At 39.4% G+C, this 72,089-nt stretch overlaps 2 protein-coding genes across 3 annotated transcripts in view; both read left to right on the forward strand.

Annotated features, from left to right (window-relative positions):
• The first annotated feature begins 25,804 nt into the window (after nucleotides 1-25,804).
• SKIL (SKI like proto-oncogene) lies at nucleotides 25,805-56,844 on the forward strand. Of its 2 annotated transcripts, none has more exons than XM_051983165.1 (7): nucleotides 25,805-25,929; nucleotides 28,782-29,930; nucleotides 46,314-46,411; nucleotides 49,152-49,399; nucleotides 49,732-49,973; nucleotides 50,312-50,536; nucleotides 52,353-56,844. In XM_051983165.1, the coding sequence occupies exons 2-7, from the start codon at nucleotides 28,845-28,847 to the stop codon at nucleotides 52,509-52,511; spliced, it is 2,058 nt and encodes a 685-aa protein (XP_051839125.1). In that variant the 5' UTR covers nucleotides 25,805-25,929; nucleotides 28,782-28,844; the 3' UTR covers nucleotides 52,512-56,844. The 2 variants fall into 2 exon arrangements, with proteins under 2 accessions (XP_051839125.1, XP_051839123.1); XM_051983163.1 differs by lacking the exon at nucleotides 25,805-25,929 and adding an exon at nucleotides 26,535-28,363.
• A 13,190-nt stretch (nucleotides 56,845-70,034) lies between these two features.
• The window catches only part of CLDN11 (claudin 11), a 21,500-nt gene continuing 19,445 nt past the window's right edge, over nucleotides 70,035-72,089 (forward strand). Inside the window, exon 1 of the mRNA XM_051983171.1 lies at nucleotides 70,035-70,574. Coding sequence (XP_051839131.1) covers nucleotides 70,349-70,574 — 226 coding nt within the window. The 5' untranslated portion in view covers nucleotides 70,035-70,348. The remainder of the gene's footprint in view (nucleotides 70,575-72,089) is intronic.

The following is a 72,089-nucleotide window of genomic DNA, read 5'->3' on the forward strand; positions in this document are numbered from 1 at the left end:
GTATTGAGTTAAATTTAGAACTCCAGATCTCTTATTAATTACTGTTCTGTGTCAAGGAAATCTGTTACCTTTGAAAGACGCAAGTAGACCTAAGGGAATCTGGTATACCACCAAGCTTTTCTTCAGGGATAACTGGTTTGTTATCCAAAGAAGTCTGCTCCACTACCTTTAACCTGGCAGGTGGACTTAAGCAATGAACATCTCTTAATTAGGGGAAGAAAGGAGGAGTTCGTTGCTAGCCCCTCATTCCCAATTTCCAATCATTCATGTTATTCCCACCTTCATGATACTGTCTACCTTGTAATCAATCATATTGTTTCCCCCCCACCTACCCAAATTTGTTCTTTTTTCCTCTTGTAGTTCCCCAGACTAGTAAGCCCTCCCTCATGGTCTTTGGTCGTGGAGAGAAGACATTGACCCAATTTATTGGTTACTGCTAACTTAAACCATTGTCTCTCAGCTTATCTTTATTTTTCTTTTTAAGAAAAATTTTGGGGTTATTAAAAGAACATCTCTAATAAGTCCTTATTACAGATAAGGGCTTAAGAAGAAATGGAATAAAGGATAGCATCAAAAAAATGCACTGAATTATATATACTAAAATATTCACAGCAGCATTCCCCCTCCCGTCTTTTGTGATAGCAAAGAATGGGAAACAAACTAGATATTCATAAATTGGGGAATCCTAAACAAAGTATGGTCCACAAATAAATTTTTGTAATCTAAAGAACAACAAATATAAAAAATTCAGAGAAACCTAGGAAAATATATGAACTGATGCAGAGTGAATTAAGTAATCAATAAACTCAGTCAGTGTGTGTTGGGTTTTGTTAGACACCTTTAAAAAAAGATGATTTGTCAAGAAAAGAGACACAGATAGGGGAAGGGCTTAGAAAGGAATAGGAAGTAAAGAAGAAAGTTGGTCCCATGTTTTGAACCAGGGATAATTAATCAACAGCCCATGTTCTTCGCTAGAACCCATGTGATTTTAAAAGAAAGCAAGGAAAACCCCCAATATGTTGGGAGTGGCCCCTGGGCAAACATCTGGGAGAATGTGGGCAAGGACCACACAAAACGGGCAGGCATGAAGGGGATACAAATGCGTCACTGGAGGAAATATCCATTGATAAAATCAGAGAATATAATGACAATAAGGAAATACTTGAGTTCTACTTAAGTGGAGTTTCTTTACTTTTTGTGCATGTCTGGGAGCTCTTAAGCAGTCAATCAGTCTTGGGAAGCCTATGACCTTCTCAGAATAATATCTGAATAATGTCTTTAAATGTATTAAATAAAACACACAATTAAAATGGATATCTGTTGTATTAAAATATAACTATTAAAATGTTTTTTGAAAAAGTTCACAGAGATGTACTAAATGGCTATACACCAAAAAAAAAAAAAAAAAAAAAAGTAATTTAAGGAAAAAGAACAAAACCCAGAGGATACAACAGAGGAGGCTTTGCAGAAATAGTGGTGTCTGTTGTTTGTCCTTCGTTCTAGAAGAGGATGTCTCAACTTGCAAGTGAATTGGACTTAAGCAAGTCAAGGTCGTGCAAAGCCACCAGCCTCACTTTCTCCTGAATCATTTGGGTCCAGTGGCACAATATAGATCAGGATGACTGTAGATAGCCCCATGCAGTGAGAGACCTTGCCCTTTTTAAGGTCTTTCCCCCGTCTCACTTAGTCTGATGTGACATCCATTTAGTGATGAAGGTTAGGTAAGAAATAAGGCAAAAAATGGCTTCTTCTACTTGGTCAAAAAAAGAATCAATCTGTAAGGTGAAGACTCAGGGTTTCTGGCCAAAAAAAAAAAAAGAAACAACTGCTGTTTACCCTCAATCTGAGCCATCAAAACCCAAACAAAGATCTTGACCCTTGAGGGACCATTCAGTGAGAGCTAGAGTGATTTGGATTTAAGAGATTTTTTTTCTCCAATGGTAGAATAAATTACATAAGGAAGAGAAAAAAAAAAAAGAAAGAAAGAAATCTAGCCTGTAGATGACAAGATACATCTTGTGAGGTTTCAGCCACCAAAATTTGTATTTCTTTGGGCAGAGCATCCATAGGTAAGAGTATGATTCCCTATGTGTACAAAAGGAAAAAGGGGAGGAAAGAAGGAATTGCCCAATTGGAACTGGGCAGTTGGGTCCCCAATGGTGCAACTACTATTATTCCCTTATTATTGTTTGCCCTTCATTCTTGTGTGTGTGTGTGTGTGTGTTTGGCAATTGGAATTAAGTGACTTGCCCTGGGTCACACAGCTAGGAAATATTAAATATCTGAGACCAAATTTGAACTCAGGTCTTCCTAACTTCAGTGCTGGTGCTCTATCCATTGTGCCATCTCACTGTTCCATTGCTCTTCCTTCTTGAAGAGAACCGGTGACTTCAGGAAAGTGATATTTTGATTTGCAAGTGAATTGGGTTGCAGGGCAGAGCTTTGAAGAAAGGTAAGAATTCTGAGAAGAGGAAATAAAGGGAATGGGGGATGGTTTGTACAAATGCATGAGGGTAGGAACCGTGAAAAGTCTAATTTGGCTAGAAGGCATTGTGTAGGGGGTCAGAGTTAGAGCCCCAGAGTTAGAGGGATGAATGGAGAGAAACGTCGGAAGGTAGTTTGGAGCCAGACTGGAAAGGGCAAAGGCAAGAGGAAGCCATTGAAAGTTTTTGAGCAGTGTGCCACTTGAGAAGATTATTTTTGGCAACTGCATTTGTGTGATGTCCTGGGGTTGGGAGAGATTAGAAATTAGAGAACAATTAGGAAGTTATTATAATAGCCCAGGGTAGAGGTAATGAGAATATGAATTGGGGCTAAGGTAATGGGAGTAAAGATGGTAGAAGGATATGGGAGAGAAACTGTGGTGGTTGAATCAATGTGGGAGATCTCAGAGAAGAAAGTCTGCAGCATTAGTCCTTGAGAGACCCTCGGGTTTTAAAGCAGGAGATAAGGCAGAGAGCCCAAGATGGATGAGACTGCAGGAAAGGACCCTGGATTTAGCCATTAAGAAATAAGAGGTAGGGGCAGCTAGTTGGTGCAGTGGATGGAGCACCAGTCCTGAAGTCAGGAGGACCTGAATTTAAATCTGGTCTCAGACACTTGACATTTCCTGGCTGTGTGACCCTGGGCAAGTCACTTGACCCCAATTGCCTCAGGGGACAAAAAAGGTCGTTATGGAGACAGTGGTTCCAGTAGAGCTTATGGAAAGGGTCTGAGAAACAAGTGGGGCTTCCCAAAGCGGAGGCAAGGAGAGTTTTGTGGTGAAAGGCAGGAACATTCTAGGACGACAGCTTGAGGGCCTCAAGGCTCAGAGCAAGGGCTTTTTTTAAGGATAGGGAGAGATTCAGGCATGTTTATAGGCAGCAAAAAGAAAGGGAGAGATTGAAGATGAATGAGAGGGAGGGAATAATCATAGGGAATGGATCCTAGAACAACTGAGAAAGACTGGTCTCAAGGGCACAAGTGGAGAGCTTGAACAATCAAGGGAAACCAGCTCTTTCTCAGAGGTTGGAGGAAAGGAAGAGAGTTTAGATTAGTGAATATATGAGATATGGAGTAGGGTAGGTTAGGGAGCCCCGGTGCATGTGTTTGATTTTTCTCAATAATAAGGAGGTGAAATCTTGCTGAGAAAACAAGGAGTTAGGAAGGGAAAGGGAAAGACAGCTGAATAACTACTTCCTCAAAATACAGTTCTCTAGCAGTTGATCAGAAAATAATGACAGTTGGAATAGCAACTCTACATCTAGACTGAATTAAAACCCAACTTCAGACACGTTAGTTATGTGACCCTGAGCAAATCACTTAACCCTGACTGCCTCAAAAAAAAAAAAAAAAAGAAAAAAAAAAGAAAAAGAAAAAAATGACAATTTTCTTGCAGCAATGAGGGCCCAGTTGGGCCTAGATAGCCTGAATTTGTTGCCCCAAAGAAACTCCACCTCACTCCTAGATCCTGATGTCCTAATTGGTGACTGCCCCTCCGGGCCACTATTTTAAGAAAACCCCCGTTACCATTCTTCATCTCATTCTCCACTCTCTGAACTTGTCTTTCACTTTCAATTGCCTTGCCTTTCTCCTATGTGTATTATCTCCCATTAGAATACAAGCTTGAGGGTAGAAACTCTCTCTGCTATTGCATTTGTATGCCTAGCATTTAGCACTGTTTGGCGCTCAATAAATACTTAATATTTTTTATCCATTTATCCATCCATCCATCCATCATGAGAATTTTTCCAGGAAGGCTCAGCAGCATGAGATTATTTGTAGAAAAGAGACTGAGGGAGGAGAGGAAGGAACAAGCATTTATTAGAGACTATCATGTACTGGACACTGCGCTATCTCATTTGATCCTCATAATAACTCTATTAATCCATTTGAGTTTTAAAAAGTCGAGTGACTTGTCTAGGGTCACACAGTTGGTAAATGTTTAAGACCAGCTTTGAATTTAATTCTTCCTGATTCCAGGCCCAGTATTCCTTTCATTGAACCACCTGGTACCTCTAAAGTAATTGCTACAAGGATTGAGGGAAAGCCAAGCTTGAGGGCGATTGACAGAATATCACTAGTGGGACTAGAGTTCACAGGGAGTCCAAGAATAGCAATGAAGAAGAGGAAAAGATCAGAAAGAGGAACACCAGAATTTAAGATCCTAGAATAGTTATGGATCAATTGATAAAGCAGAAGCAATTAGGAAGTGCTTGGTCTGTGCCATGAACTGTCCTAGGTGTGGGGCACACAAAGGTCAGAAGAGAATGCCCTGAGGAGCTGGCATTCTACTTGGCAAATAACATTACATGTGTAAATAAATGCTATATATATATATATATATATATATATATATATATATATATATATATAGTCAATCCAGGGGGATCTGGGGAGGGAAGAAAACTGTTAGCTGAGGAGGAGATAGAGTAGCAGGAGAGGAGATAGGAATAGGTTTCGTGTAAAAGGTGGTACTTGAAGGAAGCAAAGGCTTCTAGGAGGTGGAGGTGAGAAGGGATTGTGTTCTATGCTAAGTGTACAAAGAAAAACAGTCCCTGTCCTCAAGGAACTTAGGTTGTGATGAAGAGACACAACATGTAAATAACTGTGCAGATTCACTGTGTCTACCAAGTAAAGGGGAGGTGATCTTTGAGATCTTTGGTGAGGGGGGTGATTGAGAAAGGGCTGGGCTGGTGGCTGAAAAAGGCTTCTAGCGTTAGTTGAGATTTGAGTTGGGTCTAAACTGAGCCCCGGAAAGAGCAGAAGCTGAATGAAGAGGGAGAACTTTCCAGACATGGGGGGGTCATCATTATAAAGGTGAAAAGATGGAATATGAAGTATTAGGAACAGTAGGATACGTGGAAGTGAGTAAGATTTTAAAAGGACTAGAAAAGTAGGAAGGGGTCAAGTTATGATGGGTTTTAGAAGCCAAACAGAGGATTTTATATCTGATAATAGAGAACCACGGGGATTTGTTTAGGAGAATCGGTAGCATTGGCAGATTCTCACATTAGGAAAATCGCTTTGTCAGTTGGAGTGAAGGATGGAATGAAGTGGGGAGAGACTTAAGGCAGAACATCCAATGGGCCCGAGATTTCCAATGGATGCACAAGCATTTTTCTGTCTCTGGCTTATGGGTGCCACAAAGATTCTGGTCAAAGGTTTCCCAAGGGGATTGTGATTAAGTTTTGGCTAGCCCCCCTGCATGAAAGAAATGCTCTCCCAACCCAATAAAGAAGCTTCGAGGGTCTATTTGTGCTAGAATGACCCCAGAGAGTAGAAAATCAATTTGGTGTTTAATTAAGCTGCTACTAATCGAATTCACATAAAGGAATTGTGGTCACTGAAAACAATGTGCTGAGAGATTTGACAGGGCACAGTTGGATTACTCCAAAGGGCAGCCAAGCATTTGCTTGGTGACCCTGGGATGGAGAACCTGCCCTTTTTATACTTTCAGGAATGGGGGAAGGGAGCAGCCCCAGCCTACCCAGGCTGAAAACTCTCCTTGACAGTCTGAGATTGTGGATGGCTTCCTACCCGCTTTGTGGAAGTTGGGATTATGAAATGTTATGTGTCTTTAAACAAATTGTCTTATTTTGCATTTGAGATTAATTTAATCCTGTCTTAGTTGGAGAATGAAAACTTCACTTTCATAATAAGGGAAGGGGTCAGGACCAGGTCTCAGGTAGCGGCCCCCCATTCCTAAGACACTGGGAAGATCCCATTCCCTCATCCATCCTTTACCTTCAGACTCCCAATGCCCACAACAGAAGGAACTACTTCTTGTGGGTGGGGACAGCGGTTTGGTTTATTTGTGGTCCTTGGGACACCCTTAGGCTGGCTGCCCAGAGAATCAAGCAGACTGCTAAGTGGGAGCCTCAGATCCCAGAAGTTATCCGGATACCCTGACTGGTGGTCACTATGGCAGAGTGTGGGATCTTTTCAGAAACTCTGACCCAGGAGGCTCCTGGAACGCCTTGCTTTATTCAACACCGTGCCAACCCCTCTGATGTCAGGTTTTGTAGCCTTGAAATGATCGTGTGGATCCAGTTAGCAAAGCAAGAGAGTTTCAGAAGATTCCAGTTCTAGCCCCTTTCTACCATGACCTTGCTTGTCCTTATACAAATCATGTAATCTCTCAGTCTCAAGCTTTCTTGTCCGGAAGATGAGTGATGGGTCAGGTGGGGTGTAAAGTTCTAGCCAACTCTTAGTCTTTTGGGGATCCATGACCCTCAGAGGGGACCACGCCTTCCCCCCCATCCCCCAGTATTCCTTTTCAGCAGATAACCATGTGGATTCAGTGATAAGAGTTGGTCCCTCTGAGTATCAATCAGCACAGGAAGTACATTCCAGGGTGGGGTTTCGGAAGTGCCCTGCTCCAGACTGGCTCGTGGCCACTTTGATGGCTCCAAAGGGCATCCTGTACACTGTCGGCAAGATGGCAGTGGGCGGGGATTCAGAGACGGAATGTCATCATTCTACCTGCCAGACTCGGAAACTGCCCTTGGCTTTGGGAAAGCGTGAAGGGTGCTGGGGATGGGGAAGCCCCATCTTCCTTGTCTTCTCAGACATTAGAGTCATAGCTTCAGAGGATCTTGGGATCCAGCTTCCCAGCTGGAAGAGACCTAAGACTACAACTCCCCTCATTTATAGAAGGTGAAATTGAGGTGCAGGATGACTTTATACTTTTTCCAACTGGAAAATCCAGTTCTGTCCTTCAGGAACTAGTAAATATCTAAGGCATGAATTTAGTTCTTCAACTCCCAATTCTGCATCTCCATCCACTATGTGACACTCTACATAAATTACAGGTTTAGAAGTGAAATATTTCAACTTTCTCTTCTATAGGGGAAATGTCTTGTCCAAAATCCCGGAGGTAAAAGAACAAGGATTCAGAACCAAGCTCTCTAAATCCAAATCTGGTATTTTCCCCACTGTATTCTGCTGCTTCCCTTTTAAAAGTTAATGTAAAAATATCTCTGAGACAGTCAATTAGAAAGTATGGCAATATTTCTAAATGCAGAAGAAATGTCTAAAAACAGAATTTCTAGGACCCCGATGCTCCTTTAATTATATTTTTGGTGCTATTTTTTTTGAAGAAAGGCAAATTTTAGGCTCTTTGGGATTACTTATGGAGCATCTACTATATGCAGTCAGTTGGTGGACATTTATTAAGTACCTACCATACGCCAGGTACTGGACCAAGTGCTGAGGAGACAACAAAAGCCACTAGACAATTCCTGTCTTCAAAGAGCTTAATAATGAGGGAGATAGCAAACAATTATGTACAAATAAGTTACATACTGGGTAAACTGGAACTAGTCAACAGAAGGAAGGCCCTGGAATTGAGGGCCCAGAAAGCGTTCTTGTGATAGGTGGAATTTCATTTTGTCTATTTATTTATTTTGGTAGGTAGAATTTTAGCTAGAACTTAAGGGAAGCCAAGGCAGAGAGGAAGAGAGAGAATATTCCAGGATGGATTAGCCAGCACCATGGGTTAATGATAGAAGCATAAGCAGGATGGTAGAATGGAAAGACCTTTATTACTGGACTCAGAGGACCCAGATTCAAATTCTGCTTCTCATCCTTACTTCCTGTGTAACTTTCAGCAAATACATGATCCTCAGATATAAAATTAAGGGTCTGGACTAAATGGTCTTTGAGATTCCTTTTTGCTAATAGCTACATAGCGCTTACTTTGTGCCAGACACTGTACTGAACACTTTACAAATATTATCTCATGTGTTCCTCACGACAACCCTGGAAGGTGGGTTTATTATTATCCTCACTTTACAGAGGAGGAAACTGAGATAAATAGAGGTTAAGTGAATCACACAAATGGTAAGTGTCTGAGGTAGAATCTGAATTCAGGTCTTCCAGACCTCCTTACTTCCCGGCTTCTGAAACCTAACTGCCCTGTTGATTTTTGTCTTCTAGGAGATTATAATTTAATTAGGTAAAGAAAGCATATAGCCATGAAAATAATACAATAGAAATTAAGCCCTCTATATAGCATAGGAATTCATAAAAGGAGAGATCATTTTGGATCTCTGTAGTTTCCTTGGATCTAAGGGAAAAGGGAATTTTGAGTCTTGCCTTGAAGAAGGGGTGGGGCTTGAATAATCAGAAAGGGGAGGGGAATAATCTTTCCTACTCTGGGAAAGGTAGGTGCTGAATCTGATCAAAAACTTGCTTGGCTAAGTGACCCTAGCAAATAGCAGAGAAAGACTTAACTTTTCTAAGCCTCAGTTTCCTCATTTGTAAAATGAGGAGCTTGGACTTGAAGATTTCCAAGATCCCTTATAGATCTAAATTTATAATCCTATTTTTCTTGAGGTGACCCATAAGAAGGAAGGGGGACTAACTTCATTTCCTGTTGCTTTGGGATTCTAAAAATAGGTATTTCTTGAAACCATGCTAGCTTGAGCAGAGATGGGGTCCTTTCTCCCCTGTGTCTAAAGATAGGAAAATCCATACGATAATGAAGCAGGTCTACTTGCTCCAAATTCTCTCACCTCAGTGCCTATTTTCCTCATACTTGTAATGAAGTCCCTACTCACTTCTATTTTACAGAATTACTAGTTTCTTTCAAGACTCTCAGGTCATGTAATTTTCCCCCTGTTTTTTAAAAAAAATATTTAAAACATGGGAGCCAAATGGAAAAAAAAAAAACAAAATAGAAAAAGGAACAAAAATTTTTCATGTGTACAGCAGAACACGAGAGGATTCAAAATAAGAAACAATAAATTTCCATTTCAAGAAAGCTTATATAAGAAATATTACATGTATTGTTCGGAGCTATCCATCTTTACTTCTTTGCAGGTTTTCTTTTGGTCTTTGTGGTGCACTTTTTATTTTATTCCTTTTTTCCTCTCTCACCCCTCTTCCCACTCCCCCAAGAAGGCAACAAATATATATTTATGTAAATGTTTATATGCCATATTATTTCTTAGAGGACAAACATTATGGTTCTCTTTCTCGTTTTTCTCAGATTATGTTGTATTGTTTTATCCCTGTCCTTGAGGACTGGGAGTGTTTTTGATTTGTTATCATAGCCTATCTCCAAGACCTACTACAATGACTTGTACGTGTTTGTTCAGTCATTTTCAATCATGTCACCTCTTCCTGACCTTGACAAAAACACTGAAATTTTTTGTCATTTCCTTCTCCAGTTCATTTTACACATGAGGAAACTAGGGCAAACAGAGTGAAGTGACTTGCTCAGAGTCACACAGCTAGTAAGTGTCTGAAGCTGGATTTGAACTCAGATCTTTCTGACTCCAAGCCAGGCATTCTAATTACTATATCACCTCGCTCCCCAGACTTGGATATATGATGAATGCTTAATGAATGTTAGTTGGTAAATCACAATGGGGAAGTAAATCATTGTACATCATTTTAGAGCATTCGATACTAAACTATTATTTCAAATCCATTTGGATAACCAATGCACCTCCTTTTCATGTTGTAGACAAGAATTGCATCTTAGATCAGTTTTGGTTGATGTTTTAGTTATATTGAATTGTTTTTTGTTTCGTTTTTTAAATCAGAGATAGCTTTCTAGGCATGAAAGAAGGAAAACATATATACAGAAGTGGAGGTGATGTAAAAAATAAAATAAAAATAAAAGCCATCAAGAAAAATTAAGCCTATAAAATAAATATATATATTTTAGTCCTCATAATATGAACTATACGGTTTATAGGATCACTATGGAGTACTTAATCACACAGTCTCTTACCGCTCTACCCCAGCTTCTCAAACTGTGGGTCACAACCCTATATGGGATCTCATAAATAAATGTGGGGTTTTTTTTTTGCAAAATTACAACTTCTTATCAGTAAATACTTGATTTGCATATCACGTTTATATATCTACATGTCCAGGGTCATGTAAAAATTTCTCTGGTAAAAAAGGGTTTTAAGTAGAAAAAGTTTAAGAAGCTCTGCTCTAAGTAACAAAAGTTACAAATTTCAGAGAAAAAACAGAGTGGCGTAGGTAGAGGGAATCTTGCTACCTGGAAGTTCCTTTTACCAGTGAAATCATAATCAGGGAAATCATGAGTCCACTCCCTATCATGGTGTACAATGCTATACTCTTATTAAGAGGGAAGGTGGCTTTTAGTCACTGGCAGACAAAGCTGCTACTCCCAGAATTGAGCTGTTTGGCCAATCCTTTCCTGTTCTACTATTTCCCTGTCTTCCCCTGCCCCCTTTCCCCCCAATAATTCTTCACTCACTTTCCTGAAAACAATGTAACAGAATATTTATTTTATCTGTTTTAAAATTAATAAAAATATATAGAACATCTGTACAAACTTTTCCCAGAGAGCGACTAGGCAGCATAAAGAGAATATTATATAAAGCTTTATTTGACAAGCTGAATTACTTTAAAAATCAACAAAATGTCGGAAAGAATTCCAGAGTAGTAATTTCAGGATTGTTCACGTTTATATGAGTCTTTAATGATCCCAGGTGGTTTCTGTTAAGACTAGCCTGCCTATGTAAAGAAAATTTATGAGAAATTTAAGCCTTCTGCTTTTGGTAACAGAGACACACTCATTTCTCATAGAGGCCAATTCTTTTAGATTTAAACATTTTGTCTTCTAAAACTCCAGACACTGACTTCACTGATAGTCCCTATTTCCCTGGACTGCCAATCAAAGAAATGTGTTAATGAACTATTTACTCCAATTAACTGATGGGTGCCTTGGTTTGGAAAGAAACCTAAATGGATGATAGATAGGTTCTGTGCCATTAATGGATAAAACCCTTTTTGTTTTCCTGAAGACAAGAAGTTTCAGTTTTCTCTTGGCTCACACTCAAATGAACCTGCTACAGCCTGAAGGTTAACGAGTTCTTAATATATTACTTATTTATAAAAGAAAGTACACATATCAATTCAGGTTTCATATAGGTGCCCAAATTGAAAGTTGTTTCTTGGAGTTTGAGGGGGCCTAGAAATATATTTAGAAAGAATTGACATTGATAGATGGCTTGGATCATACTCTTTGTCAGGTAATGAGGCAGATGAGGTAACAGATTTTTTTCAACATTTTGCCAGCTGTATGTACCCTGATTTTTATTTGCACCAAGCAACTGTGTCTCTCCCTGCCAGAATCTCTAGTAACTCTTACATTCGTGTCAAAATCTGTGGGTGCAGTCTTTAAGTGATAAGCAAATTGTATATTTTCCACTGTTGTCTTGGAGTTGAGATAAACTTCATCTTAACATTTTGACTAGATTTTGAAGATTGTGGCAAGAAATCATTAATTTCTGGTTCACTTCCTCTAGAAAAAGCTTTCTTAATTCACCCAGACCTGTCCTTTGAAATTGTATATTGTTTGTCTGGGCCTTCAGGAACTCATCTCCCCACTACAATGAGCTAATGGAATAAGATGTTAGTAGAGAATGTGATTTCTTTTTTTTTTTTTTTAATTAATGCTTTTTATTTTCAAAATATATACAAGGATGATTTTCAACATTCACCCTTAAAAAATCTAGTCTTCTAATTTTTTCCCTCCCTTCCTCTTATCTGCTCCCCTAGATAGCAACTGATCCAATATATGATAAACATATGGAATTCTTCCATACATACTTCCACAAATATCATGCTGCACCAGAAAAATCAGATGTGATTTCTTTTATGTCTACGACAGATATCTGGAAGAATGCCCATCTTCCATAACTGGATCACTTTCTTTATTTGAGACGGGGTCTCAGAGAACCCCACATTCAATACTTTTTGGTTTGCTAAAGGGACTCAGAAACACAATCTCTCCTGACACTGAGGTCAGGTTCATTTGCTTCTAATTCCAGTTCTACCACTGACACCATTGTTGTTTGGCAGGAATTACCTGAATTTTCTTGGCCCCAATTTTTGATTTTAGCAAACTAGGAGAAGGCTTGTCCCTGCTAGGGATACACTGATCCTGCTTGCTGGCCGATTGACTGTCTGCAAAGCCCTCTGAGTTGTTTGGTTAAAATGGACAACTCTGCCAGTGCAAAGTACAAAGTGTGAGTAAGGCAATATCCCTGTAGACTTTAGGCTGGACAGCTCACCGTCTGGTGGTATCACAGGGCCAGATCTCGTGCCTGATAGGGACATTGTACAGGAAAGTATGTGGACTGCAGAAAACAGGCCAATTTTCTTAGGAAACCTACTGACTATTGCTGGGGAGGAGGGAGGGATATGGAGAAAGGGGCAGAGAAAGAGAATGGTGATCACAATGTTAAAAAAAAAAAAAAAAAAAACGAAGAAGGAAAAGGAAGAATCCACACTCAAAGAAAAGGAAATAGACTAATAATTCAAAAACAAAATCTGACTGTTCTTTGAAGAGAACATTCTAAGAACACACAATAGAATGGAGGGCAGAGCCCCAGCCTGGGGGAAACTTTAACTTTAGGTCTGGTTGGAAGGTGAACAGAAATGTTCTCAGTAAAGCTGGTTCTCTAACTTGACCTTTCTCCTTTTTTTTTTTTTTTTATCTTCCTCACACCTCTTGTCTCTCTCATTTTGCCTCTCTTCCTCCCTCCCTCTTTCACTTTCCATTTCATAGAGATTGAGATTAAAACTAACTTTCCATCCTCACAATCATATCTGTCATCCCTGTAGATAGCAGGCAGAGAGAACTGGTTAACTGTTCCCTTGGTAAGCAATTCTTGGTAATGTGAGGGGTAGCCTGGTATAAGGATAGAGCTTTAGAGTGAGGAACATCTGAGTTCCAAACTCACTCCAGACTTATCAATATATGTAGCCTAAGTTTTCTCATCTATTAAAAAAAAAAAAGGGATAATACCTCTAGTATCTACCTCTCAAGGTTGTTGTAAGATTCAAAGGATGTAGCCTACATATAAAATCTTTTTTTTAATTTTATTTTTATTATAGCTTTTTATATACAAAACATCTGCATGGATAATTTTTCAACACTGACCCTTGCAAAAATTTCTGTTCCAACTTTTTCCCTCCTTCCCCCCACCCCTTCCTCTAGATGGCAAACAGTCCCATACACTACATATAGAATCTTAAATTATTATATGTTATAAGTGTAAGATACAGCAAATGCTTTGGAAACAATAAAGTACTATTTGACTGTGAAACATTCATTTTGTTGTCCCATTTGGGGCATTAAAAATGGAAGTCAAAACCTGGTATAGTTCTCCCTGTAGTCTCCCCTCCCTCTCCTGTGAGCTCCGTGAGAATAGGGACCTTATTTGCTTTCTTTATGTACCCAAAGCTTGGCACAGTGCCTAACTCATAGTGGTAGGTGCTTAATAAATGTTTGCTGACTTGACTTGAAGTTAATCCACTTGGCAGCCACGTCTGAAGAAATTATTACTAAGAGAGAGTGTTATCTTGCCAAGGAGAGCAAACACATTGCAGGCAAAGCTGGTCAGAAATGCAATGCACATGAAGGAAAAAAAAAAGTCAAAAAAGGAATTGTAGAGTGAAGAAAGGGTTAAAGAGAGCAGTGAACAAAAGGGGAAAAGGAGCAAGGTTGAAAGTTACAGGGAAGGGTAAAAGCTGGACAGGGACGTAGTTACTGAAAATTCTTGGAACTGAGGGACTAAGGAACACTTCAATTTCAATGAAATTAAAAACATGTAAGGGAGAGGCTGACCAGTGGACTTCCCTCTTCCCTCCTCTCTCATCGGTTAGAACATATCTCTCCCTCTGTAGAGGATGGACATGTGTTTTAAGCACCTTGTTAAGAAACAATTGGTCCTGGGGACCTGATTAGCTATCAGAGCCTGGGGCTGCTCCCATAATAACTAGTTGACAGGAGTGGTGGAGATGATAGCATTATCTTACACGTTGCCCCTTGTCCAACCCTTCAAGGAAAGTGAGAGAGAGAAAGAGAGAGACAGAGAGAGAAAAGGAGAGAGAGACAGAGAGAGAAAAGGAGAGAGAGACAGAGAGAGAAAAGTAAAGAAGAGAGAGAGAGAGAGAGAGAGAGAGAGAGAGAGAGAGAGAGAGAGAGAGAGAAATATTCTGAACATTATGCTTCTTGAAGAAAGAAGAAAATCATTCACATTGCCTATGAGTCTGGAAAGGACTTGGGGAAGCAGAGCACCTGGACCTTTGCTATGTACATCATCCCTCCCTCTAATTACAGTGAGGGATTCAGACAGTGTGGGGAGGAGCTGCTGTTGGCTCAGTAGCCCCCTGAAGAGGATTGCCTTCCAGGGAGGAATTTATGGCAAATGAGTATTGTATGGGTCTTCTGAGTCTGCTTATAAGATTCTATAAATCTCTGAGTACTTTGAGTATTTTGTGACTTTTTCATTTTTAGCCCAATTTTCAGTCAGTTTGAGCACTTGTATTGGAGCCAGGAATCTTTTTCACCCAAATTTGGGTAGATTTGGATATAGGTTAAGCTTCTTTGGAGATTTTTGTGGAAAGCTCCACGTGGGGTCATAATGAGCCAAAGCAGGAAAATGACCCTTTTGGGTCAGTGCCCAGGATTGGACCTGATCCATATGAACCCAAAGGCTTTGGGAAACCCTGGGCCATCTCTCTCTCACACACAGATATATCCCCAGAGAGACATACACACCAGCCAAAAACTTAAAATGATAACTTTTCTTTCTTTTATTTTGTAAAATAGAAATTAGTTACTCAGAGAAAAGAAACCTACAGTGGAAAACAAGAGCAAGTCTGGTTTTGTCAGGGCAATCCCTTAAATGATTTATACATAGGGAAGATGGAACTCCTGTCATAAAACAGATCCTGTTTTCTGAAGCAGTTTATTAAATAAATTGAGGAATGGTAAAGAAAAGTTCAGGACATGTATTGCTGAAATCCAGGTAAGAGTGGTAGTAGCAAAAGTTAGCAAGACAGAGGTTCAAGTCCCATCTCTGCTACTTAGTCATGATCTGGCCTTGGACAAATCTTTTAGTAAAATCTTAGAGGCTCTTTGGAAAAGTGAAAGTGAATCTACAAGTTAAATGCCTCCAGTGAGCTTGGCTTTCTTTGCGTTTCCCCATAAGTCTAATAATAATACATAAAGCCATTTATTGGCAAGTTGGTTTATGACCTCTTTTTATTACAGCATTCTGGCATATCTTTATTACAGAATAAATTGAAATAGGGCTATAGGGAGAATAAGGAAAGCCAGAGAACAATGAGTTCAATGAGTTGATTAGTGAACAGGAGGTGAAAAAGCAGAGGTGATGGGAGTCTTCCTACAAATTTGGCTTTGAGAAGAGATATAGTTTGGATGGATGTCAAGTGAAGACATTAAAAAAAAAACCTTTTGTTGATGTTTTTAAATAAAAAACAAATTCCTTTGAGTAAATGCACCTGATAAAGTATATGTCATCCTGACTCAGTAGAATTTCATTTCTCTTCCGTTTTCTAGAACTATTATAGGAGTAGTAAGAACACTATCTTAATCCTCTTGCCGCTTTGCATATTGGGTACTTTTTTTTTTTTTTCATAAAATGGTACAATCATTAGGATTTAGTTAGCTTGGTGGTTCACTTGATTTCCTGGTCAAAGTGGCCAAGTGACCTAACCATGGTACAGCCTTGAATGCCTTCTTTTTAGCACTACTTTTATTTCCATTGTGGCAATCATTGTGTTTCAGGTGCCCCTGTGTTCTAAATTTTTGTTTTGTTTTAAAAGGCATTTGATAATCAGTGAGTCCCACTTTGATTCTAGTTTTACATTAATCAGGGAAAGAGTCAGAATCATGTAACTAGTCATTATAAAAGCAGGGATTCAAGCCAGATCTCGCTTAACTCGACGACTAATACTCCTTTGATTCAATTAACTCTATTTTTTGGATCTTGATTTCATGATCCAAAATATTTGCATATCTCCAGATCTTTATATGATGATATGTATTTTATCTATGCTTTTATCAAAATATAAAAAGGTTAAATGTCATAACCCCCAAAACTAAAGTACTCTGAGAGAGATCTGCTCTCTTAGAGCATTGGAAAAAGGGAAGGGTATAAGCAAAGGAGAGATAACATTCAGCTCACAAAAGGGAGACACAGAGGATTTCATGAAGAGGGTAACATTTGAGCCAGATCTTAAAAGTAGGCTAGGATTTTGGGGAAAGTAGGGGTTGGCTGGTTCTTTATTCACTAAACCATAACTATCTTACAATCAGAAAGATGTGAGTTCAAGTTGTGTTCTGACATACTGGCTATATGACTCTGGACAAATCACTTAATTTTAATCTTAGGCATCTCTTTATTTTTTATTTTATTTTGTTTTATTTAAAAATAATAATTTTATTTTCAAAATATAAGCAAAGATAGTTTTAAACATTCACCCTTGCAAAATCTTGTGTTCCAAATTTTTCTCCCTCCCTTCCATCCTCCCTCTCCTCTACTCAGCACATAATCCAATATATGTTGAACATGTGCAATTCTTCTATACATATTTCTACATTTATCATGCTGAACAAGAAAAATCAAATCAAAAAGAAAAAAATGAGTAAGAAAAAAGCAAGCTTAAAACAACAAAGAAAGATGGAAACACCATGTTGTAATCTATATTCAGTCCTCACAGTCACTTTCTGTTTACAGATGGCTTTCTCCATCATAAGTCTATTGGAATTGGCCTGAATAACCTCATTGACTCACCACAACATCCATCAGAATTGATCATTGTATAATTTTGTTGTTGCTGTGGACAGTGTTCTCTTGGTTCTACTCACTTCACTTAGCATCAGTTCATGCTTGTCGAGGAATCATCCTGCTGGTCATTTCTTACAGAACAATAATATTCCATAACATTCATATACCACAATTTATTCAGCCATTCCCAGACTGATAGGCATCCAGTGAGTTTGCAATTCCTCACCAATACAAAAAGGGCTGCTACAAACAATTTTGCACATGTGGGTCCATTTCCCTTTTTAATGATAGATATTTCTTTAAAACTACAATTTGCACTTTCCTCATTGAGCATTCTTTTATGTTAATTAAATGAATTAAATTAAATCTTTATATTGATTAAATTCTGGTAGAGAAGGGGAGAATAGGACCAACAAATTTGTAGAAGAAGAAAAGCAGGTATTTTAATGGCACAACAATTACATCTATTTAGGTTTTAAGGTTTGCAAAGCATTTTGCATTTGTAGTGAGTTTATTCTGGTTTATTTTCCAAAGCCAGGATGAGTATATCCAGCAGTACGCTGAGAGGTCTGGAGATATTTCTTTTCCAATGCCATTGGCTTGAGCCTTCACAGACTGTGTTCCCTCTTAGGTGCTATTGTTTGGAGCCTTCATCCCACTGATCCATTTAATACCAATTAGCTTTTAAAAGATATTTACTTTGAAGATACAGCAAGAATAAAAATACAAACGTATTCTATCAGCATCACCAGGTCATCATCTCTCCTATTCAATGTTGGTTTCTGGGGAAGATGGGGTCATATGAAACCTAGTTTCCACATAGCACCAGTAAGTACTATCATCATTGCTGCTGTTCGGTCATGTCAGATTCTTATTTTTAAAAATTAAAGCTTGTAGAGGGCCGGAACTCTGGAGAAGTGTACTTGAAACAAAGTATTATCTCAGGGGAACTGATGATAATGCTTCTCTAGTTCACATATATCTAGTATGATATAATGATATAATCACTTTAATTTGATATAATAATATAATCACTCTAGATTGGCTTATATTCAGTATACTGTAATGATGTAATTGTAATGGGATATTTAAACGGGGAATCTTTTAAACAAAGGAGACAAAGACTTTGGATTCTATTCTTGTCCATTCTCGTGGTGACTATCCTGCTGAGACCAAAAAGGCCCTTCTGGAGGACCTCCAGAAAGCTAGCCCGAACATTACAAAAGCTTTTTATTTTCAAAACATATACTTGGAAAATTTTCAACATTCACCCTTATAAAATCTTGTGTTCTAAATTTTTTCTCTCCCTTTCCCCCATATCTTCCCCTTGATGACAAGTAATCCAATATATGTTAAACACACACACAATTCTCCTATACATATTTCCACAATTATCGTGCTGTACAAGAAAAAACAGATCAAAAAGGAAAAAAATACGAAAAAACAAAATATAAGTAAACAGCAACAAAAAAAGTGAAACCACTATGTTGTGATCTACACTCAGTTCCCACAGTCCTCTCTCTGGGTGTAGATGGCTCTCATCATCACAATCATCATGGAATTGGCCTGAATCATCTTATTGTTGAAGAGAGCCACATCCATCAGAACTGATCATTGTATAATCTTGTTGTTGCCGTGTATAATGATCTCCTGGTTCTGCTCATTTCACTTAGCATAAGTCATGTAAGTCTCTCCAGGCCTTTCTGAAATCATCCCGCTGAACATTTCTTATAGAACAATAACATTCATATACCACAATTTATTCAGCCATTCCCCAACTGATGGGCATCCATACAGTTTCCAGCTTCTTGCCACTACAAAAAGGGCTGCCACAGACATTCTTGCACATGTGAGTCCTGTTGCCTCCTTTATGATCTCTTTGGGATATAAACCTAGTAGAAATATGCTGGATCAAAGGTATGAACAGTTTGATAATGCTCTGAGCATAATTTCAAATTGCTTTCTAGAATGACTGTATCCTTTCACAGTTTCACCAGCAACATATTAGTGTTCCAGTTCCCCCCCATCCCCTCCAACATTTGTTTTAATCTTTTCCTGTCATCTTAGCCAATCTGAGAGGTGTGGAGTGGTAGCTCAGAGTTATCTTAATGTGCATTTCTCTGATCAATAGTCATTTAGAGCACTTTTTCATAAGTCATATTGGATTCATGGTAAAGATGCTGGAGTATCTTTTCCTTTTCAGGCTCATTTTACAGATGAGGAAACTGAGGCAAACAGAAGGGATTTGACCAGAGTCACTCAGCTAGTGTGCTCAGGTCCAAATCAATTAATCAGTAATGATTAAGCACCTGTTATGTGCCAAGTGTGGTGCTAAGTTCTGGGGATATAAAAAAAGGCAAAAGACAATTCCTGTCTTTAAGGAGCTCACAATTGAATGGGAAAGAAAACAAATCTATATAAAGCAAGCTGTGTACAGAATAAATAAGAAACAATTAAAAGAGGGAAGGCATGATTTAAGAAGGTTTGGGACTTTCCGTCTTTTCCAAGATAGAAGGTGGGATTTTAGTTAAGACTTAAAGGAAGACAGCAAGGTGAGTAGGTAGAGTGGAGGCAGGAGAGCATTCCAGGTATAGAGAGCAGCTAGAGAAAATGTCCCCTCCAAGAGGAGGGTCTTGTTCATGGAATAGCCAGGAGGTCAGTGTCACTGGGTCAAAGCACTGTTTGGAAGCACTGATGCTGGTCTTCAGTTCAGCTACCAATGGGCTGGGATTCAGTCACTCCCAAAGATCATTTTTTGCTCCCCAGGGGGAATTGACTGATTCTCGGCCAGCTGACCCCAAAACCAGGTTGCTGGGACTGGAAATATTAAAACATCAAGAAGCTGGAGACCCATCTCCCCTTTTGAAACTCAAGTTTAGAGCATCCATCTTTTCAACTAAAAGAGAAAAGAACGATCATTGAGACAACATGATCTTTTTTTTTATTTTTTATTTTTTACAGGACAGTACGTCAGCTTCTGTCAGGAGAAGGTCCAAGGTCTCTCCCTTTGTGGCTGTTTCTTCCCTGACACCATCAGAGGAGTCAAATGGAGCGTATACAGCCCAAAGGAATGTGGCTGGGTAACTAAAGGCAGAATCTCTGGTTGCCAGTGCCTTTTTGAAGCCAGTCAATGGAAAAGGTGATTTTATTGTTCAGTTGTGTCCCGCTCATCGTGACCCCATTTGGAGTTTTCTTGGCAGAAATACTGGAGCGGTTGGCCATTTTCTTCTCCAGCTCATTTTACAGATAAGAAAACTGAGGCAAACAGGGTTAAATGACTTGCCCAGGCTCACGTACCTAGAAAATCTCCAAGCCTGAATTTGAGCTCCTGAGGATGTCTTCTTGATTTCAAGCCTCTCTCTCTCCATTGCTCTACCTAGCTATTTTACCAAGAAGTACCTTGGAGAGACTAAAGCATACACCAGCATTCTGCAATTGCTTATGGTCTCATCAGTGTCTCCAAAGTACTTCCATTATGTGTCATGATGACTGACCTATGAAGCAGAATCTCCCACATCTCTCAGGCGGGGAGACACTGTCAGAGATTCTCTGCTCCTGTACTAGATCTTGTTACACTTATTCCTAGTGAGATAGGTGCTATAATCATTCCCATTTTACAGAGGAGAAGATCGAGGTTGAGACTACTTGCTCAGGTTTATCCAGTGAATGAGTGATTGATTTGAACTCAAGATTTTCTGATTCCTAGTCTATTTTTTAGACAGTAAGGAATTATTCAAGATTTTTGAGGAGGAGGATTATCCTCTACAAAGAAGTAGATAAATGAATGGGTAATTCACAAGTCCCTTATTTTTGGCTTTGAAATTCAGACCCACACATGCACAACCTCTCTGTATCAACTCTGCTCAATCTTCCTGTTGGCAGCATAGGACCAGATGAGCAGCAGAGTTGAGGAGATCATGGATCATTCACTAAATAGATAATCCTTGGTAATTAAGTTGGTCTCATGTGTATTTGTCTGCAGACATGGACCATTCTCTTTACCACCAACAGTGATTTTCTTTTTTTCTTCGTATTGTTTGTGTTTTGTGGGCCCTTTCGCTATAACATCTGGACTGGAAGAATCAATGGCTGCAATTTTTCTTAAGGGCTTCTATAAAATCAATCTTGCAAATACTTCCCAAATATTAGGCAAGGCCCACAAAAATTTGGCCACAGATGAACCTCCCAGGATACACTTGAGCTAAACAAATCTTACTTGTTTAGTATTAGTCAAGTCCCAACCTGCAATTTGGGGCTACTGGCCTTGGGTTCTGAAGGGCAAAATGCAATCAGTCAGACACTTTCTGTGGATAATGAGTAATGTAAAAATTCTATTATCCCCCTCCACTCCCCCCAATAAGTTCATAGAATTCCCTCCACATCTAGATTCTTCTAACTACACTTTTACTTCCTATGGGGGAGGGGTGTGAATACACAAATTTTACCCTCCCATCACCCTGGGGTGAATGAACAAGAATCTTCCTGAAGCAAATGATGTTGATTTTAGGAAACAGTTTTTTTGTTTTTTGTTTTTTTTTGGGAAAAAACACACACAAATGAATAGGAAAAATAAGCAGTAGTTTGATAACTACTTATCAAAAATTAAGTAGTTTGATATTGAGACTTTTCTGCCCAAGTCTTTTGGATTTGCAAACAGACAGTTATTTTTATGGCTGATAAAATGGCTACTAAAAATTGATTACTAATGTCAGTTTTGAAATAACCTTTCTTTTTCTTGAGTGGATGTTAGAGGGGTCTTTATGATTTCCACAAATCATATCTTCCCCCTAGATTCATGGATCAGGTACAGACAATTAATCAAGACTCATGGCTTTCTACCCTTCTCACTTCAACTCTTGGGTTAGGTCATCAATGTTTTCAGACTGGTTAAAAAAAAATCTGTCCCTGCAGGCTCACAGATGCTCCTAGTTCCCCCACTGACTCCACACTGGGCATCATTATCTCTGCAGAGCTTCTGTCTCTATGGTAATAACAGATGGGAAGTGCTACAGAATTATTCATGCTAGGAAAAGAAGACAGCCCAAAAAGCGGGAGGGGGGAGAAGAGAAGCAGCATTCCCTGGAGGAAAGAGAGGCTCAGAAACTGGGGAGGACAATAGTTGGGAGAGATGGGGGTGAAACTTTGGAGCAGAGTGGGAACTGTTCAAAAAGGAGGGGGAGGAGCTGGAAGGGAGGAAAAGAGGAGAAAAATCTTTTGTCCCTGTTGTATCTCAACCAACCAGGAGAACCATCGGCCCTATTTAAGCTGAGAAAAGTTAAGGAGTATCTAGAAGAATAACCAAATGACAAAACTTGTGATAATAAAATTAAAGTCTAAAAGGGACAGAAAATTGGACACCCCCTTCCCCCCCTCCCCATTTCCCCAAAGAACACACAGAAGAAAACTTTGAACCTAATGAGGACTGAGTGCTTTAGCGCTGGGTGTGGACAGTTTCAATTCCTGATTTTCAGGCTGTGGTGGAATAAAATGAATCTTCCCTTGGCCCAACAATACTACTGAATATCTTGGAAAGTAATTTTGGCTTTTTAAAAACTAAGTCTTAAATTCTCTTGAAACATGAATCTCCATTCTCCTCTTGTGGTTCCCCCCCTCCCCCAAATAAGAGAAAAATTTTGAAATGGGTTTGTTCTTTTTTAGTCAAGCCTGACTTTCTGTGATCCCATTTGAGGTTTCTTGGCAGAGTACTAGAGTAGTGTGCTATTTCATTCTCCAGGTCATTTTACAAATGAGGAAACTGAGGCAGACAGAGGTTAAGTAACATGTCCACATTCACACAGCTAATATCCAATATGAACTGCCAGGCACTTTATTCACTGGCCCACCTAGTTATTTAACAGAAGATTTACCTTCTGGTTCACAATTATATCTTATTTGCTCCTCACACAACAACTCTTCTTACAGATAAGGAAACTGAAGCAAAGAGAGGTTTGGTGAGACTTGTCCAGGATCACACAACTAGTAAATGTTGGAGATGGAATTTGAACTCAGGTCTCCTTGACTCCAGGTCTAGAGCTCTAACCACTGGGATATCTGGCAAATAACACTTTTTACAACCTTCCTTCTTCTTTCCTACCTACAGTTTTCTGTGTCCAAAGAGACTTTTTAGCAACAATAATTTGGTTTTCTTCAACAAACATCTATATACCTCTCTACCTGTCCATCTCAGGCACTAGGTTAGGGCAGGAATCCAAACTTACTCCGCATAACCATGGGAAAATCACTTTGCTTTTCTGGGACCCAGGCTCTCGAAAATGAGGACTAGTGATTTATTCAGTCAACAAGCAATTATTAAACGCTTACTATATGGCAGGCATTGTGCTAAGATCTGGGCTTATAAATAGAAGCAGAGTTCTTGACCTTACTGAGCTTCCATTCTAATATGGTGTTTGGCCTTTTGGGGGAATTCCTAGTGTTTACAGTTCCCGGCACAGAGTAAGTGCTCAATTAATGCTTGTTGATTGACTGAAGAGGAAGATAAAAGGAGGATCTGACTATAGCTCCAAATTGTATGAAACATGTTATGGCTGGCTAGGTAGCTAAGGTAATTTGAGGAGGGAGAACTATAATGACAGCTGAAATTTATATGGGAATTTACTAAAGTGCGCCTCCTATGATCTTCACCACCCGCTCAGAGGGAGATAGGACATGTTTTTGGGATCGTGGTTTTACAGTCCTGGTTTTGGTTATTATTATTATTATTATTATTTACGATTGGACAATATTTATCCAGAGCGTGAGGAAACTGAGGCATCGAGCCTTCCCGGACAGGAGCCAAGCCGGGATTTCCAAAGTGGCTGCCCCGGGCCAGACAGACCTTGGACCCGGCGCCGAGGATACAAGGTCACACAAAGAGCCCGCTTCTCTGCACTCCTATTCCGTATGCTCCGTTAACATCAGAGCTGCTCAGACACCAGCACCATGTCGGCAGCGCCTCTCCCACACTCTCTTATTCCTCCAGCTCTTGGGTGGTTAGTCTCCACTCCTTCAGCTCCCCTCCCCATGTGAAAGTCAACCAATAAAAAAAAGAACCCAGAAAAAAAACCTCGCTATTGATGCTCTGGGTGTTTTAAATCGCACGAGGGGAGGGGCCCGGACCGGGGCCAGGGAGGGAGGGTGGCTGGGGCTCGCTTGGGCTGCAACTTTTTTTTTTTATTCCAGACGACCGACTCCCTGGCTGCCCGCGGGCCGAGGTCAGTTCAGGCGAGGAGCCTCGGAGCGCGCCCTGTTCCGGGACGAGAGTCCAGGGGCCTAGGGAGTTGGGGGAGGGTTCGGGGCAGCCAGAGGCAAGGTCGGGGCGGGGCTCCTGTCTGCTGGTGCAGAGCTGGCTTTCTGGGGCGGGCTGGAGGCCCCGCGGTCTAGGAAGTACAGGGCGGGGGGGGGGGGGGGGGGGGTTCCTGGAAAGAGGGGGAGGGGCGCCGGGGAGCAGATGCTATTCTCCGCTGGGGGAGGGGTGTCCCTGACCTCCTCACTGAGGGGACTCGGAATAGCTGGAGGAGTTGGGGGGTGAGAGCGAGCAGATGCTGCCCGAGCGAGGGGGAGTCCCTGACCTCTTGAGTAGGGGGGCGTAAGGAGAAGGGGATCAGATGCTGCTTTCGGCTGGAGGAGGGGTGCTCCTGACTATCCTGTGTAAGGGACTGGGAAGGGCTTCGGGAGGGGGCGGATGAGTGGGGGGAAGATGTCCCTAGCATCTCCGGGTGAGGGGTTTACAGGGGCGCTGGAGGTGTGTGTGCTGCCGCCCTCGACCTGGGCCTGGGGTGTCCCTCATCTCTCCGACGGAGGGCTTGCTGGAGAGTCTCGGAAGCGAGATGCAGCTCTTTACCGGGGGCATCCCTGACCTCCCCTGGTGGGGGACTCGCGGGGCGCATGATAGGGATGGGGAAGTACTGCTGTTTCCCTAGGACAGGGGCCCCTGATATCTCCCGGGGGACTCGTTAGGCCTCCTGGGGATGGGGAGGTGCTGCTGTTTCCCTGGGACAAGCCCCCCCCCCCGCCTTCCCTTTCCCCTGGAGGGACTCGCTGGGCCTCTTGGTGGGAGTAGGAAGGTGCTGCTGTCCCCCAGGGGCACAGACCTTCCTGAAAGCCCCGAGAGGGACTCGACGGGGTTCCTGGTGGGGGTGGGGAGATGCTGCAATCTCCCTGGGGCAGGAGCTCCCCTGATAGCCCCAGGAGGGTCTCGCCGGGGCTCCTGGTGAGGGTGGGGAGGTGCCGCTATCTCCCCAGGGCGGGGGCTTCCAGGGGCGTCGGGGGGCGCTGAGGCGCTGCCTCTCTCCGGGGTGGGGGCGCCCCGCGGTCTGGCTCCGGGCCCCCGCGGGGCGGGCCGCAGACAGCTGGCTCGGCCCCTCCCCCGCAGCCCGGCCGGGCGGGGCGGGAGGGAACATCCTGTCTGCTCTGGGCGCACCGCAGACAGGCTCGCGCGCCAGCCGGCCAGACGGCGCGCGGGGCCGCGAGGCCCAGGGAGCCCTGCGGGCGGGGGCGGGGGAGGGGAGCCGGACGCGCGCGGGGCGGTGTCGGCGGCGCGCCGGGCGGGAGCGCGGGGCGGGGCCGGAGCCACAATAGAACGCTGGGGCCGGGGGGCGCGCGCGCGCGGGCACGGCGGAGGGGCCCGCCCCTCCCCCTCCCCCCCGCGGCCCCTCCCCCGGGCAGCCGGAGACGGCGGCGGCGGCGGCGGCGTCTGCGGGAAGCTGTGTCTCCGCAGTGACGTGGGCGGTCTGTGTGCCCGGTGACGTCAGAGGGCTGGCTGTGTGTAGCCATGGGGGGGCGGGGGGTTCTGAGCGGCGGCGCCGGCGGAACCCAGGGGAGCCTCGGAGCGGCGGCGGAGTCCGGGGCAGCAGCGCAGGTACGACCCGGCCCGGTCCAGCGCGGGGGGCCGAGGAGCGGCTCTGGGGGGGCGGTGCGGGGGACCGGGGGCCGCGACTGCACTTGACCCCGGCACCCGCCGGGGATGCCCTGGCCTCGGCCGGCCAGCCCAGCCGTCCGGGCGGGGCGCGGAGAGCGAGCCCGGACCTCCCGAACTTGCCGACCGTCCTCACGGTGTGGGCAGGGGGTTTCCGCTCGTGTCCGCACCCACCCGCGTCCTCTTGGCCGTCTGCTCGGTTGGGGGGAGGGCGACGAGGAAGGGGGCTGGAGACCACCGAGCTGGGGAGGGAGGAGATTTCCATCGGTGTCTGCCTCCTCTCCCCTCCCCCGTCTGCCTTCCCGTGTCCGTGTCTGCCTTCCCGTGTCTGGGTCTGTCTTCCCGTGTCCACCCCTTTCCCCGTGTCTGCTCTCCACCCCGTCTGTCTCCTCTTCTTTCTCCCTCGGGGTCTTCACCCTGCCTCCCCCCACCTCCGTCTGCCGCTCCCCTCCGGTATCTTCCCCCACCCCATCTCCCGTCTGCTTCCCCCACCTCCTCCTCCGTCTGCTTCCCCCCACCCCCACTCCTTATGCTCCCCCCTACACGGTCTGCCCCCACCCGGTCTGCCCCGCGCCCCCGCCCCTGCGTGGCGCCTAGTTCCCGGAGTGGGGGCAGCGCAGAAGGGGCGAGAGATGATTCAAGGGAGGGGGAGACTCTCCCCCTCACCCACGTCCCCTCCTCTGCGGTCTCAGTTCCGGGGTGAGGGTGACTGCGGGGGAGGGGGACTTGGGATGTCCCTCTTTGGGGACCCTCCCGGAGGAGGTGGAGCGGCCGAAAGGGACTTTCACTAGTGTCTGCACTCTACCCGCCCCCCAGCCATTGGCCGAGTCTTGACCGGCGAGCGACGAGCGCTGCTTAGTTTCGGGGGCCGACAGGGTGAGGATGAGAGGGTGGGCGAGGAAAGGCAGGGGATTTCCACCCGAGTGTCCCCTTGCTCTCCCGCGCCGGCCTCCACCCTGTTTGAGTCTAGACTTGTTCCCGGAGGCAGACTGGCAGGGGGAGGGCTGGGGATGTCCCAGTCGGCTGGGGGAGGAGGAGGAAGAGGACGTGGAGGACTCCCATCTACTCCCTCCAACCCCGTCCCCAGGGTCCTGGCTCCCCCACCCTTCCCTAGGGTTGGGAAGTGAGTGCTTGATTCCGCGTGGGTGTGAAGGACTTTCAGGGTTTGGGGAATCCCCCGTTCTCCAGGTGATTCCTCCGGTGCTCGTTTGTTTGAGTTGGCTTCTCGGAGGGGTTGAAGGCAGCGAGTTCCTAGTTCTGTTCCTCCCTTCCCGGGTTGAGATGGAGTGAATACTTCTGCCCCGAATTTTGGGCGGCCACGTTTCCTGTTCTCCACCCCACCCCATTTTCCCCCCGATTTATTCAGGATTTCTTTTCATGAGTAGGAAGTGGAAGGAGCATTCCCCCCACTCTCTTTTCCTTTCCCCTTTCTCCATTTGCATTCTTTGTGAACAGAGTCTGCAACTGCTTTTTGTCCCAGATTAGCCTTGTTCAAGGTTGGAGGGTCAAAGGATTGAAGCTTCCCGTCAGCAGACACATTTTCTCACCTTTTGCACTTACTCGAATATTTTTTTTTAAACGAACGTTTGATTTCATAACGCTACAGAAAAAAAAAAATAATAAAAAAAACAGCTATCCCGGCCAATTAATGTAAAAAAAAAAAATCAATGCAATTTAGATTAGGCCATCAATATTTACCCATGAGAGTGAGTGCTGATTTGAACACTTTTTTTCCTTCTTCCTCTCAGTACTTGGAGTTAATTCTTTAGAATGATATTAGGGAATGCAGTAAGTAAATTATTATGTTATAATGGCAGTTAAAAGAGGCTCCCTAGTGATTAGCTTTTGGGTGAGTTGATTCTAGTGAAGCCATTGTATAATTCTGTATATCTTGAGTTAGCCCCTCTGTTGCCTGCATACGTATCTCTGCCTCGGATTGCTCCGTAGACACTTTTCAAATTGCCTTCATATTTAAATTGAGATTCTTAAATGAAATTTTGAAAATGGCTATCAAATTAATTGATTTAAATAAATTATTATTATTTTTTTAAATCACTCTGTCAATGAATTTGCTTCAACATTGGGAAACTGCTTTCAAATGGAACCTTTGGTCCCTGGAACAAATTCAAATATAGCTTTTCCTTGTCTCCACCCCCTCCTTTCTTTTTTACAGATTAATTGAAAGGAGAATGAAAGGAGCATTGCTCAAGAAGCAAATCTGGCAGATTTTTCTTTAGGTGCTGTTTCTTTTGGTTGGAGAAATCCGGGTGGAGATCCAGATAGTGGTCACCTTTACGGAGCTGGTTATAGACTGCTTTTCATTTATCTGCTAATCTCCACTGTCTTTTGGAGGAATACATTTTCCCAGTGTCTATAGGTGAATTTTAAATTTATCTTCGCTGTGTTAAAAATCATTTTGATATGTGTTCAGTTTTCTTATATATGGCCGTACATACTGGCATAAGATACAAATATCTCTGATATATGTTTTAGAAGAATTGCATTGAATCAGCACATCTCAAACTGAGATAATTAATGGCAATTTTAAAAAAATGTACGCAAAGGTTACAGGAAGCAAGGCTCATGTCGATTTAAAAATGTGTTATTCTACTTGGGATCTGAGGCAAAAATATTAAATGCTTTTTATACTTGATGATATAAAAGTGACAGCCACATTTTATTGAAGGAACTAAAATGAAGGTGTAAGATCTTTTAAGTAAATCAGAGCTTTCTTTAAAAAGAAATGTTGTGACTGAGAGTAAAGTTACTTTAAGCATTTTCTTATTTTCTTCCAGAACAAACCATCAAACTAAGATGCAAATTTCATATTCAGCTATTTAAAGCTTAACAGTTCAGCCATGGAAACTCTCCAAGCTAGCTTCCCTTTGGTTCAGGGCTCCAATAAAAAACGGAATGGGCTACGAGATGAGGGTAGCCCTCCAATGAAAAAACTGATGACAGACATGCACATAAATGGCAAAGTGCCAACGGTGAAGAAGGAGAATATGGATGACTATGGGGAAACTCCAATGGAGACCGATGGGGAAAAGGCCAAATCAAGCTGTCATTCAGTGTCTGAACCTTTACATTTAAATCCTAGTTTAAAGCACACACTGGCCCAGTTCCACTTAAGTAGCCAAAGCTCTCTGGGTGGACCTGCAGCATTTTCAGCTCGCTATTCCCAAGAAAGCATGTCGCCTACTGTATTCTTGCCTCTTCCATCCCCTCAAATTCTTCCTGGGCCATTGCTCATTCCTCCAGATAGTTCCACGGAACTTACTCAGACTGTCCTGGAGGGGGAATCTATTTCTTGTTTCCAGGTTGGAGGAGAAAAGAGACTCTGTTTGCCTCAAGTCTTAAATTCTGTCCTCCGGGATTTTTCACTCCAGCAAATAAATACCGTGTGTGATGACTTGTACATATATTGTTCACGCTGCACCTCGGAACAACTTCACATCCTGAAGGTCTTGGGAATCCTTCCGTTCAATGCCCCATCCTGTGGGCTGATCACACTCACTGATGCTCAGAGACTGTGTAATGCTTTGCTCCGTCCACGAACCTGCCCTCAAAATGGTAGCATGCTTCCTGCTAAAAACTCCTTGGCCCAGTTACAAGAAACTGGCAGGGCCTTTGAAGTGGAACATGAGTGCTTGGGTAAATGCCAGGGTTTATTTGCACCCCAGTTTTACGTTCAGCCCGATGCACCATGTATACAGTGTCTGGAGTGCTGTGGGATGTTTGCACCCCAGACATTTGTGATGCATTCACACAGATCACCCGACAAGAGGACCTGCCACTGGGGCTTTGAATCAGCCAAGTGGCCTTGCTATCTCCATGTAAACCAAAAATACTTAGGGACGCCGGAAGAAAAGAAACTCAACAGTCTTTTAGAAGAAATGAAGGAGAAGTTTAGTGTCCGGAGTGGAAAGAGAGCTCAGTCCAAAGTAAGTATCTTTGTTCTGGCTTTTGAAAAGGTGTCCAATTGCTTGATTGCTAGTGGGATACATATTTTTCTAGAAGTGCATTGATTATTTCAAAATCAAACATCCTTTTAAGATTGCATTGGGTAGATCTTAGAAATGCAATTTGATGCATCTTTAGAAACTGTGGAGTGGTTACAAATGTAGTCAAATGAGAGAATATCATTGCTGTGGGAGGATAAATGGAAGCGAACTGTACTGTTTCTATGATTCATGATCATTTACTTTTAAGCATTAGCTCCTTTTGCAAATAGAATAAGTGAACCACAGAGACATCTTGTGGTTTGCCCCAGTTGGCATTTTTGAGTGACACACCAATGATTTTTGGCATCATTTCCCTATTGGACTATTCAGATTTTATAGTCTCTGGAATGTGATAGTAGAAAAAAGATTTGTCTGAAGGATTTGTGGATCAGAATTATTTTAACATTTCATAGTAACTTTTTTTTTTTTAAAGAAGACTATATTTACTATAGTATAGGGTAATCTAAAGACTATATTTACTATAGTATAGGGTAATCTAAATAGGAGAAATAAGCAAAAACTTAGAAAGGGAAAATTTTAGTTCAAGCAATGGGAAAGGAAAAAAAAAATCCTTGTGACAACAGTGTTGATAAGATTAGTTTTTTAGTCCAGCCTTAATACTAAAGAAGACTAAATATTTTCCCTCTGAAGTAGCTTTTCTAATTCATATATAATCTTTTTTTGAGTGTTTTAGAATTTTGTTAGGATGAACAAATTTATTGAAATTGCAAAATCGTGAAATATGTACCATTTAAAAATCTTTAGTCACAACAGCAGCTATTTAGTTCTTAATTTTTCATACATTCCAGATTTTTTTTTTCCAGCAGAAAAAGAAAATGAAACACAGATTAAATTACGACTTGAAGGTCACAGTAAATGTAGTATAGTAAGGAGCATAGCTAGGAATAGAATTTAAATTTCTTGCCGTGAATATGAGAATATTGCCCTTTAAAGATATGACAATTATCTTAGTTCTGGTGATATAGAATGAAACAGAAAATTTGCTTATGCCTGGGTAGTATATTTCTTGCTTAGCTCCCAATGCTTACTTAGCACAGTACCTGGCATATAAGTAGGTGCTTAATAAATGCTCGTTTCCTGTTACCTCTGTAGAGCAAGCTACTCCAGAAGTTGGAGTTCATTGCTATATCCCTGTATGGGTAGGTTCAGATTTTTTTTCTTTTTAGCAAAATTGATAGTTCACACCTTCAAATTTTCACGTTTACATAGTTTTGTTTAATTTCATACTGAAATGTGACTTCTTAGCCAAGTTACCTTACTTATGAAACTATAAATGTACATAATAATAGCTTCTTTTACTATGAATAATGTTGCACTTATAAGCAAAAGAGGGTAAAGTTCGACCTTTCTGCTGATATCCTACCTATTCTACCTTGGCCTTTGTGGTGCTTAATCTGATAGGATTCAAAATGCAAAAACCAAGGAGAATGGAAAATGCATTTCTTTGCATATACTTAGCCCAAATTAAAGGAATGAAGTAACGTGGAAATAAATGCCCACTGGTTTTCTTAAGGTTTAAAACTCATCTTCAGTCTGTCATGTGCTTATATATGTTTGAATGTATATATACATAAACTTCTGTGTTAGTAAATTTGGATGTTGAACACCCCAAAGGATTCTGGCTAAAATTCTTTTTGCCATTTATGTTTAAGTAACTTGAAGTTTTGCAGATCCTTTAAATACCTGACCTCATTTAAGCCTGACAGTAACCCTTGGTGGCTTGATCCTTCAGAAGAGGAACTTGAAACTTGAGAGATCCGGGAGTTGCTTAGGGTCATTCAGTGTCAGAGTTAAATCAGAACTCAGTCTGGTTCCTGGACCCTGAGCTTAGAGCTGTGTCTACCCTTCATCTCTGACTTTTTTCTTGCTTATGTTTGTATTTTTCAACTAAAATACTCCTATTTGATTTAAATAATTGTCACAAAGCAGAATAGACAATCTCAGAAAAAACAAATTTGAAAAAGCAAGTGTGTTCAACCCATTATTATTAATTGCAAGTCAGTCTACCTAGTTATACTTTGTTTTTAAGCAGTGTGTAAACATGTATAGAGATTTGGTCCAAAGCCAGGAAAACTTAAAATAAAGTCCCATCCTGACACTTTGTTAAAGGTTAACTCCTTTAAGTCTCTTAGTGCGCTGAGATACTTTGCAAGTTGTAGGAAAAGTGCTGATCTATCTTTGGAAGGGATTTCCTCATTTGGAAGTTCCTTATATCAGTGAAATCGTAGATCCAGTTCCCTAATCCTGTGTGTAATGTCCAGATTAGCTTTCTGGAGGATCTCTGGATGGGCCTTGGTCTTTAGGTGGAGAAGTAATGAAGGTAGGAGCACCACCATGAGACTGGTCAAAGATGGAGTCTTCTCTTGTGTGAGACTCCTATGTCTGTGTCTGAGAGAGTTCTCTGTGTCTGTGGCTGAGAGGCTCATTCCCAGTCCTCCTAGCCCTTAAATACTTCAGTATGATTACATCACTACAGCCCCTGAGCATGTGCAACTATTACATTAGCATATTACATTAAGTATATGTTTAGAGAACTATTATCTCACACTGAGTAGGTGCTTAACTATAAGTACCCTGCTATCCTTGATTCAAGTGTACCTTTTCAGAGTTCTGGCCTTCTACACTGTTAATCTATATATAAGCCTTAAATATATTGACATTTTAGGATGACCTAGGAAGGAAGTACTTGACTTGTCTAATGCATTTTTTTGTTTCTAACAATACATAGATACACATTATAGTGCTTCTAAACTCCCAACTCAGCTCAGACTGATCTGTTAGAATACACACCCTGTGCTTGTGTGTACACACACACACACACACACACACACACACACAAAAAAAAAACCCCTTTATATCCTCATGTTTTAACAGTGTCTTTCATGTATTAATGTCTATTACATAGACAGAATTATAGAATTACATTTATTTTTGTAAGCCAATTTAATTGGCACTTTAATTTGGATTTATATAGCTGAAGCTTTGTTCTCTAGATTTTATTTAAAAACACAAACCCAAAAGCATTAAAATGAATAGGATGTTCCTTGTTTCATGGAACTGAAGTAATCCTGATGAGGAAAAAGCAAAGTGATACCCTTTTTTTTTTTTTTTTTTTGTCTTTATTTACCAGGAAAAATTGTTGATGTTTCTAAATATTTTTTGACTAGAATGGGAAATACAAGGAGTTGCATGAAGTGAAAAGGAAGGTGTAGGGGATTCCAAGAGCTTCCAAGGCCCTGAATTTTTTTATGATTATATGAATTCTAAACTTTGGGGATTTAAAAAAAATATTATTTTCCCACAAATTTTTGTAAATTTCCTGTTCAATATCAGAAGAAGTACTCCTGAAAGAGTACTTTTAAGTCTTTCAGTGAAAAATTATTTGCTGAAATCTGCTTGTATGGATTTCTCCTTGCTTATTGTAAATTAATATCCTTTGTCCTATTCCATCCCCCCACCTCCCCAACTGATTACAGTTTACTTACTACACTCAAAAATAGTAGGAACAGATCTTGGTATTGCCATTTTAAAATTATATGGTAAATCCCACTGATATAGAGTACTAATTATTTTATTAGATTGAAATCAAGTTTGTGTCTGTCTTATATGAGAGAAGAGCTATGTGTAAGCATATTAAATAAAGACTTTGTAATATTGACATTAAGGGATATTTCCTCATTTTGATTTTTTACGAATTTATTTTGGCTTAGTGATTAGTAATGTTTTTTGGAAAAAAAACCTAAACAAATCAAAAGACCTAAAATGAGGATCCATTTTCTTATTTTGTAACATTTCCTAACATCTCATTAAAAAAAAAAAAAAGGTGTCCATACAATTAATCTTAGCTTTGCTTTTTCTTTATCAACAATCATCTCCCTTCCAGGAGACAACTAGTCCAAAATCTGTATTCATTTCCCCTCTTAAAACCTTTTTTATGTGTGAAGTACAACCTTGCCAGTGGATTCAAGAGCTTTTCTTTTGCTAGTTGGTTCAAATCAATTGTCTGAGTAACTCAATACAGTGTTACAATAAACTATATTTCAACTAGTATTCTTGTTAAGTATCATTAACTAGAATTGGAACTTTATCTGCTATATCACTTACAGAAAGTTTTCACTTTTCCAGAAAATTGTTGCTATTTTATAATTAGAATAAATTGGGCGGAACTGGGGTGGTGGGTGTCCTATAGGTGAATAGAGAACAGTATAAGAACAAAGTCCACAAGTCCACATGAAGGACACATGAAAAACCATTTTTAGATTTTTTGTTAGAATGAGATAATATAGATGAAAATGAAAGCTCTTAGTAAAATGTAAATTGGGACTTACCCAACTCTCCCTGTAATGTTTAATGGCTACACAAGGATTTCAGAAAGTGGAAGGGAACCTTAAAGGTTCAATTGTAGCTTGTTCCTTCTTTTTGTTTACATAGTAACAGTTTGCTCCTTAAGTGTTTCAATGGATATTTGCCAGAAAGCTATTGACTGCAAGTGCTACGGAAGAATTGGAAACTGTTGCCATTTTCTGCTAGAATTCAGTGACTTGCAACTTGGTGGCTAAAAGGTTGGATTATTGTTGTGAGAATTTGGAGTAATTAGGGACTTGCTTCCGTTAAAGTAGCGATTTCAGTCTACCCGGAGTAGGAGACCTTTTTGGCTGAGCCGCTTAGCTGGGCTGAGGCCGGTTGTGATTGTCCCTTTGCTATCAGACTGTCCCTGCTTCTGTCCTGGCATTTGGATCAGAAGCGGTTTGGGAATAGTGCCACCTTATGGCCTAAGAAATAAGGTGTTCATTGCAAGCTGGCTTCATGCCTAAAGAAAGGATTTCAAAAAAGGATTAGAGGCAAAGTCAGACTATTCATCTGATAAATTAATGTATTGCTTTGAGTATGGAAATCAGAGAGAAGAGGAGAAAAGGTAAAAAGGTGAGTATTTGTTTCAGGTAAAACATGGCCATCTTGCTTGGATAACTTTGGAACTACTTTGTTAGCAAAGAGCTGATTCTAATATTTGCCTGTTTGCCGATTATAAGCAAGGAAAAGGAATCATAAAAATATTTGTATGTAAAGAGAAATCCTACTAAACCAGCAGTGGATTGGGGAGAAGCACCACCTGACTTTGGGTGCTTGGGGAGGCCAAAATGGGCTGGCCTTTGGAAGCCCTTCTTTCTGGTTGAGAGTTCAAGCTGTTGTTTCCTCACTGTTCATCACCTACAGCGAAGTGCTGAAACTCACCTGAGGGAAGTGGAGATAGTATATTCACCGTAAAGGTGGAAGAAATACCTTCAGGTACTCAGTGACCTTGAGAGCAACATAACCTGCTTCATGACCTTTTCTTAATGATCCGTGGGATTTCACACTGGTTCTCTTTCTGCCCTCTCCCTCCTGCCTTTGTTTACCTTCTGATATTTTGTTTACATCTCCTTCTGAATGACTAGGTTACTTAGACTTTCTGGTTTAATTGCTCTATAAGGAAAAAAGAATGTCTTTGATTTGTTGTGAGAGGTTGGAGCACAGTTTGTTACTAGTTTGATTTGGGGGAGGGAGCTCCCCCCTGTTTCTTCAGATTCAGGCTGAGGCTTCATCCAGCTCTGAAGTTTTGCATTTCTGAGTCACTTGACTAGTCTGGGTCCATGTTTTCATTTGTAAAATGGAATAGACTCTACTGTTCCTTTTAGCCTCAAAATCCTGTGATATCCCTGCTGTGATTAGTGAGATTGCTGGAATCCAAAAGAGGAAAGTATTTATGGTATCTCTAAAATGCTTTATCTAAAATAAATGCTTTATCTATCTAAAAACTTTGGTTATATGGAACGTCTAAATGGTAGTTACTGTCTCCCAATCATGACTTTACTGAATTATAAATGTATATCATTTGTGACAATGTGTAATAATTATCCTAAGTATGAAGAATGGTTATTTTTGGCACTTTTTTTTTTTTCTTTTCGTCTTTCCTTGTCTGTCTTGTCTTTTTTGGTATGAGCTGTAATCTTTTTTTGGGAAAAATGCATTTTTTTTTTTTTAGTTGAAATTGTGAATTTAATTTCTCACCTATGTGTGAAGACAGTGCTAAGTGCGAGGGAGAAACATCGGGAAGCTCCCATTCTTGTGTGCAATGGCATCTGTGCAGAGATAAAAACAATCCAAGGTTGGGAGGGAGGGGGGAAAGGGTAGACCTGGCCCAGAGGTTTGGAGAAAGTCTTAGGAGCCACAAAGCTGGGCCAAGGCTTCCTGGGGGGGTTGGAGGGGACACAGAAGTCAAAGCTTGTCTCTGAGAAACAGTGCAGTCCCTTTTTTGTCATGTGTCACAAGTGCTCAGTTTATGCTATGGCGATGATAGACCAGCTCTGTGAGAAAGGTTTCCTAGCAGCCTATGCATTTAAGGAATGTGGAATAATGAGGAGAGAGCTGCTTGGAAAGCCAGGAAGGCCTGAGTTTAAGTCCCAGCCCAGAGATATCCTGGCCACGTGATTCAGGCAAGTCACTTCTCTGAGACAACTGACTGTCTGAGACAGACTCACCTGCATTGGTGAAGAGAATTTTCCTAACTCCATAGCAGTGAAGCCACATCCCTCTCAGGATTAAGCACCACCAAATTCTGGAATAATTTTCCTGAGTCTTAGAAAAAAAAGGGGGGGGGGAAGGGGGAGAACCCAGTGTTGTAAGGGATTTTATTCTAAGAATCTTGATGTATAGGAATGTCATTGAGTAGATGTTTTGCACTTTTTTCTTGTAGATAATTTAAAGCAAGAGATACATACTTATTATAAAACACTTTGTACCTGTGCCTTTCCAGCCTACAAAAACACATTCATTCATTTAGATGACAAATAAAAGCATTAATAATTGAAAGCTAGATAGAAGCTTACAAAAGGACTTAAATCACATTTGTCATTTAAAAAAAAATAAATCTGTTAAAATTAATGATTGGCATGTGATTATATATAAAGCTAAAGATTTTTGTAAATTTAATTTTTATTTTCAAAAAATGCCAGAAGGGATATCAGAATCATTTAATTCGAGCCCTTCATTTTATTTATTAAAAAAAAAAATACTGAATTTAACAAACACCAAAAAAAGAGAACATTTCTATACACAAAGAAGAATATAAAAGAGGATTATATGAGGGAATCATGAATCTCTTATGTACAGCCTGTTTTTTAAAAGGTATAAAATAAGTTCAGCATGTTACTTTCAAAGCTAGACTACTTGCCTGTATCTCCTTTTAATCTCCTGTTCTCTTTTTTACATTAAAAAAAGTCTAAATGGCCTTCTTTATCTTGTAACAACAATATAATATTATGAACTCCCCCTCCCTTATTTTTATCCCTCTCAATAAAAAAAAAAAAAATTTTTTTTTCTTGTAAAAAAGAGTATAATCAAACTCACAGATTGGCCATGCCCAGTATGTACTTTTATTCTTCACCTTAAGACCATCACTTCTCTTAGGAGGAGGGAGTAAACATGAAAGTTGAGCTATTTTAAAAAAATCTTGTATACAAAGTTCATATCATGTTTTCTAGTTACTTGCCACCTTGTAACACATCTCTATTTTAGCTGTTGAATTGCTCATTTATAACTTGGTGAGAGCTGGAGGAAATCTAATATACTAAGGTGTTTAGGTTTTTTTTTCTGTGTCATTTTCTTTTTTCTTTTTTTTAAATATTAGTGTGCCTTTTGTAGTCTACTGAAATTGTACTGAGCACTAGAATTTCTTGCTGCTATACATAGGAAAAATTGCTAAACAGGTATGTTCACTCTGTGCCTAAAGTTGTACTAATTAACTATGTGGGTCAGCACGTCCTGGCATGTTTGGAATTATTAACCAATATCACATCAGGAGTGAATAGTAAGATTTTAATTTTCTTCATGTAACAGGCATTCAGAAATGTAGACTTGTATTTCACGTGTGTGAGAGTGATAATGATAAATGATTCACTTATTTGTGAAGCTATTATTCTATTGAATATTTTGGATAAAATAATAAATACATTCTATTCATATGTCTGTCCACTCTTAGTGGTTGTTAGTCTTACAGATTTGGCAATTGGGGAGTCAATTTTAATCCTTCTTTAGTGCTATCTTGTCTGATTTTTAATATTAAATACTACATTTTCAGTCATTTAGACACTACAGCACTAATTTTTCTAAGATTATATTAAGATTACAATTCTTCAACATTAGCCCTTGCAAAACCTTGTGTTCCAATTTTTCCTCCCTTCTCCATGCCCTCCCTTAGATAGCAGGTAGTCCAATATATGTTAAACATGGTAGAAATATATTAGCATCCATTTAAAACGAATTTTGAGTTCCAAATTTTCTCCCACTTTTCCCTTCTCCTTAATCAATTTAATATTGGTTATTCATGTGCAGTTTTGCAAAACCTGTTTTGTCTTAGTCATGTTTAAAAGAAAAGTATTTAAAAATACATAGAAAAAATGAAAAATAGTATGCTTCAATCTACATTCAGACTCTGTAAGTTCATTTTTCATCATAAGTCCTTATGGATTGATTGTCTTGGACCATTGGATTGCTGAGAAGAATCTAAATCATTTATATTTCTTCTGCATAGAAATATTGCTGTTACTGTAGACAATGTTCTTCTGGTTCTGCTCTCTTCACTTTGCGTCAGTTCATGTACTGCTTAGGACTTTTAATAGAGCTTTTAAATCAACAATTTCAGATAAATCCTACTTAAGCCAACTAACATTTTCTTCCATTTTAAGAAATTTTATACAGTTTAATCATTTAAAGAGATTTTTTAAAAAGTGTTGAGATGTCTGAAATTTAGCTTGTGCATGTTGTGTTAACTTTCTGGAGGTCTTGGGACCAGCCTTGTTTTCAGCAGAATAATCACCATGAGAATAGTCAGGGATAAAGTCCAGAAGTCTTTCTTCTTTGCCTGGGGCCCGGCTAGTTTTCTGGAGGCCCTCCAGAATAGGTCTTGGTTTCAGTGCAGGATGCAGGAGAGCCACCATGAGGCTGATGAAGATGGAATAATGAACATCACACTGTTTGGGATTGGTAATTGCAAGGCTCTACCTTGATTTTTTTTTTTTTTTTTTGGTTAAGCAGCATGGTGTGTTTTGTGGCTAAATAAATGAAATATAGAACTTGTTACCCCGTTGAAAGGCATGAGGCCAGATAACTGTTGCTTGAGCTCATTTTTATTCCTGTTTTGTAGCTGCCTCACTGCTGTGCGGCAGAATCACTTTGTTCCTTTTTGAAGTCCTAATTTGTCAGTTGACACAAATACAGAAGGAATAAGAGATTCCACTCTGCATCTGTGAATGGTTCATTGCTTAGTATGTATTTCTTCAATTGTTTCTAACATGCAGTTAGGATAATTTATCGTTGGGTTTTGTTTACTGTAGCCGTACTTAGTGAAATTAACCTCAATCATTTTATTACACTCACTCATGTATTTTTTCTCCCCATCCTTTGTATAATTCATTTGGTACAGCAGTCTCCCAGTAATTCTAGAAATTTCTCTGTAGTTCCTTTAGGAGGCAAGACTTGAAAGATACAAACTAGAGGGGTGGGTGAAGAGAAGTCTAAGGCTGATATTGGTGTATGAAGACTTATTTTCAGACATACACAAAATCTAGTAGTGAATTATCTTTTTCATAGAATTGAGTAGGTAAAGAATTGTGCAAGTAAATAACACTTGATTATGTGGCATAAAAGGAAATAAACCACATGCAGAAAATAAATCTAGAGGTCTTGAACTTAAGTCAGAATGGGAGTCTTCTAAAATTAGATGTCAGAAAAGATTTGTGGCAGAGTTTGGGGATTTTCTGTGCTGAAGACGTGGTTGAGATTCCAGATCTATTGCTATATTTCGTTTGTTCTTTCTTTTTCTTTTTTTCTTTCTTTTATTTTTTTTTAATAATGGCTTTTTATTTTCAAAATACATGCAAAAATACTTTTCAACATTGATCCTTGCAAAATCTTGTGTTCCAAATTTTTCACCTTCCCTTCCTCCCATTCCTCTCTCCTAGACAACAAGTGATCCAATATATATTAAATATGTGTAACTCTTCTATACACATTTCCACATTTATCATGTTGTACATGAAAATGGATCAAAAAGGAGAAAAAATGAGGAAAAAACAAGCCAACAACAACAGAAAGGATGAAAATATATGCTGTGATTCATATTCAGTCCCACAGGCCTTTCTCTGAATGAAGATGGTTCTGTCCATCATAAATTTATTGGAATTGGCCTGAATCATCTCATTATTGAAAAGAGCCAAGTCCATCATAGTTGATCATTGCATAATCTTGTTGCTGCTGTATACAATGTTCTTTTGGTCCTACTAACTTCACTTAGTATCAGTTCATGTAAGCCTCTCTAGACTTCTTTTAGAATCATCCTGCTAATCGTTTCTTATAAAACAATAATATTCTATAACATTCATATGCCATAACTTACTCAGCCATTCTCCAACTGATGAACATCCACTCACTTTCCAGTTCCTTGCCACTACAAAAAGGAATGCCCCAAACCATTTTTGCACATGTGGGTCCTCTTCCCTTTTTTAATGATTTCTTTAGGATACAGACCCAGTACAGACACTGCTGGATCAAAAGTAATACACAGTTTGAAAGCCCTTTGGGTATAATTCCATCTTGTTCTCCAGAATGGTTAGATCAATTCTCAACTCCACCTACAATATATTAGTGTTCCAGTTTTCCCACATCTCTTCCAATATTTATTATTTCTTTTCCTGTCATCTTAGCTAATCTAAGAGTTGTCTTAATTTGCATTTCTCTAATCAATAGTGATTTTTTCATATGACTAGAAATGGTTTTAATTTCTTCAAATGAAAATTGTCTGTTCATATCCTTTGACCATTTATCATTTGGAGAATGGCTTATATTCTTATAAATTTAAGTCAGTTTGCTTTCTATTTTAGAAGTGAAGTCTTTAGCAGAATTCTTGGATGTAAACATTTTTTGGCCCAGTTTTCTGCTTCCTTTCTAATCTTGGCTACATTGGTTTTGTTTGTATAAAACCTTTTTAATTTAATACAATCAAAATTATCCCTTTCATATTTTATAATGTTCTCTTGTTCTTCTTGGATTATAAATTCCTTTTTTCCCCCCATAAATCTGAGAGGTAGGCTATTCCTTTGTTCTCTTAATTTACTTATAGTATCACCCTTATGTCTAATCATGAACCCATTTCAACCTTATAGTGGTATAGGGTATTAGGTGCTGGTCAGTAGCTAGTTTCTTCCATACTGTTTTCCATTTTTTCTTCAGCAATTTTGGTCAAATAAAGAGTTCTTATTCCAGGAGCTGTGGTCTTTTGGTTTGTCAAATACTAGATTACTGTAGTCATTGACTGCTGTGTCTTGTGAACCTAACCTAAGATAATCAGCAGAGGGAAGGCAGCAGAATTAAGGGGGATTGGGAAAAGCCATAAATTGTTACTATGCAAATTGTTTATAAAAATGTGCTATAGTCGTTTCCATTTGTAACAATATTATCTTTCAACTCTTTACATATTAAATAGCACTTCAAATTTTTAAAAAACTATTTCCCCCACAGTTAACTCTTGCATACCCAATGATGGTAACAGAGGATCATACAAGATAAAACTTTGGTTATATTAAAAAGGTTTTGCATTGACGAATTTGCTATCATAAAAACTAAGACTACGACAGATAACTAAGGTAAATTTCTCTGATAAAGGTCTTATATCCAAGATACATAAAAAACTGATTCAAATTTATAAAACCAGGAGCTATTCCCCAATAGATAAATGATACAGTGATACAAATAAGAGACTTTTCAAAAGTTATAAAATAACAATATATGACAAACTAATATCAAATGATTTTTATGTGCATTTGAAACACTGTCTAAATGTCTAAATGAAGCTCTGTAGCAAAACAAAATCAATTTCATGTGGGATGATGAAATGCTGTTCCCTCCTACCTTTCCTGTTATTGTCAAGGGAACACCATCCTCCCAATCCCTCAGGCTCACAACCCAGGAGTCATCCTAGATTCCTTACTATGTACGTTGTTTTGTTAAGGTCTCTCGAGTTCGCCTTTGTAGCAGGTCTCAAATTTGCCCACTTCTCTTCTCTAACAGTGCTGCCCCATTTTGGTGCAGGCCCTCACCTCACACTTAGATTGATGTAGTAGCTGCTGGGAGAGTCTGCCTGTCTCAAGTCTCTCCAGACTATCCTCCATTCAATCACCAAAGTGATTTTCCTAAAGCACAAGTCTGACCATGTCTCGTCCCCTCTCAATAAATCCCAGTGCTCCCCATTACCTCTAGGATCAAATGCACTGTTTTATGTTCAAAGCCCATTATTACTAGTCCCCTCTTACTTTTCTAGTCTCCTTATACCTTACCTCCTTTTCGTGGTATATTCCATCATTGTTCTCTGTTGACTACTGACTTCTGTGACTTGCTTTAAATTTTACCTTTTATATCCAAGCTTTTCTAGCCCTTCTTATTTCTCGTACTTTCTGTTTATTATTTCCTATTTATTGTCTCTATAGTTTGCTTTGCATATGTGTGTTTACATTTTGTTTTCCCTGTTAGATTAGAAGCTCTTTGAGAACAGGGACTGTCCTTTGCCTCTTTTTTGTATCATAATAAGCACTTAACATTCATTAAATGATTGTAGGATGTCTCATCCCTGCAGGACTTTCTTAATGCTTTAGTGATCCAGTGGTCCCACAGAGCTGATTTCTTTCACTTGCTGAAAAAGTAAGAGTTGTAATGGTCACCCCATTTTGACTCCAGGCATGGAAAGTGACTTTGGAGAAACCACAAAAGGAACCTAGAATCCTTCTTGCCATCTTTCTTCCTACAGGTGTAGGATATGAAGACTTCTTGATTATGTTTTGAAATTCACTGATTTGCCAAGGAGTTAGCCAATTTAGAAGCCTTCTGGATGATCCAAATTTAAACTATTATTTATCTGCTGTAACCAATCTTTATATTACACAATGGCTGGGGATGCACAGAAATCCACTTGGGGATGGTAGAACATCTCAGGTGGGGAATCGGTGCTTAGTTCAGGTGTGCGCTTGGCAACCCTTGCTCTTCCTGATCCTTTGTCTTTCTGTCATTTATAATTTGTAACTTGGGTATCTGTTGAACAAATGAGAGGTTTTTTGTTTTCTTTTTTAAAATTTCCTGAAGGAAAGGAGATACAGACAATAGATTCACTATCCCTAGAACTTGACTTCATTTCTATCTTGTTCCGTTCATCAGATGTTAAGTGCTTATGAGTACGAAGGATATATGAAGGCAAAAACAAAATAGCTCTTGCTCTCATGGAACTTTTGTGGTTGCTGTTCAGTCATGTCTGATTCCCCATAACCCCGTTTGGGGTTTTCTTGGCAAAGATACTGGAGTGATTTGCCATTTTCTTCTCCAGCTTGTTTTACAGATGAGGAAATGGAAGCAAACAAGGTTAAGGGGCTTGCCCAAAGTCACACAGCCAGTTGGTGTCTGAGTTTGATTTGAAGTTAAGTCTTTGCAATTCCAGGCCCTTGTGCCACCTAGCTGTTCTTCCCAAGTTGCTGGCATTTTGCCAATGAGATACAAGTTGTGCACAAGTCGATATGATAAATGAAAGTGAGGAAGGGGCAAAGAATTGACACCCAGGGAAGGAAGGGCTTCATGAGGATTTTGGCCTAGTTGGCCCATAATAGAGAGTAGAGTGTCACCAGAGGTTTTGAGCAGGGCCAGACCTGTATTGTAGAAAGATTTGGCAGGAGGACAGGTGGACCAGAAAAGGGAGATTCTAGGGGAGGGAGAATGGGTACTGGAAATATAGTGGCCACATGATTAGAAAGAACAGATAGGAGAACCAACAGAATTGGCAATTGATTGTATACTGGGGGCATTGAGGGAGAAAGAAAACTCAGATGCTATGAACAATAGTGACCGGGGAGGTCAGATCTTTTTAGAAATACACATTTTCTATTCTGGACATTTTAAGTTTGAGATACCTGTGGAACATCCAAGTGTAGAAGTCAGCAAACCATAAAGAACATGAGTTCAGGAAAGATTAAGGCTAGATACATAGATCTGATAGTTACTTTCAAAGAAATGAGAATTCTAGATCTCATGAGAAGTGATGAGATCAAGAGAGAAGGGTAAAAGCACTAGGACAGAGTCTTGAGGGAGAGGGGAAATGGGGGAGTATCAAAACCAAGTTGATGATGACTCGGCAAAGGGACTTGAAGTGTTAGTCTGCCAAGGAAACTGAGGCAGGGGACTCGAGAGAGAACCGTTTTGGTATTGTGTGGAGTCAGAACTGTGAGGTTTTAAAAGTGAGTAAGCAGGAGACAAAGAATGTAAATGTTCTAAAAGCTGACAGTGAAAGAAGAGAGATCTAGGATGATGGCCTGACAGCATTGCAGGGGCCAGTGAGGATTTTTACAAGGATGGATCAGACTAGCAAATGTTTATAGGTGGCAGGGAAAGAACCAGGAAATAGGGAGAGGGAAGATGGGGTGGGTGATAATGATGGATAGAGTTCACTCCTGGAGGAGATGGGAATCTAGGATTGAAAGCACTTGGCAACAAAGAACACCTTCTCTTAGAGAAAAAAGTAAAGGCCAGCCTGGTGATGAGGGAGAGGAGAAGCTGGGGAATATGGAGACAAGAGGTGGGAGCTTTCAGTACCAGACTTGTCTCTTCTCAGCAAAGTAGGAGTCCAGGACATCTGCTGATAGAGGAGGCTGAAGGAGATGGGAAGGGGAGACATGGATGAAGGGCAGGGGTAGCTCCCAAGTTTTGCCATGAGCTGTGGATCCCTGCATGGGTCATGGGAGAATGCCTTAGGACACTGGTCACATTCCAACCTTCCATTTTGTTCTCATGTAATGTGTGGTGATCATATTTTAAGAAAGACTGGATCCAGATTTTCCTAGAAGAGAGATTGAATGGGGGAGGGGGCAGGGAGAAGAAGAAGGAGGTCTGACAATAGTTTTTATTTGTAAGTCCTTAAAATTCACTTAAAACTGTTTCATGAGTTAGAGATATTAACCAGAGTTTTTCTTTTTTCTTTTTGCTTTCAAAGTTTTTTGACCAGTTTTGTAACAATTAAAAAAAAATATTGAAGAAAACTGGAAAGAGTCTCAAAAGGGAGCAACTAAAATGATTAAATAAAGAAAAATTGGTCCTCAGGAAAAAAAAAAAGTTTTAATGAAATTGTTCAGCCTAGAAACAAATAGACAAATGGAGGGTGATTTGCTATGATTAAATATAGTAAGGTTTTTTATCTTGGGAGAACCAAGCAGGAGGAAAATAAGTCCAAGCTGAGGGGGTTTGGGTTGACTAGAAAGAAAAGCTTTGGGACTGGGAGTGTTACAGCATTGAAACTGGGCCTCCCTGGGGAGCCTGGGGGATTTCTGTTCCTGGAGAGTCATAGGAAGAGACTCAACATGTTCTGGTCTAGAGGGATCAGATAAATCTCTTGGCATCCTTTCTAGTTCTATTAGTCTGTGGTTGCCATTCTCCCTGGTGTTATGTGGTTGGCAAATGGGATGGGCTCCAGATAATTTTCCTCTCCCTTGTCTTGTCCTACTTTAAACTAATTCTTCCCATTGCCCTCATCCCATTGGATTTACCTCTCTGTCCCATCAGTTTTCTTCTCTTTTTTATTTTTCTCTTAACTCCATCATATGTGCCTATTTTTTCCCCTTTAAGGATAATAGTAATAGATAATAATAATAATTATAGAGAAATATGAAGTTTGCAAAGGTAATCTTCTCTTCCAACTCCCACTCCCACAGCTAACTAAAACAAGGAAAAAAGCTTTTTTCTTTGCTTCTTTCCCCCTTCCTAGCACGTTTGGGTGCTACTTAGAGATAAAAGCTTGTTCATCTGTCTGTCCCAGCTGTATGAAGGGAGGAATTTCTCTGTAGATGGAGGGCCTCTTTTAGTGGGTGCTATTATTTCAAATAAATAAAATAGTCTTGCTTTTGGCCTCTGTCTAAATAGTGTGGAACATTGATTAATTTGTTAAAATTGAGCACTTGCACTTTGGTAGGGGAGTGCTGCAGCTGCAGGCAATTGGAGGCACAAAAACAATTGGAATTTTGTAAGTTTAGGGTAACTGTACTTTAAAATGTAATTTGGATAATTCATGAATTCTGTAAGTTGAAAGTTGAAAAAAAATCTGTTAACTTATGAATAGTTATATTTGTGTGCTAGGTGAAACTGTTATTGCATATATTTTTCATTCTGTGATAAGACTTTTAGGAAGAACCTATATATTAGAAGATGGATATTAAAGATGAATATTGTTTCCCTCTTTTGCAGGCAGATACACCCCCAGGGCTGGAATTGCCATCATGGTATCCAGTTATAAAGCAGGAAGGTGATTCTGTTTCTCAGCCTCCTCCATTCATTCATCCCAGGTAAGCAGCCATCTTTTTATTTTATCTTCTTTGTTCAGTTATATAAAGGTTAATTTTAAAAATCCAAAATTGACCTTTTTGGAAAAGAACATTTTGGGTAGACATATATTTTGGTTTGTGCTTGTTAGTAAAATAAAGTTCTAACAATCCTGTTCTGCAGTAAATTAGCCTAGAAGAACTGGAAAGCTTGCAAAAATAAATGGGTATTTTAATTTTCAATTCCATTGAATCCTTTAGAAATATTTGCGATTCTAAAGAAAGAGTATACTTGGTGTGGCCTTTTTTTCCTAAGTGAGTCTTCTTTAGGAATATGTGAATTGCCTTCCTCTAAAATTGCCTTTTAAGTGATTACTTTAAAATGTAGAAGCTTTCTTTCTTTCTTTCTTTTTTTAATAATAGCTTTTTATTTTTCCAAATACATGCAAAAATCGTTTTCAACATTCACCTTTGGAAAACTTTGGTGTTCCAAATTTTTTTCTCTCCCTCCTTCTCTCTCCCCTTCCCTAGAAAGCAAGCAATCCACTATGGGTTAAACATATGCAATTCTAGAAGCTTCAGATCTTCATAAAAATTTTTCTTCTTTTCACTGAGAACATCCAAGATTTGTAACTTCTTTTTTTCTTGTTGCTTAGTTTTTCTCTTGGGTAATGCATATTCACCCAGTCTAGAAATGGAGAGAGCCACTCCCTTGCCCAAACAAATTCATGAGACATTTTAAAAGTGCTTACTGTGTATAAAGCCCCATGTTTCCCTCTGGGAGATATAAAGTTTATATAAGACAATTTATATAAGATATATATATATAAAAATCTGGTGAAGGAAAGAAAGGTCATTGTTGTTTGTGAGGATCATGGATCGTGGTCTACCCAGAGGAGGTGACATCTGAGTTTAGTTCTAAATTGTAAAAAGGAGACTTGAGATGGAGTAGGTACATTCCAAACAGGGAAAAGGGATGTAGAAAGGGATGGAGGGAGGCTATGCAGTGTATGATTATAGTTCAGCTAAGGCAGACTGTTGAAGAAGATAGCCTGAAAGATGACTTTCAAGAGACTGTGGCACCTGGTCATGGCAGAAAGGCCATCAATGCTATGGTCAGCAGGCAAGAGGGAGCCACTGAGGATTGAGGGCAGGCCCCGAAATGTTTGGATCTCCACAGATGAGGAGACTGACATCAATGTAAAATCTGGTCTGGAAGAGCAGGAGAGTGGAGACAAGACTTCTTTGAACTTAGGAAGCCGGCTGGGGAGGGCGACCAAGAACAGAATAAAGGCAGAAAAAGTTTAGGGAGGAAAGATGAGCTTATTTTTTAAAAAAAAAAATATTTAAGCTTTTTATTTTCAAAACATTTGCATGGATAATTTTCAACATTTACCTCTGCAAAACCTTGTGTTCCAAATTTTTTCCCTCCCTTCCCTCCACCCCCTCTCCCAGATGGCAAGTAATCCAATATATGTTGAACACATGTAATAAGATGAGCTTATTTTGAGGTCTGTGGAGAGCAGAGTGGAGTTGTAAGGAGGCCTTTGGAGGTTGGGTTAAGCCTGCTGGTCCTTAGCCAGGCTGGGGGAGTACTTGGGCCAGTGAGTCAGAGAGGTGATTAAAGAAAAGGAGAGCTAAGAAAAGAGGATGATTAGAGGACCATGACTCCAAGGGATGGGGCGCAAGGTAATTGGGGTTGCATTTACTGCACTGAGCGGCTTTTGTAAACTGCCTCTTTAATGTCACAGTGACAAAGTTCCTTTGTTCTGTAATTTAATGCTGTTAATTTGATATGTCATTTGTAATTATAATTTGGTATTTTCATGTTCATTAATTTATTCTATAAGCCTGTTAATTAATTAGCCTGCAAAATATCACTGGGTCAGCACTCAGCCTCACTAAGTACTGCCCTAACTCAGTCGTCCTGTGATCTCATCAGCATAGGGTCTCCTGCTCCCCTCCGGTGGTGGAGCTCACCACCTTGCTGTGCTCTCCGCCAGTTAGCCCTAGGTTCCGCGACATAGCCAGCCCAACATTACAGCCTCCTTGTGCCCACCACGGGCTTGCCCATCGCCTATCCTTTCTGTATCAGTCTTTAATTGTTTATAAATCTAATTATGTTGTCATGCCTATTTAGGGAAGATCATTTTGTAGGATCAGCTTAAAGACACCGTGTATATTGGGCTGTGCCCCCCTGTGAGTGTGTTTGTTCTTATGGGCTTGCAAGTAGATGGACCGAGCTCAGATTCCACTTACCCCCTGGTGCTGCCAGAAGCCCAAGAAGATGGGACCGTGGGGAGGCACCTCCTGGGAGTGCACATGGAAGCCCTGGAGCACTCGGGGGGTAAAAATAGACCTCACAAGTAGTCAGGAGTGTCTTCTCTGGCCTGGGACAGGCTGATCTCCTCAGTGCTGCCCAGTGTATGTGAACCTTTCTGGGCTCAGCCCCACTTTTTTAGGGGAGCTGAAGGGGATGACTTTCCTACCTCAATTCTTGCAAAAAAGGGTGCAGAAGATGTGTCTGGGCTCCCATGTTCCTTGTGCCCCTTTGTGTGACAAGTGACAAGGGCCCCTTTGAGGGATAATTTGATTCCCTTACCTTGATTTAGGGCCATCTCTCATCGCTTTTTGAAGAATTTGTTGACTTTTATTCTTTAGCTTGTGATTTGTAGACATTGTGAATAAAAAACTGAAAAACTGTTGATTTCATTACTTGTAGATTTAAAAATGAAACATGATTTTTTTCTCATTGTGTTCTCAGCTACTACCTGTATATGTGTGATAAAGTGGTTGCTCCAAATGTGTCGCTTACTTCAGCTGTGTCTCCATGTAAAGAGGCCACAAAAGCAGGGGCCAAAATGGCAGAAGGAAACAAGGCTTCGCCAGGGCAGCCTGAGAAATCTTACGCCAGCAGCAAATCACGAAAAGTTGCTTCATACCCAGAGCTTTCTCTCGAGGAACAAGAGAAGGTGGACCTCAAATCCGGTCAAGAACTTGGTAACCATCTGGGTGAGCATAGTCATATATTATCAGTTTTTCATCAAGGAATTTTCAAGATGACTCAAGTATTTTGCTTTGACCATTCTTGAATGAAAATATCTACAATATATGCTGTTACGTCATCTCTCTTCCTGATTATATTGCCCCCTCTTTAAAAAATGTTTTTTTAAAAAATCATATTTATATGTTCAAAATACTTAAATAATAAGTAATGCTCTTATGTAATTTTTGCATTTAATTGCATTTTATTCTTTAGCTTACATGTATTAACTCTAACATCCACATTTTAAGCAAGATGATTTTCAATTATTTCATTAGTTTTCTTTTTTTTTCCTTTCAAGATCCATCTGTGTCAACCTCTTCTACAAACAAAAGGAAATTGGAGCCCAAGGTTTGTATCATAGACTCAGAAACCAGCAAGGTGGAAAAGGGTCAAGAAACCCCAACTATATGGCCATCGATCATCAAGGATATCAGCTGTGAGGACGATAAGAGTAAAATCATGGAGGAAGTTATGAGAACCTATGTTAAAAAACAAGAGAAATTGAATTCTATTTTACAGAAAAAGCAACAGCTTCAAATGGTAAGGCTGCTGTTCAAATGATTATCCCTTTAATGAAAAAAAATTATTTTTTGTGCTATATTTGCTTTGTGAACACGAAAAGTTAAGTGAATACTATCTAGAACCTATTTAAATCACACATAGATGATTCAGGTTTTATTTGAAGCTCTTAGAATTATAAACATTTAGAAATTTGTCAGTGAAAATGCTAATTTAGGCAGAAATTTATAAAAATATAATAACTCTATGTTTATATATCCTTGCTGGTACTAATGGCTGAATGTTTCTGGTTTTTGAATTGAAAATTTTAATTGGAAAGAAGTAAAGTGAGACTTTATTTCTGACTATTTGTTTTATAGGAAGTGGAAATGCTGAGCAGTTCAAAAGCCATGAAAGAACTCACTGAGGAACAGCAGAATTTACAAAAAGAGCTGGAGTCTCTACAGACTGAGCATGCCCAGAGGATGGAAGAATTCTACATTGAACAGAGGGACTTGGAGAAGAAACTGGAGCAAGTGATGAAGCAAAAATGTACCTGCGACTCAACGTTAGAGAAAGACAAGGAGGCCGAATATGCTGCTCAGGTAAGGATGAAAGGCTCTGAGATCAGCAAGGGAGAAGGTCCTATTTACTGTGGGCCATGGGCATCCAGACATGATTTCCCATAAGAGGCAGCTTGTGAATGAAGCCTTGAAGGTCATAGAAGTAAAGATCACAGGTGGAAATGGGGGCCAGGTAGAGAAAGGGGAGGGGAAACCATGAGCTGAAAGTATGGAGGAAGGAAAACAGGGCCTGTTTTGGGGAAGGTAAGTTTGGGCAGGAGTGTAGAATAAATTGGGAGTGGGGAACGAAGGGAGAAGAAACTGGTAGTTTGGGCTAGAAAGTTAAAAAATAATTGTGTAGAATAATGGGTACCAGTATATGTTAAAGCCATTTTTTTTTTCCCCTCTGCTTTCCTAGAGAAGAATTTTATGTTTAATTTAGTATGGTATTTACCATAATAGCGCTACACACACACACACACACACACACACACACACACACTCACACACTCTCTATTATTTCAGTATAGACTGAGAGCATCATTTAGATTTATGAGGTTCATCATTTTTCTTTCCCCTCTTAATCACTTGCTTAAAGTCCTGAAAATTTGAATCATAGAACTAAGATGACTATATTTAGAATAATTGGCTCCCTTCCCCCAAATCAGGATATAGGAGTATTATAATTAAAGCATTCCAACAGTTCTTTAGCATATTTTAATCTAAAATGTAGTTTTTACAAAAATATAAATTATCATGGAATCCAATAGGAGACAAATGAGAAGTAGGGGAAAGAAATTCTCCACACGTAGGCACACATGCACAATTATTAGCCAGAGAGAGATTTTGCTGCCTTGGTATTTCTTTCCCTGGAGATCTCTGCCCAGAAAACTAGACCCTACCTCCCTTCAGAAGTGACTGGTCTCTTCTCACCCTGTTTTACCCTTGAGGTTCTACTAACTGAATGCTTTCTTGGATGCTTTGGGCTTCAATAGCAGAAGTGCCTTTTCCTCTGATGTGAAAAGTAGCCTAAAGCGTTACTTCTCCCCTCTCTCCCTCCTCCCCACTCCCAGCACACACTTTATTCTTCGCTCTGTTCTCAGCACAGCGTCTTTCCTGGTGGGGATTCTGGGTCTGAGGTTGAGCCTTGTTACTTAACCCCAGAACCTGCCACTTTTTAGCTGGGCTGGGCTGAGAACTCCTGAGTATTAGACACTTTTTCCTTGTTCTGAGCTGTGTAAATAATCCCTTCCATGGACCCAGGGCCTAGATTCTGAAGGCCACATATTATATGCTGATAAATTAAAAGCTACAACGGCCTGCAGTGATGTCAGTGTGGGTTCCGCATTCTGTTTTCCCTTTCCCTGGCTTTCATAATTGGAATACAATATATGGCACCTCGGCAGTAATTAATGAGGAATATCCATGAATCGATTGAGTCTCTCCAGTACTGCTAGATTCTAACCAATTATTCTTTTGAGATATTAAACCATGTCCTCTCCTCTTGGTTGTTTTGCAGAGTCCTATTTTTTGTCAGATTGAAATCAAATATCAGATATCAAATAGAAAGTTACTCCACCCAAGATTACTCTGATAAAGGCCACTCTGGGGACACATTATAACCAAAGTCCACCAGGACATTTTCGGGCCAGTTGTTTTTAGGATGGAGCTAACTGCCCCGGTTAATATGGCCTGATTGTAGGTTTTCATTTAGTCAAATAACGATGTTGGGGGAATGCGTATTGGATAGGATATTTCCACGTCAGATGAATTCAGTGACTCTTTAACTATTGGTTTGTCATTATGTGGAGCAACCCATCTGTAAAAAACACTGAATTAAATCTTTTTGAATATGCAGTTGGCTGAGCTGCGCCAGAGACTGGATCATGCCGAGGCGGACAGACAAGAGCTTCAGGACGAACTCAGGCAGGAGCGAGAAGCCAGACAGAAGCTGGAGATGATGATAAAGGAATTAAAGCATCAGATTGTGAAATCTGCCAAGACTGCGAAAGAGTAGAGATGGGCGAGGAGAGCTCCCTGTGTTTGCTCCCCCAGTGGGCCTTTGTGCTTCACCTGGGAGCGACTGACCCGTGTGAAGAGCAAGGAGGCATTCTCTTCATTGGGAGTTCACAGGGAAAGGGAAGAGATGATAGAGATTCAAGATTTTCCAAATGAATGAAAATCTGTTTCTTTGTACTAGTGTTTTTAAAAATCTTAAACAACTAGTAACACTGAAACCATATATTTTTAAATAGGTGTCTGCCTCTATTTCTAATGCAAACGACTGTTGTATACCTTTCTAAAGCAGCATTGTATGACAGGACATACCCTGTGGTCCATTTTTATTGTTACCCATGTTTCACACTTGCTTTTGGAAACACTTTCTGCAATATTTTTGATGTCTTCTTACTACGAGATTGAATCATGAGAGGCATCCAAGCTCCATCTTTTCTGAGTGTTAAAATGGACACCATTTTCTTGGTAAGTTGCTGTTGTGAATTCATAAAGAACTCCATAAAGAACATTGACTCCTGATTCTCTCCTGACTGTGGAAGGAATTTCCATGAACATTGGTGGAGGAATTCATTATGCATTGCTGCTACGGAAAAGGAATGGCTGACTTGGTGGGGGATTGTTTTTCTTTATCTTGTTTAAATGTGCTTATGTGAGGCTATTTTTTTTTTCCAGGCAGTAACAGTACATTGAACTTAAAGTAATAATTGCGACTTACTCTTTAGAATCCCTGAATTATTTGTCCTAAGAGTGACATGAAAATATTAATTCTTGGGAATGTGGGAGGGAGGGAACCCAGTTGTGTTATCATTAATGTAGATCAGCTGCTTTGGTATCCATTAGCTTCTCTCCTGTACAGTTTTTATATGTAGGTAGGGATCAGACTGATGTTTATAATTGTGGGTTTGTTTTTCTTTGAATTGTAAAATATGAAACACTTTGAAAGTCACTTAGAATTTTTGTATATGTAAATGTCAAGGTAAATCTTACCAAAATCTCTGCAAATGGACCACGTTCATTTAGCTCTTTAATGTTAAAAATCAGGAATTTGCAGCCATTAGATACTAATGCACCATAAATTAATGCATGGGAAAATCCAGATATCTGCTGATTTTCATACAGTTTTCAGAAGCAAGACAGGAATTCCATGTGGGAAAGTAAACTCTTGCACTTTTTTTTTTTTTGCACAGATAGGTCTGTCATTCTTTAATGTCAGATTTTACATGAATTATCCATTTATTTAAAAGAGCTAAAATAATAGCATTCATTTTTTTTCATGACATACACTGAAACCACCATTCATTGGCAATAGTTTTCCATGCTTTCTAAGCTTTTGATAGTCTCTCATAAGGTACTGTTTGATAACTATTAGTTCAGACCACTTACAGATATAGATATATGGTTGGATTTTTTTTTTTTTTTTTTTGTATACAGATTACCAAATCCTACTTTCAGGATGGATGCAAGTTAGGCACTTTGTAGCGATGCAAAACGTTTAAGCCGCCTGTTCATTACTTTAAAGAATTAATTTTGTGATTCATTATAAATGGTATTTATGTGCCCTAAAATAATTTGTACCTCCCCAAATGAACAAAGAATCAATTTAAACAAATAAGATGTGGTTTCGTGCATTCATTTGAGTTTTACTAAGTTAACATTTGTAAACACAAAACTAGCCCTGCCCAGTTTAGAGAGAAAGGCACAGCGGTGTTTATGATCTTGATTCTAGTTGTTGAATAATGCTTGTAAATTACTAGATAGTCACATGGTTATTCTTCACGTCTTCAGTAGATGGAGGAGACTTCCTTTTCTTCAAATTTACTCCAAACAATTTTTCCTCCCAGTTATTATAAATGGTATTATAAATTATAAATTTAATTGTCAACATAAAATCCAGTAAAAAGTGACTTAATTTTTGTAAATTTCTTTAACTTCTAAAATTTTTTAGCTCCTTTAAAATTATCTTTTAATTTAATCATGAGCAAAGAAATATTTATTTCAAGTCTTTCATATGATACATTTCCCACATTCTACATAGGCTTTAATTTTATACAGGTGACACAGTAATATGTCATGTCTCAGCCTGAATTCATTACAAAGTTTTTTTTTTTAATTGTAAATAGCATATATGTTTATATACTTCTACACTGAGCTCTTCCAATGATTTCCAAGAATTGAGATGACATTGTATACTCTATATAACTTGAATACATGCAGAAATTTTGAATAAACATTTATAGAAAACTTTGACTTAAAAAAAAAAAACACTACCAACATAAATTTGATCTCAATATGAACAGTTTCCATGTCAGTTATTGGTAGAAAGTTTGGGCAATAGTTTGTGTGCTATTGTTTAGGAGGCAGATATTTTCCCCTCTCAGTATTAGTGTATTAGAAAAAAAAAAATTTAGAGCCACATTAAAAAATATCCAATGAGAAAAAGGCTACTTGAGAACAAAAAAAAAAATTTTTTTGGGGGGGAAGGAGTAGTAGCATATGACATTAGTTTCTTTACTGGGCAATAATTTGCTTAATTTTTTGAGGGGCTGTGTCGCTATGAGAAATTGAACAAATTTCTGAAAGCCAAGTAGCAAATTCCTATATCCTTGAAGATACTCAGACCTCTTGGATTCTTAAGCACAGCCATGTATCACTCGAAAAAATTTTGATAAAAATGTTATCGAGGAAGTCATGCTTTAATTTTTGTAAAGCACTCTTTAAGTTTTGAGGGAAATGACAATGTTTTTCCACTTCTTGAGCTAACTTTATAACATTTACTATATTAACCTAGATGTCAATCATTTGTATATATTAAATGATCATAACTCAATTACTGAAGAAGGCAATGTAGTGGAGGGGGAGCCATAGCAAAATCTGCTGGCTGGCCACCCAATTTTGAAATTCTGAGAAACAACCCATTCGTGCTTATGTAAATCCTTGGCTTGACTTTGTGAGAAGCAATGGTTAAGTCCCCTGAAATAGGAAATTTCTCTAGAATTGCAAATCTGGTGCTGCAGTCATTTTTTGATCAGCCTTCTCAAATTCCCTTCTCACTCACAGAGCTTGTTTTGATTCTTCACAAAAAATGCTGGGGTGGGGGGGGTTTCATTTTCCCCACCCTTGAGCCATGTGATCCACATGACTGAACATTTGAGCATGTTTTCATTTTCCTAATGGACTACTATACTTTTAGAGTACATCCAGTTCTGTGCTCAGACTGACAAGGTCTCAACTGTTGTATTATAAAAGTTGTGGGACTGAGTAAACTTTTAAAACTTAAAAAAGTTTTCATTGTATTTGTAGTAAGAGACACTCAAGCATCTCCATTATGAGAAGAAACATATATTTGAGTATTTTATATTTGATATATTTATTTATTGCATCTAAATTAAAAGGAGAGTCAGCTTTTTTTTAGGGATTTGGGGTTTCGGGGGGAGGATAAAAACTATCAAATTTGGAACAACAATACATTTTGTAATGTTTCTTAAATCCTTTAAAACTTAAAACATATACAGGATACTGAGGTAGAAAATGTTCAAATTTACAATACGGACAGATTTTTCCATTAAGTCCAAGAAAACAGAAATAACACCGAAGGTTAGTTTAATAGAAAAGAAATAGCTCAAATATTTTTCTTCAATATAGATACCTCACTTGAAAATAAGGAAAGCACATTGTACTTAAAATAGTTCTAGTCAACATAAAAGTTGTGTCTAAAAGAATTTGCTGCCTTTGGGTTGCCTATGGGGTTTTACAGTCTGTCAAGAATATACACACACATATTTCTGTGTGTGTGTATGTGTATATATATGTGTGTGTGTGTTTAATATATGTGTGTATACACATATATTATACGCACATGCATATTTGTTTTAATTCATGAAGTTAGAAGTGTTTATCTACAATAGTCATTTACACCAAGGTATTTCTGATAATCTTTGAAAACAAGTGAAATATCTGTTCTGAAACTGTAGCAAAAGAGAAAAGGAAAACTTTGGAATTATGATCAGTGCATTCAACAATTTATACTGACTTTGCCGATGACGTACAGTTTGAAGGTAAAAGTTGCTGTGGTTATATTACATGGCACAAGCTGTCCTCTACCTCACATGAAATTAAATGATATTTTATATGGTTTTAGTAAAACCAAGATGCATCTATCTGGGCACCTAGTTTACAAATTTTGAATTCTATTTATTGATACATGACATACTGTGCTCTTAGCTTATACCTCAATTGTATTTTGTGCTTTCCCCCCTTCCATTTTCATGTCTTGTAAATATCTTGTATAGACTGGATTCAATTCCAAATAAAGAATTGTAATGATGAATTGAAAAGGTCATGTTTGTAAATATAACTTCCTTGTGCCTTTAAGTTTACATTTAATCCATTTATGCTTAATAAAAGCCTATCTATTTAGCATTTTAATATTATATAATTATGATGCAAAACTTTTAAGTGATTTCCCAGTATATTTTATCTTCTCTTTTTGTTATTAAAATTTTGACTACGGGAGGTAAGAGTTTCTCCAACTACAGAAAATCATCATCTATTTGTTTTTTGATCAGCAAATGCTAAGAGCTTAACTGTATATGATATGCTGAACTAGGCACAGAGGAATATGCATATGAACAAATAACTGGTACTCCAATTTAAGCTAGAGCAGGGTGGGCCGGCCACTTGGTGACAAAATTTGGAATTGGGGGACGAGGATTCTGACAAAACTTCTATCTTGAGTCTGTGGGGACAACTGAATTCAGTGCTTGGTAAACAAAAATAAGCGTCTGAAATTGAAAGCTATAATTTCTTCTTAGTCAAGTGTCTTGGGAAGACCTGGGATCCCCATGGCCCTTTAAAGCCATGGTTGTGTCTTTCCGTCCCCACTCGGTCCTTAAACTAAATTTATCATGAAGAAGGCATCTTTTTTTCTATTCACCCTAGTGAGCCATTGTTATTCCTATTCTCTACTTTGCACATAAGGTTTGGTTCCTGCCCTAATAGTCTTTAATTACAGTCTTGGTAAGTGCATACAGATAACTATGATACAAACTAAAATAGAAATACATAAAAGTTCTCTACAAGAGTAGGGGAGGGATATTTGAGCATCTCTATTATTAGAATATGATGAGTATTAAGTTTCATTCCATGGTTTTAATTGAATAGTTTTTGATTCAGTTTCTTCCTTGATGACATTGTGATTAATAGACCCTTTTGGCCTTTCCATCAAGCAGATTTCTAAACTTAAGTGAGACCTGATCCTGGTTTAAAAAAAGTGTCTCAGTTTTATATCAGCCAATTCTGGATCCAGTGACCCTGTCCTACCCAGCATCTTCTTTCATTTAATAAACCCACTCTTGTAACAGAAGTGATAGTTAAGCAAAACCTGTGAACCGGAGGTTGCAATAGTGTATTCAATCCTGGGCATCCACAATCCCTACTATTCACATTCCTGTCAAATGAAGAGAAATGCATTTCCTCATATCTTTGCTTAGGTCAACATTGGTCATTACAATGATCCGTTCTTTTGCCTCGTTTTAGGATGCTTTTCATCACTTTAAAGTTCCGGTGGTATAGGAATTAAGGTATTGGACTTGGAGCCAGGAAGCCCTGAATTCATATCCAGCTTCCACCGTATTAACTCTGTCACTATGGATAATGGCTTAAGTTTTCTGGAAAACTGTAAGACCATGAGTTTCAGAGAACGTACCAGCCTGTAATGGAGAAGGGAGTATTTTTATCTAGGAATTCTCTGTAATAACAAAATCACTGATCCAGTCCCTAATCCATTCTGTGTGCTGGAGAGACTCCCAGAAAGATTTTGTTTAGACTTCCATTTGGATCATCCTATGACCTGCAGGGAATCGTGGAAAAACTTTCATGGAAAGTTTGGTTTATTTCTTGAGTGAGATGCTAATTTAGTCAAAGCTAGCCTCCTTGTCCCCATGGGAACACATTTGGGGCTAGAATTTAGCTAGAGATAAAGATCAATTCTCCCCTTCTCTATTTTTTTACTTTGTTAGTTGTTGTTTGATTCCCATTCCCATTTTATTTATTTCCTTGCTAGGACAGGCTCTTTTTAAGCTTTATAAAATACTTGCTTGTTTAAAATCCCTAACTTTCTATGAGGATGATTATGAATTCCAGGTCCACCAGCTGTGGAAAACTTGGGTCCTCCCTAATGACTTCATTTTTGAAGACTGTAATAGCATCCCCAGATCACTTAAAGGAATCCCCAGTTCTCTGTGTTCCTCTTTCACATAGAGGGAGTAGCCCACTTTGATCGCCGACACAGAACAGGAAGCATCTTTAAAACTATGAGACAGAAGAATCCCATTATCTTTTCTGTCAGGTCTCTCCTCCTGTGTCCAGAGGGCGAATTTCACACAATTCACCGAGACATGTTCCTCTCCCCTCTTCTCTCCTTTTATCTTCTGGCTCCGAGGGATGGGCCCAAGGTATCCCCTTTTCTTCTGTTTCATGGATGGGCAGCAGTCCTCACTGGATCTGGAAATTTGAACATGATACTCTGAAGCCAGATTCCAGGCAGATGTAGCCAGCAGACCTGAGAAGCCAGATTGCCTGGGACTTGATCCCAAGGGATCGCTTGGACTTGGAATTTGAGACCATACGAGATAGGAACTGAGTTAGGCTATGGACCCAATTCCTTTCCCTTGTCTAGAAACCGAGGTGCTACGAGGCAAGGGCCTTAAATTAAGCCCTATGTTTTGTTTTGGAGAGTAAGTTGGTAAATTGCTTATGTCTTTTGAACTAAATATTTCTTCATAAAAGCTAATCTGACAGTTCAGTGGTTAATGAAACTGAAGTGCAGTGGCTCCAAGCTCTTCAATCTGGGGAACACCGAGCCAATACTCAAGTCTAAACATCCCTTAATCTTTTTAAGGGTAACCTGGGGGAGGAGGTGATTTAAAATATGTAAAATATCACCTGGCCTTAAGGCAATGGGGGCAAGGGTAATCAGTTTCATAAATACTATGCTGAATGGACTCCTGGGACTCTCCAGGACACTTAGGAGACTCTTTTGTACAAAGTACTGGAGGAGAAGTATTTGGAAGGATAATGCTTCTTCATCTCTGGAATCTAAGATTGGGAATATGGATATTTGCTAAATGGCCATGGCAGGAAGTAATCAGGAAGTTTGCCATCTCCAAAGACATAATTCCACTCGATGACATTCTGATTATTAGTGTCAGTCAGATGTAAAATCAGAAGATGTGGTCCCTAAAGATGTCTGCCATTCTCATGAAGGAAGTCGAATGTAGGGTTCAAACTGAACTAAGATTGCCTGTAGGCGATGGCTTTTGTTTGTGGATAACATTGTATTGACTACATCAAACCAGAGAAGTGTTGCACAGCCACCTAAATAAGGGCTGTAATAATTTAAAAGAGTTCAGACTCTAATCACATAGGAAAAAACAAGTGGATGTCCACTATCCAGGTTAAAGTGTGTACCTGGATGTTCAACCCATAGAGGCCCTTCCTTAGTACATTTATCTCGGGACAGATGCAGCAAATTGATAATGAACCGCATATGGAGCTGAAAAGAAAAAGAAATTTAGCCTAGATTGCCTTCAGGAAATTGGATGGTGTTTGTGATAGCTCCAAGCTTCTCCTTGAAACAAAGGACAAGGTTTATTTTTCATAATCTTCTGATGATGTTAGTCAATAAGCATTTCAAAGTACTAACCATATTTCAGACACTGTGTCAAGCTCTTGGAATCCAAAGAAAGACTGCAAGAGTTTCTGCCCCAGTGGGAGAGAAAATCTGTAAATAGTTATGTACTTACAAGATAGAAGATGGAAGATCGGAAAGTCTAGCATAAAAGGTGAGTTTCCTTCCTGTTGAAGGAAGCCAGAAGGTAGAAATAAAGGAGAACTCTCCAAGGGGAAGGGCTAGCCAATGCAAAGGCTGAATGGAGGTGAGTCATGGAATCATCCAGTTTCCTCAAGAATTAAAGTTGTGGGTTCCCCCAAACCAGTGGAAAAGCGCAAGGTGGATGTTCACAGGCTACAGCTTCATTAATGTGCAAAAGCAGTAGACTGAAGGCTGTCATTAGAGACCTTTCCGATGGGGAAAGAAGTTCAGTCAGGCAGGTAGAGAGATAAGAACCAACGGAGAGACCGTATTCTTCTTTTTTTTTGTATTCTTCATTAGTATCCATTCAATGGAGTCAAGAGAGTAAGAGGGAGGTTCTCAGTATGGAGGGTAAGCCTCCTTTCCATTGTGTTTAGCACAGTGCTAGGTATACAGCAGGGGTTTAATAAGTGCTTGTTGACTGACTCAGGATGAGAAGCGATGGATGGTTGGATATTGGGGTGAAAGGAATATTCATTTTGATGAGAGCACAGATCTAGAGAAGATTGGAGAAGGGAATCTTCACAGAGATGACACAGAACAATTACTGTAAAGAGACCGATGAAACAGCTTTAAAGCCTTTAAAGCCTTAAGGTTACTTAATTTTAAATATTCATTGGTTTTGGTGAAATAATTAACTATTTGTGGGAATCTAATTTCAAAAATATATACACATATTCATTTTATATATATGTATATGCACACACACACACACAAATACACATGCATGTGTGCATATGCATGTGTTTATTTGTGGATGCACACAAGCATATCTATATATATCTTTATACACAAATATATACACATAGATATAAACACACACATACAGATACACATTTAAAATACATATACGTACACACATGCAAACACATACAATATACACAAATATATACACCCACATATATACACACATCCACACATATATTCACATATACACATTTACACACATATACACAAAACACATATATACATATACAACACACATATAGAGACATTTACACGCAGATATATACCCCCCCCACATAAACACATAAATGCAGACACATAATACATATAGATACCCACACACATAAATACACACAGATACCACACATGCACATATCCACAATATACCCATATACACATATATGTACAATAATAACACCCATATGAACAAACACACACATGTACATATACATACCTATTCAAATCTGGCCTCAGACACTTATGAGCTGTGTGAGCCTGGACAAGTCACTTCATCTTGTTTGCTTCAGTTTCCTCGTCTATAAAATGAACTAGAGAAAGAAATGGCAACCCCCTCCACTAGCTAACATCTCTTCCAAGAAAACCCCACGTGGGGTGATGAAGAATCAGACCCAAATGAACAAGAAACAGTTGAAGAAACTGAAGCAAATAGAGACTAAATGACTTTCCAAGAATCACACAGATGGAGTATCTGAGACTGATGTAGGTTTTTTTTCCTATTTTGTGTATGAAAAAAAATTATTAAACATTCTTATGGGTCTGTAAACTCATCAATATGGATGCTCCTGCCAAAGATATGGATAAAAACCCATTCATTCTTCCCATAATTTCACCATAAGCTGAAATAGTCTAAACAACAAGGTTAAAATACACTGAGTCCTCTTTGTTTCCCTTACAAATGTAGTATGAAACAGCTGAAAAATACATAATGATGCGAGCACTACTTATTTAATATAAACCAGTTACTTCAGCTTCATAAAAATAACCAAGCCGAAATGGTTGTACAGTAAAATCCTATTTTCTCATGTGCTCTTTCAAATCAATACTGTTGAAAACTCCCTATTGATCCTTTGGGGCAATATTTTCCAATGGTGAGCATTTTCTGTAGGCTGAACTCATTATTTAAAAAATCCCCGTAGTATTAGGTTGAATAGACACATAAAAGCAAAACGTAGCTCTGAGGATCTTGGTTTTTACTTTTATTTTTCTGTTTTATGACTTGGAGCCAAATGAGAGAAACTATTGTCACCATCATTAAGAGCCAATCACAGCATGATGTGCGGAGAATCATTTAATGTAATATTAAAAAAAAATAACCAGATGAAGAATAATTTCTAGGCTAATTTACAGAATCATTAAAACATACACAGCTTTGTCTTTGTAGAAATGGGTTTCATTAAGCTTGATTTTTATTTGTTTCTCGAGCATTCCCAGGAAAATGAGAGCCCTCCAGTGGCCAAGCCAATTCCTGTAAGGGCTGATTATTGTAGTAACCCAAATATTTTACGACTAGTTGTAATTGCAAAACTCTCTCTGCTGTTGGGTTGAAATTGAAAGCATCCTGACTATCTAAATAGTTACATCCTACATCTGGAGTTGAATCAGTCTGTGACTTTCTCCTTTTTTAAAAAGCAGATGCTTGTCCCCTGTCTGGATTGTGAAAGCACTTGCATTTTTAATTTTCAGGGATGTATTCTCCCATGTATACCTTCTAGGATCCCCATCTAGGGGATGATCCCATCCCCTAGAATACAGTAGGTTAAGGGAGCAGATAGATAGAATTCTGCCTGGTAACCCTTCTCCCTGAGGAGAGCAGAGCTGCTAGCCTGACCCCAGTTTCCCGCTTTCCCTCCTGAAAAGAAACAGCCAACCTTGGAGAAGAGTTGGATGAGAACAGGTTAGAAAAGTCTATTCTGCCTCTCCTGGAGCCACACAGTGACAGCCTCATGCTTTATGGGAGGAGACAACCCACAAAACATTTTGTTAAATATTTCCCAATTATATTTTAATCATAGTTTGTTGAAGTAGAAGACTTACTGTTTCTATTTTAAAAAATCTATTAGATATCTATCTATAATATAATATATATAAAGAGATATATAACTATACTATATATAAGTATGTATATTTATACAAAATACATTTGTATATGCTTATATATTACTTAGAATTAATCAAGGAATTAGAGGTCTTTAAGCAAAGGTTGGATGACAAATGATTTAATGTTTCTATTTTAATTCAGATGATTCTTAAAAAACCCTATTAGGTAAGCATATAGGTATGTTTTATACATGTAATACAATGTATATATAAAGATATTTAATATATTAATATTATAATTGTACACAACTGACACATTAGACATATTCATATAATGTCATTATATAATTAATATACAAGTATATTAACATAATATATCAATGAAGAATAAGCAATATTATGTAATTGCTATATACAATATAATTTATATTAAAATATTTAATATTTAAAAACTGATATGTAAAATATATTAAAATAATTATGCAATAACTAATGCAACCATAATTATTTATATTATGTAAAAATATACTTATATGTGGTATATATAATATATTAGACAATATAATAGCACATTATTAACACAATTATATTAATATATCAATAAAGAATAAACAATATCACATGATTAATAAATATAATTTATATTAACATGCTTGCAATATTTAAAAATTAATATGTAAACATATTAAAATAATTATATAATAACGAATGCAACCATAATTATTTATATTATATAAAATATATACTTATATATGGTATGTATAATATATTAAACATATTAATATAATACCATATTATTAATACACAATTATTTTACCATATCAATGAACAATAAACAATATTATGTAATTAATATATACAATATAATTTTATTAAAATATTTACCAGATTTAAAAACTGATATGTAAAACATATTAAAATAATTATATAATAACTAATACAACTATAATTATATTATGGCATACATACTTATATATGGCATATATAAGATATATATTTATATTATATTCAAATATATACACACTTAATGAATAAAAAGGAAAATTAGAAATATTAATTGGTCATCCAGTCTTTGTTTGAAGACCTTTAACTGGAGAAATGTTTTGCATGATTCCACAAATGGGTATTGTATGTCTTGTCTTCTTGATGAATGGGGTAGGAGCTGCAGGGAGGGAGACAATTTGGAAATGAACATAAAAATTGAATGCTTAAAAAAACAAAAACTTCTAAGAGAGAAAACTACTTCTTCCTGAGACAGTTCATCTTACTTTCGGATATTATTGAAATATTTTTATTACTATTACTATTAAGATGTCTTGACATCAAGCCTATGTTTGTATTCAGGGAATGGAAGAAAAATTATTTACCAAGAGTCAGAGATGACAAATTGAGGTCAAATCTGATGAACAGAAAGAAGGGCATTTTTGATTGGATTTGAAAGTGTGTGAAGGAAAATAATATTTAATAAGGATGAAAGGTATATTGGAGTCAGGTAGGAAAGGACTTTAAATATTCTAAGACTGAGATTCAGGGATTCTGGGAAGTGCAAATAGAGGCAATCTGCCTTCAATACACCTTCCTTCCATGGTCTTCAGGGTCAAATGAGATATTAATTGCAAAATGCTGGCACCTTATAAGCATAGAAATATGAGCTATTATTATTTTACCCACTGACTTGGCAAAAAAGCTCAAATGATTTTATGACCTCATTGATTCCAGAATTTCCTCCAATGACATGGATCTGACTCATTTGTGCCCATCCATCCGTGGAATTCTCAATTGTGAACTCACTGAAGTTCTGCAGAGGGCATTGACCCATAGTGTGCAACAACGCCAGGGTACCAGCCTTCTGACTGGCTGTCATTTTTACTCTCATTCTATGACCAATCCGGCTTTCCTTTTTGCCATTCAATCCTTTAATTTTGATTCTGTTTTGCTTTGGACCTCCTTGTTGGTTACATGGTCCGATCTGTTTATATTACCCAGGTGCCTGACCATTGCCATGTGCTATTCTCTTGTACTATGTTGGAGTTCTTCAGATTCAATATTTCCAGATCTCATGTGTGTTGTTGTTCAGCGTTTTCAGTCATGAGTGATCTCCTAGACTTTAGATCTCCTTGCCATACCATATTACCAGTGATACGTTTGCACTGAAAAGATGGGGCTTTGCTCTAATGGAAAGCCTGGGTTCAGTAAAAGTGCTTTGATGTGTTCTGAAAGCACTTTCCCCCTTTCCAATCCTGGCCTAGTTTCTCAATAATCTGTCTCAGATACACAGTATGAAGAAAGTATTTCTTTAGATGATGGACAAGAGATGGACAGAATTTGTGCAAAACCCCCCACCAAAAAACCAAAAAACAAACCTCCCCTTCCCATCTTGCCCCACGGAGTTTGTTATTGGTGGGACCTCAGTGATGCAGTCTGGCAATACATGGTAGATCACAAACCTGAACATGCCTTTTGATTTATAACCCTCTGGTCCCATTGTTGGGACTTGAAATACTGTAGTATGAAAAGGAAAAAAGAAACTAGCCATGTGAAAATATTTTTTAATAAGAAAAGTCTTATAACAAACATATAACAATATATGGTCAACAGTCCATTGAATGACTGACTACATTTTGGAATATTAATGGAAAATTATGGTCCTATTAAAATGATCAAGATGAAAGATACAGAGAAATAGGAAGACAAAATGAAGTCAGAAGAACATGCATATTGATGACAATTTTGTGTGTGTGTGTAAAGCACAAAACTGAAGGTAATGAAGATTTATAATTATAAATTTTGATTTAGAAGGAACAAAGGACAAACAAGAGTATATTCCTGGTGTGTGTATCACCTGTGCAAATGTTTGTAGGCGGGATGTGCTAGCAAATGCTTAATAATTGACTGGGGGGATATACTGATGACACATAAAACTTAATTTGCATTATTAAAATTTTCTCCTAACCTCCTTCCCTTTCTTCCACTTCCCTTCTCCCCCTTTTTTCTTTACTCCCTTCTTTTTTCCTCTTCTCCCTTCCTCCCCACCTCCCAGAAAAATACAATGAATGAATGAAGACATTGGTACTGAAAAAAACATTTTTTTTTTTTTTACTAGAATGGATGATCCTTGCAAAGTATTAATGTGAAATAGCCTGGAAATATAAATGCAACAGTGAATTAATTTTCTGTAGGTTAATTAAAGGGGAACCTCTAAGGGAGGTGCTTGATGGGCTTGATCATCTTTTAATATTTTCTCTTTTTATAATGATTGCTCATATTTGCAAATCATTATAATAAACCACTATCCTTTTGACCCTATGAAGTAGATAGCAGTAGTATTATTCCTGCTTTGTAGGGTAGGAAATGGAAACCAAAAGGATGAATGATTTATCCAAGATAACAGTTTGTTGACTGATTGATTGGTTGATGTATAACTATCAAGAAGCTTTGGAATTAGAAGACACAGGTTCAAATCTGCTTTCTGATATTCAATTTCTGTGTCTTTTGGCAAATCACTTCCCCATGACTCAGTTTCCTCATCAGTAAAATGAAGGGGCTATTTAAACAGTCCTTTGTATAGCAAGTAAACACCTCTAATTTTTTTTAAACCTTGGCTTGAAGCAGCATCAGATGGATAGGTAGTTTGAGAGATAGAGCTTCAGGAAGACCTGAATTCAAATACAGCCTCAGATACTTTTTAGTTGTATAACTCTAGGGAAGTAATTTGTTTGCCTCAATTTCCTAATCTGTAAAATGAACTGGAACAGGAAATGGCAAACCATTACAGTATATTTGCTGAGAAAACCCTCTCAAAAAACATCAAAAGAGAAGACAAACTGAATAACAAAATTAGGTTTCTATAGGCATAAATTACTTAAAGAAAGGATTTACAGAATAAAGGAAGTCTACCCATGACTAATTATCTCACATCTTGAATTAGTGAATCTAGTAAGAAGGAGGTTAGTAGATAGATAGATCCTGCAGGATTCATCCAAAACAGAGATTAAAAAAAAAAAAAAATTATAACTAGGGCTGCAGTGATTTCAAAAATCCACTAGTTGTCTCTAAAGCCCCATTTCCATTTCCCCAAGAATCCCTTACAAATGTGGGCTCTGGGGCTGTTAATCACCACTCTGGGCTTTATTATTCCTAGTGTTGGACTTTATGTCTCATAATTTCCATAAACTCCTTAGTCCCATTTGAATTTCAATAGAACAAGAAGAGTTTGAGTGATTATAGATTCTTCATGTAATTATAAATTCAGGAGCTGGAAAAAACCCCTAAGATCTCATGGAAGCAACTTTCTCATTTTATAAGTAATGGAATTAAGGCTCAGAGAAGGTTGTACAGATATTACATGGAGGAGAAGGGTTTAAATTCAGCTCATAAAGTCCCAAGAGCTATGGATTTAGAGCCGGAGGTGATCTTAGAGGTCATTGGGTTCGTCCTTTCATTTTATAAATAGGGAAACTGAGGCACAGATGAAAGGACCTGTCATATAGTGGAACAAGTATTTGAACTCAAGTCATGGAATCATGGCTTTTGAATTGGAAGCTCTCTTAGAAGTTATTTAACCAACTCCCTCATTCTAGAGAAAAGGAAACAGTCCTAGAAAAGAGATTTGCTCAAGATCACTTAGAGTTTGAACCCAGGGCTTCTGACTAAATCCACAGCATTTCGTCATGCTGGAACTAAGTGGAAGCTAAGTTTTAACCTAAATTTCCTAATTTAAACTAATTTCAGATATTTAATAAATATTGATTAACTCCCATAAGCTCCCTGCCAAATATCCTTAGTCTAAAGTTACACATGCTTAAGTTATAGAAGAGAATCTTGCACTTAAAGTTTTTTTTCCCTGATGCCTATTCGAGCACTTCTGTTTCTTCCATCATTCAGGTAGGATTCATATAAGATTATAGGCTGAATTAGAAGGGACATTGGAGATCTTCTGGTCCAATCTCTTCACATTATAAATGAGAAAACTGAGGCTCATTTTATTAGTTGATTCACCCAACGTCCCATGGGTAGTGAACAGTTAAACTGGGACTTGAACTGGCTTTCTGATTCTAAATCAAGTTCTTCCCATTATAGCACACTGCCTTTGTAGAAAAGATGACAAGTCAGTGAAAAGCAAAATCTCTGAAGGTAATTATACAAAGTTGCATCTTCTCCAGAAGATAGGAAGAGATACATCTTCAGAGATGTCCTTCCTCCTTTCACCCTGATTTTTTCAAGGTTGTGAGGAAATTTTATTATCCTTTCCATGCTCTTTCAACCTAGAAAACTGAAGTTAGCCCCCTTTTGTGTTATTTACAATCTAGAGAGAAAAAAGATTATATAGCACAGAATTTTAAAAGATCAGTTTTTTAGAAAAAGTGGGCAAAGGTGACATTCCTTTTTTATTCCTTTTTATCATAGTTCTTTATAATGTTTCTTCCCTAGTAGTAATATTCAAGTTTTGTCAAAAAATGAAGTTATAAATTAGGAATATACTATAAATCATTATCTTATCCAACTATACAAAAGAGAGCTAAGCCTTTCCAATGTAGAAACAGCATAAGGTAGATTTCACTAAATGATGAAAAAGTTATCAATTGCAGAAGTAGATGAAAAAAGTCTGGAGAACAACGTCACTCTTGGGAAAAAGCAAGAGCTTTAAAATAATAAATCTACAATTTTCTACTGCAGTGGAAAGGATTACTGGTGCTGCTCTCTCTTTCTTTGTGCTTGGTCTTGGCCAAATCATGACATTTCTCAATTGTCTCATTTTCCTTTAGTGCAAAAGAAGAAGTTCAGATTAATTGTGACTGCTAGTGCTCAGCCCAGCTCTAACTCCACCATTCTATGGCCAGAGTTCCAATCTCAGATTTGTCACTTCTGGTGTTACCTTTTTCTCTGTTTTCTAATACATAAAAGGGAGAAAAGAATGGCCAATTTACCTTAAAGTGTGGTTGGGAAAAAAGAAAGCAGCACTGGACAGACAGACAGGAGCTGATCATCTACTTCCTATCTGACTGATCTTGCTCAAGCATTTACCTGCTTTACTGCTCCTCCCCACCCCTCCAGCCCCCATCATGTAAACTATCCTGGTAGGTTCACAAATTAGCGAGAAAAAGGACCATACAAGAATAGTCACACAGTCCATAATGCACTTAGGCAATGGGAATGTTACAGAGATATGGACCCTGCCCTGTGGGGGAAGAGAGAGGGAGGAAGGGACGGAGGGAAGGAGAGGCAGAAACAGAGAGACAGACAGACACCCAGATACAGGGACAGAAACAGATAGAGGCATACACATGGGGGGACAGAGAGACACAGAGATAGAGACAGAAGATACACACACAGGAAAAGAGAGACAGAGACATACACACAGACACACACACACACAGACAGAGACAGAGACAGAGAAAGAGGGGAATAGGAGAGAGAGGGGGAGAGGAAAAGAATGAATCAGCTTTATTAGTGGCATTTGTTTTTAGAGACAAACAGAAGAACGGACAGACAGGATTAGAACTAAGGAACAGACACATAGAGACTGATAGATTCACAATCTCTCTTCTCTCTGTCCCCATTCTTCTCCTCCTCCTCTCCTCCTCCTCCTCCTCTCTTCACACACACACACACACACACACACACACACACACACACAACACACACACACACACACACACACACACACACACACACACACACACACACACACACGTCCCAACACTCCCGATGTCCCCCACCTCTCCCGGTTTCCCATTCCTTTCTCCCCTCGGATTCCAAACCGCGCCCCCAACTCGGCTCTCCTTCCTGATTGGTTTTCTTGTGCCTTGGTCACTCCCCATTGGCCGGGAGAAGGCGGGGCTCCTCGTTTTAAAGCCCGGGGGGCGGGGGCGCGCTCCTCAGCCTGTCTGTCCTGGGTATCAGAAAGGCTGGCCCGGCTCAGAGCTGCTCGCCCTGTGCCGCTGCCCCGTCGGTCCGTTGCCACTACTGCCCCTCTCGCTCCCTGTTCCTCCCCTGGCCGGGCCAGCCATACCTCTCTCAGTCCCGAAGTCAGCCCTCCGGGTGTCCCTGGGAAGAAACACCAGGGAGCACAGAAGGCAGCCCCGCCGTCCGCGCCGTCGGGGCTGGGCACAGCAGCCGAGCCCCCGGGGACAGCCGGCTTGCTTGAGGGCTGAGGAGGGCGGGGGGGTTGGGGGGTCGCGGCCATGGTTGCCACTTGCCTTCAACTGGTTGGATTTGTGACAAGCTTCGTGGGCTGGATCGGCATCTTGGTCACCACGTCCACCAATGACTGGGTAGTGACCTGCGGCTACACCATCACCACCTGCCGGAAGATGGACGAGCTCGGCTCCAAGGGGCTCTGGGCAGACTGTGTCATGGCTACGGGGCTGTACCACTGCAAGCCGCTCGTGGACATCCTCATCCTGCCAGGTAGGGGCTGCCTCCTTCTCCCCTCTAGTCTTTCCCCCGTCCAGCCTGGAAGCTAATTTGGGGGAGCCCATTCTGGGCTCCTAATTTCTCCCATCAGCCACACCTTCGTTTACTCCTCATCTCCAGGACAGTATGCAAGGAGTTTTAAAGGAGGGTCCCAGAAGGACAGACGTAATATAACGGAAAGAGCCCCGGAAGCAGGGTGAGACCGAGCCTCCCATCCCAGCTGCTCCTAACGCTTAATACCCATGTGCCTGGGGTCGCTTCGCTTTTTCTCTGTAAACGATTGAAGTCCCTGCTAGCGGTAAACCTACGACCCTTTGAAAGCATAGGGCTGTCCATGAAGAGACATATATCACGTTTTACAATTAAAGGAAACTGAGGCTGAAGTCGGTGCTCGAGATCCCACGGGCAGTAAGCCTCAGATTGGGATTTGAACCAGATCCTCTTAATGAATAACCAGCCCTCTTCCTTAACACCTGAAGGAAGGGCCGCCAGATTGGGATTGGGAGGAAACAGGTTCAGCCCCAAGCTTGTGATCTGTATGATCCGGGGTAAATTAACTTTCAACAGCCTGCTGGATCTGTCCGCTGCTGATCTGCTAGTCACTGGAGCGAAAAAGACAAAATCCATCCCTCTCCTGCTAAGAGAGACGGGTGGATTTAAGGATCTGTAAGATCTCTCCTCCTGTTTTCTGTGCCAGGCTCCTAGGATCATTTGCTAGCTCCCATATTAAGGGAGGGTAATACCAGTGAAAAGTCCTTCTTCTAATTACTTCAGTTTTTCTTCTGCTTCATAATTAATTCTGGGGCTAATTAATAAATACTTTGTTATAGCCCTGCCTTAATCTCCACTCCTCCCAATACATTTATCTTCCCCCCCCCCCACTTGATTTAGAACCCACAGGGGCTTCGTGATGCCCATCTGTCCATCAAGGCTCAGAATTAGATTCTCTGAGCTGGAAGAGATCTTGGGCCACCTATTTTAACCCCTGTTTGAACAAGAATCCTCTCTACACCATAGGGGCTAGTATTTGTTTAAAGTTCTCCGGTGGTTGGTGGAGAGAGGGATCCCACACCATCCAAAGGGTTGTGGGACAGATCAAATTGTTGAGGTGTTTTTCCCCTGACATTAATCAACTTCTTTGCCTCCTTGTGCCTCCTGGTTCCGCCCTCTGAGATCAAACAGCATTTGTTTGATTCCTCTGTCCAGTACAAAGCTAGGGGCTGACTGAGGTCATATGGAGCGATGCAAATATTCCCTTACCTAAACTTAGTGACAGTTTTTCTGGACTTCAGCACTCTCCAACCCACATCCCCTGGCTGGTCCATCTATTTCATCCTCCAGCATCCCCCCTCAACTCCAGAAGAGGAATTCATTTCATTCAGAAAGCCCTCCTGGTCCTCGAATCTTTTTTTTATTTTATTTTTCCCAGTTTCTCTTCTGGGACTGGGATATGGTGGTGACTGTGTGAGTGTCTGTTCTAGTGTTAGAGGAGAGTTTCTAACTTTCATT

This window comes from Antechinus flavipes, chromosome 3, assembly GCF_016432865.1.
Source record: "Antechinus flavipes isolate AdamAnt ecotype Samford, QLD, Australia chromosome 3, AdamAnt_v2, whole genome shotgun sequence".
Lineage (NCBI taxonomy): Eukaryota > Metazoa > Chordata > Mammalia > Dasyuromorphia > Dasyuridae > Antechinus > Antechinus flavipes.

Coding starts and splice junctions, on each gene's coding strand:
- SKIL (XM_051983165.1), top strand. CDS start 28,845: ATGGAAACTCTCCAAGCTAGCTTCCCTTTGGTTCAGGGCTCCAATAAA. Junction 29,931..46,313: donor GAAAGAGAGCTCAGTCCAAA/GTAAGTATCTTT, acceptor CCTCTTTTGCAG/GCAGATACACCCCCAGGGCT. Junction 49,400..49,731: donor AGAACTTGGTAACCATCTGG/GTGAGCATAGTC, acceptor TTTCCTTTCAAG/ATCCATCTGTGTCAACCTCT.